Here is a 70607-nt window from a genome sequence, read left to right as displayed (position 1 = left end):
AATATAGGCTAGTGCCCTGTGACAATCACAACTTGAGTACAGCCAGGGGACCCGCCTACATTGTAACTAAAGAGTCATACAGTTGTACAGCACAGAAACAGACCCTTTGGTCCAACTCGTCCATGCAACCAGATAGTGGGTGGCACGGTGGCACAGTGGCACAGTGGTTAGTACTGCTGCCTCATAGCACCAGAGACCTGGGTTCAATTCCCACCTCAGGCGACTGACTGTGTGGAGTTTGCACATTCTCTCCGTGTCTGCATGGGTTTCCTCCCACAGTCCAAAACTGTGCAGGTCAGGTGAATTGGCCATACTAAATTGCCCGTAGTGTTAGGTAAGGGGTATGGGTGGGTTGCGCTTCGCCGGGGCGGTGTCGACTTGATGGGCCGAAGGGCCTGTTTCGACACTGTAAGTAATCTAATCTTAAATGCATCTAGTTCAATTTACCAGCATTTGGCTATTCATATACCCATCCAGATGCCTTTTAAATATTATAATTGTGTTGTATAACAATTATAATACTCTTGCATACACGCATCACGCTCTCCATGATAAAATTGCCCCGGCTTGCCTTTTAAGTCCCTAATTTTGGGTTCCCCTATCCTTGGGAAATGATCTTGTCTATTTATTTTATCCATGCCCCTTCTGATTTTATAAACCTCTACAAGGTTACCCCTCAGTTTCCAAGGAAAATAGCCCCAGCCGATTCAGCCTCTCCTTATAGCTCAAACTCTCCAACCCTGGCAAATTCTCCAAGCCTGGCAGCATCGTTGTAAATCTTTTCTGAACCTTTTCAATTTCAACAATATGTTTCCAACAGCAAGGAGAATTGAATAAAGCATTCTAAAGTGGCCCAAACAATGTCCTGTATGGCTACAATGTGACTTCCCAACTCCTATACTCAACACACTGACCAAGTGTACCAAACACCTTCTTCATTATCCTGTCTACCTGCGGCTCCACTTTCAAGGAACTATGAACCTGCACTCAAATGTTTCTTTGTACAGCAACCGTCCCCAGGACCTTGCCATTAAATCCTGCCCTGAGTTGCTTTTCCAAAATGTAATGCCTCACATTTATCTAAATTAAACTCCACCTGTCACTCTCGTTTTAAGTACTGCAGGTCAGACCAGATGGTAAAAACAACTTGGAAACAGGAACAGAACTAACTTGCAGACCTATGAACACCTCTAAGACCGACATCAGGGTTAATAGTATTGTATGTTCTGCCATCTACTCTTCCAAGTAATAATTTGTTTGTCTTTTCTAACTCAGTACCAGTTTCTAATCCATCTGTATGCAGGACACGTTTTGTAAAATCATTTTTTTTTGTGATTAGCAGTTAACAAACTCATTCTTTTTAAACTCAACAATTCCAGCCTGGATAATTTAGATCCTTTTAAAAACACCAGTACCTTTGGAGTCGGGAAGTTAATCACAAGAGAATAAATCCTTTCTAAACTAATTCTGTTGAAAATGACTGAGAGAGAGAGTGAATAAAGAAGGGGAGCGAGTTAATCATTCCTCACTTGGCAGTATCATGGTTTCGGGGGTACCCTGAAGAGTGAATGGGGCACGATGACTGGTGGGAGTCAGGGGGTTAGCTTGGGACAGCAGTAACCATGTCTATCCTGGAGATTCCAAAAATTGATAACCCTCACTCAGACATGCAGTGAAACATTTCAAATAACATCAGCATGGTTCTTTCAACAAAGAGAAACACTTACCAAAAACGTAAAGTGACAGAATTGTTGTGAAATGGATGCTGAATTTCCCAGCCATTCTCTCCAAGCTCTGATTTCAGCTGGGGTTTGAAGGCTTCGCAGCTAACCCCTCAAGCTTGCAGTTTGAGGAACACATTCGTCATCTTCACACAGTTATTTAACCAGAAAAGGAAACAGATGGAGTTGCAAAAATTACACACGAAATGCCACAATGTTCCTGGTGGCCAGAATGCTAACGTGTCCATTTCCACGCAACAGCTGAAAAACAATGCTTCGGTAAGGTTTTCAACAGGATACATCTCCGCTCACCCAGTCTCACGTACCAACAACCTCACACTCTCGGACAGTACACCCCAGACCCTAACCCCTCGAGTGACCCTCCCCCTCCCCCACACTCTCAGACAGTACACTCCAGACCCTAACCCCTCGAGTGAACCTCCCCCTTCCCCACACCCTCAGACAGTACACCCCAGACCCTAACCCCTCGAGTGAACCTCCCCCTTCCCCACACTCTCAGACAGTACAGTCCAGACCCTAACCCCTCGAGTGACCCTCCCCCTTCCCCACACTCTCAGACCGTACACTCCAGACCCTAACCCCTCGAGTGAACCTCCCCCTCCCCCACACTCTCAGACAGTACACCCCAGACCCTAACCCCTCGAGTGAACCTCCCCCTTCCCCACACTCTCAGACAGTACAGTCCAGACCCTAACCCCTCGAGTGAACCCCCTCACCCCACTCTCTCAGACCGTACACTCCAGACCCTAACCCCACGAGTGACCCTCCCTCCCCCACACTCTCAGACAGTACACTCCAGACCCTAACCCCTCGAGTGACCCTCCCCCTCCCCCACACCCTCAGACAGTACACTCCAGACCCTAACCCCTCGAGTGAACCCCCTCCCCCCACTCTCTCAGACCGTACACTCCAGACCCTAACCCCTCGAGTGAAACTCCCTCTCCCCCACACTCTCAGACAGTACACTCCAGACTAACCCCTCGAGTGAACCCCCTTCCCCCCAAACTCTCAGACCATACACTCCAGACCCTAACCCCTAGAGTGAACCTCCCTCCCCCCACACTCTCAGACAGTACACCCCAGACCCTAACCCCTCGAGTGAACCCCCTTCCCCCCAAACTCTCAGACCATACACTCCAGACCCTAACCCCTCGAGTGAACCTCCCTCCTCCCACACTCTCAGACAGTACACTCCAGACCCTAACCGCTCGAGTGAACCCCCTTCCCCACACCCTCAGACAGTACACCCCAGACCCTAACCCCTCGAGTGAACCTCCCCCTTCCCCACACTCTCAGACAGTACAGTCCAGACCCTAACCCCTCGAGTGACCCTCCCCCTCCCCCACACTCTCAGACAGTACACCCCAGACCCTAACCCCTCGAGTGAACCTCCCCCTTCCCCACACTCTCAGACAGTACACCCCAGACCCTAACCCCTCGAGTGACCCTCCCCCTCCCCCACACTCTCAGACAGTACACCCCAGACCCTAACCCCTCGAGTGAACCTCCCCCTTCCCCACACTCTCAGACAGTACAGTCCAGACCCTAACCCCTCGAGTGAACCCCCTCACCCCACTCTCTCAGACCGTACACTCCAGACCCTAACCCCACGAGTGACCCTCCCTCCCCCACACTCTCAGACAGTACACTCCAGACCCTAACCCCTCGAGTGACCCTCCCCCTCCCCCACACCCTCAGACAGTACACTCCAGACCCTAACCCCTCGAGTGAACCCCCTCCCCCCACTCTCTCAGACCGTACACTCCAGACCCTAACCCCTCGAGTGAAACTCCCTCTCCCCCACACTCTCAGACAGTACACTCCAGACTAACCCCTCGAGTGAACCCCCTTCCCCCCAAACTCTCAGACCATACACTCCAGACCCTAACCCCTAGAGTGAACCTCCCTCCCCCCACACTCTCAGACAGTACACCCCAGACCCTAACCCCTCGAGTGAACCCCCTTCCCCCCAAACTCTCAGACCATACACTCCAGACCCTAACCCCTCGAGTGAACCTCCCTCCTCCCACACTCTCAGACAGTACACTCCAGACCCTAACCGCTCGAGTGAACCCCCTTCCCCCCAAACTCTCAGACCATACACTCCAGACCCTAACCCCTCGAGTGACCCTCCCTCCCCCCACACTCTCAGACAGTACACTCCAGACCCTAACCCCTCGAGTGAACCCCCTCCCCCCACACTCTCAGACAGTACACTCCAGACCCTAACCCATAGAGTGAACCTCCCTCCCCTCACACTCTCAGACAGTACACTCCAGACCCTAACCCCTTGAGTGACCCTCCCCCTCCCCCCACACTCTCAGACCGTACACTCCAGACCCTAACCCCTCGAGTAAACCTCCCTCCCCCACACTCTCAGACAGTACACTCCAGACCCTAACCCCTTGAGTGAACCCCCTCCCCCCACACTCTCAGACCGTACACTCCAGACCCTAACCCCTCAAGTAAACCTCCCTCCCCCCACACTCTCAGACAGTACACTGCAGACCCTAACCCCTCGAGTGACCCTCCCTCCCCCACACTCTCAGATAGTACACTCCAGACCCTAACCCCTCGAGTGATCCTCCCTCCCCCACACTCTCAGACAGTACACTCCAGACCCTAACCCCTCGAGTGAACCCCCTTCCCCCCAAACTCTCAGACAATACACTCCAGACCCTAACCCCTCGAATAAACCTCCCTCCCCCCACACTCTCAGACAGTACACTCCAGACCCTAACCCCTCGAGTGACCCTCCCTCCCCCACACTCTCAGATAGTACACTCCAGACCCTAACCCCTCGAGCGACCCTCCCTCCCCCACACTCTCAGACAGTACACTCCAGACCCTAACCCCTTGAGTGAACCCCCTCCCGCCACACTCTCAGATAGTACACTCCAGACCCTAACCCCTCGAGCGACCCTCCCTCCCCCACACTCTCAGACAGTACACTCCAGACCCTAACCCCTCGAGTGATCCTCCCTCTCCCACACTCTCAGACAGTACACTTCAGACCCTAACCCCTCGAGTGAACCTCCCTCCCTCCACACTCTTAGACAGTCCCTTGTTTTCACTGGATGTGTCACTGACCAGACCAGTATTTATTGCCCTCGAACTCCATGTCTTGCTTATGCATTTCAAGAGCGTCCTAGGATTGTGAGGGGGTAGTCAAGTGTCAACCCTACTGCTCTGAGTCTGGAGTCATGTGTAGGCCACACTCAGCAAGGATGGCATTTGGACCAATACCTTCTCCCATCCTCCCTTCAGAAGATTAGTCTTAGCCTTTGGATTTCTGCTTTGCCAATATTCCCACCTTGCAATCTCCTGTCTGCACACCCAACCCAGCTCAAACCCACCCCCCATCCCACCCCACCCTCCCAAATCCTTCCTAGAGTGGGTACCATATTGCAGCTGATGCCAGACTTGTGTCTTATTAGATTCATAGAATCATACAGCATTGAAACTCATCCAGGCTGACCAATTTTCCCAAACAAAACTAGTCCCATTTACCTGCGTTTGGCCCATGTCCCTCTAAACCTTTCCTATTCATGTGCCTGTCCAAATGTATGTTAAATATTGTAACTATACCTACATCCATCACTTCATCTAGCAGTCCATTCCAAACACGCACCACCTTCTGCATGGAAAAGTTGCCCCTGAGATCCCTTTTAAATGTGCTTCCTCTCAGTTTAAACTATACCCTCTAGTTTTGGACTTCCCAATCCTAGGGAAAAGATCATTTCTATTCACTTTATCCATGCCCCTCATGATTTTTTATAAACCTCTGTAAGGTCACCAACTCAGCCTCCAACACTCCAGGGAAAAAAAGTTCCAACCTATTCAGCTCAAATCCTCCACCCGCAGTAACATCTCGGTAAATCTTTTCAGGTTCAACGTCACCTGTTGCTCTTGAACTCTCACATCCTCTCAATAAAGCTTCATGTATGACTGAGATTGGAGAGATGGCACAATTCTCTCCGAATCCCACTGCTCATAATCAATTTCAAATTCAGTCAGAGTCATCCCTCCGGTCGGTTACGTACTGTAGATGTTCGGCTGCATCCGGTTTCACAGTTAAAACAACTTGGACAGGTTTCTGTCATCAACCAGCGGTGACCGATTTATGACAAATCAATCTCACACAGAACAGACATGCCAAGTTTATTGACAAGAAGAAAGGAGGGTTTAGACCGTGCAAAGATCGATCTGAATTGTATTCCAATATTACAGGCATTTACACAGAGCCCAAGTTGGGGTAACGGCCATACGATGGTCGGGTACCCCACAGGACAGAGCAAATCCCACAGCAATCACCTCCCACTTCCCTGATGCTGTGTGTCTTCAAATCTCATTAAAAGTTCACAAAGGATTACAAATTCCTCCCATCTGGTAGCCTGGCTATAAAATGTGAAGAAGGCTTTGGAACAGAATGAGTGTGGGCATGATGGGCTGAAGGGTCTCCCTCTCCGTGGTAACGGTTGTGTGAATCTGTGATGTCCTTCAGGGTTCCTCGATAGCAGCTGACACTCACCTTCCCCGGTCTATGCTCCTCTGGATATTTCACCGGATGGTGGAAAGCACACATTTGGGATTTACGGGCTCCTGGGAAATGATACAACCCCACCCCCACCCCCCACCCCCTTCCCTGACATTGCAAATTTCATCATTTTGATTCACAACTCATGAGTATTTGGCCACATCCTCCCATTGGCATCGTATCTCAGAGGATCTGTCACGGCCAGGATGAGATCATTTGAATTGCTTACAATGTTCCGCTCCCCTGCCCAAAACAGAAGTGATTCTCCAAGTCTTGTTGCTTCTCCTTCCCCTTTTGGGGAGGTGTGGCAGATGGGGAAGTTGGGGGAGGGAGCAAATGAGATGAGCGAAGCAACAGCCCTCATTCGGGGAAATTCCACATCCAGTTCTAGAATTAGACTCAAAATCACCATTGAATCGAGATGTGTTGGGAGTGTGGTGTTGGAAAAGCACAGCAGGTCAGGCAAGCATCCAGGGAGCTGGAGGATCGACGGTTCAGGCAAAAGGCATTCATCAGGAATGAGGCTTGTGGGTCGGGAGACTGAGAGGTATATGGGAGATGGTTGGGGGAATGTACCTGAGAATTTCATAGGTAGGTGAAGAAGAGGGAGAAAGTGATGGGAGGTAGGCATGGGGCGGATAGATGGGAAAAGTGATTGACAGGTCAGGAGGGTGGTGCCAAGTTGGAGGCCTGGGACTGGGCTAATGTGGGGGTAGGGGGGGGAGGAGAAATGAGGAAACTGGCAAAATCCACATTGATTCCGTGTGGTTGGAGGATCCCAAGGCAGAATATGAGACATTCTTCCTCCAGGGGTCGAGTAGTAACGGTTTGGCGGTGGAGGAGGCCCAGGAACTGCATGTCCTTGACAGAGTGGGAGGGGGAGTTGAAGTGTTCAGCCAGGGGGCGGTGGGGTTGATAGGTGCAGTTGTTCCAGAGATGGTCTCTGAAATGATCGGCAAAGAGGCATCCTGTGGAGGAGACCACATCGGTGCAATGGATGCAGTAGATGATCTTTGGTGGAGATACAGGTAAATTTCTGTCGGATAGTGAAGGGCCTTGAATGGAGGTGAGGGGGAAGGTGTGGGTGCAGGCTTTGCACTTCCTGAGGTGGCAGGGGAAGGTGCCAGGTGCCAGGAGTGAGGTGTCGGCTGGTGAGGGAGGTGTACCTGACAAGGGAGTCGCAGGGGGAAACAGACTTTATGGAAAGCAGATAGGGCTGGGGAGGGAAATCTATCCCTGGTGCTGGGGTCTGTTTGTAGATGGCAGAAGTGGCGGAGGGTGATGCAGTTGGTGGGGTGGAAGGTGAGGAGGACCTGAGGGGGGGGGTTCTGTCCTTGTTGCAGTTGGGACGTTGGGGTTCGAGGGCGGAGGTGCGGGAAGTGGAGGAGCTATGCTGGAGGGCTTCATTGACCATGTGGGAGGGGAAATTGCAGTCTTTGAAGAAGGAGGCCATCTGGGATTTTCTAAGGTGGAATTGGTGGGTTATGATTTACTGCTGTTATCGCCATGGCTTGGGTTTGATTCCCATCAGTGAATTTAAACTTCACCCTGATCATCCAGTCCCTGTACACATTGATCCGCCATGTCAAAGGCCTCCAAGCATTCTGTTTCTTCCTCTCATGCCATCCCAACCAGTCCCGTTCCACTGACACCCTCATCCATCTGGCTGAACTGGTCCTCACCCTCAACAACTTCTCTTTTCAATCCTCCCACTTCCTCCAAACCAAAAGGGCAGTCATGGGCACCCTCATGGAGCCCAGCAATGTGGGTATGTGGAACAGTGCATCTTCTACAGCTACACCGGCACCACCTCCCACCTGTTCCTCGGCTACATCGATGACTGCATCGGCCCCACCTCATGCTCCCACGAGGAGGTTGAACACCTTTCACCCTGACCTCAAATTCACCTGGACCATCTCTGACACCTCCTTCCCCTTCCTGGACCACTCCATTGCCATCTCAGGTTCCTGACTAACCACAGACATCTACTACAAGCCCACCACCTCCCACAGCTACCTAGACTACCCCTCCTCCCACCCAACCCCCTGTAATTCCCAATTCCTCCATCTCCACTGTATCTGTTCCCAGGATCACCAATTCCACCTTAGAAAATCCCGGATGGCCTCTTCCTTCAAAGATCACAATTTCCCCTCCCACGCATCTCCTTCACTTCCTGGACCTCCACCCTTAAACCCTACCCCTCCCAATGCAGCAAGGACACAACCCACCCCTCCGACCCCGGTCCCCACCTACCACCCCATCAAATTCCGTATACGTCGTATCATCCTCCACCACTTCAGCCACCCACAAACAGACCCCACCACCAGAGAAACATTTCCCTCCTGACCCCTATCAGTGTTCCGGTAAGATCATTCCCTCCGCAACTCCCTCGTCAGATTCATGCACCTCCTCCCATCAACCCACACCCCATTCCCAGCACTTACCCCTGCCACAGGAAACCTGTGGCCACAACTCACCCCTCACCTCTATCCAAGGTCCCAAAGGATCCTTCCACATTCGACAGAAATTTACCTGCACCTCCACCAATGTCATCTACTATATCAGTTGCGTGCAATATGGTCTCCTCTACACCAGGATCATTTCAGAGAACATCTCTGGGACACCCGCACCCAGCAACCCCACCACCCCATAGCTGAACACTTCAACTCCCCCTCCCCCCTCCACCAAGGACATGCAAGTCCTGGGCCTCCTCCATCACCAAGCCCTTACCGCCTGATGCCTGGAGGAAGAACTCCTCATATACTGCCTTGGGACCCAGCAAACACAATGAATCAATGGGGATTTTACCAGTTTCCACATTTCCCCTCCACCCACATTATCCCAGTCCCAAGCCTCCAACTTGGCACCGCCCTCTTGACCTGCCCATTGTCTTTCCCATCTATCTGCTCCACCCTCCTCTCTGACCTATCACCTTCATCCCACACCTTCATCTACCTATCGCATTCCCGGCTACCTTGCTCCCAGCCCACAAGCCTAGATCCTGATGAAGGGCTTGTGCCTGAAACATTGATTCTCCTGCTCCTGGGATGCTGCCTGACCTGCTGTGCTTTTCCAGCACCACACTCTGATCTCCAGCATCTGCAAGTCTTCACTTACTTCTCATCGAGTGGACAAAGTTGTGTATGAGATTAGAAATGACCAAATCCATCGCTCGATTAACAAACTGAAGTGAAGGACTCCCACCCCCATCCCCAATCATTGCTCTGCTATTTCCACATCTCTAACAGAACTCCTTCACCCCCACTGAAAAACAAACCAACCACCACTGTAATAGTCAGCTTGAGGTGATGAAGGAATTTTGCCCAAAGCATCGATTCTCCTGCTCCTCGGATGCTGCCTGAACTGCTGTGCCTTTCCAGCACCACAGTCTCACCTCGGAGGTAGGATCACTACCACTGAGGTATGAGATTGCTTAAAACAAATGTGCGTCCTATTGACAACTAGGGAACAATAGATCTCCTTTCTAATAAATCTGTTCAAGGATGTCATGACACACCTCTAGACCAAGCAGGACTTGAACCTCCTGGCCCAGAGGTATCACAACAGCCAATGCCACAACAGCTCCTGATCCGCATTGACAGACCAACAGGGAAACTGGAGTAGTATGACTTTGAGGAATGGAAGAGACTCAGGCTTCAGGGAGAAGACAGAATTCATCCAGGTCACAGAAATTATGTGGAGGTACTAGTGTTGGACTGGGGTGAACAAGGTCAGAAGTCAATCAGCAGCAGGTTCTAGTCCAACAGGTTTATTTGGAATCATAAGCTTTCAGAGTGCTGACTCTTTGTCAGGTGAAGTCACTTCACCTCTGAAAGTTTGTGATTCCAAATAGACCTGTTGGTCTATACCCTGCTGTTGTGTAACTTATGGCCTTGTTTCTAAAGCAGCTAAGACTGAAACTGAGCTTGAAATCCAAACCTTCTAAGGAGATGTAATCTGGTTCAAGTTATATAAATATGGACACAGTGCAGTCCTTGATCAGTTGATGATTCCAATGGTACACTACAGGTAACCAGAGGAAGGCAGGGGCATGATCCAGGACTCTCACTCTGTCTAAGCAACCTGTGGTCTATACGGCCTTGTTTACTATGATCTGCCTGTACTGCTCACAAACAAAGCTTTTCACTATACTTAGGTACACATGATTATGATAAATCAAATCAAATCAAATCAAGAGTTGAGAATCATAGAAGGGTAAGTTGTTCTTTGAAGGTTCACATCAATGAATAGACACCATCCAGACTGTCACCAGCAAAGCTGAGGTTCTTCAAGCAGGTACCATGCCATGGTGAAGAGCCATTCCAGAAGAAGACATGTTGTTACACTTTGCTGGCATCTGGCAATTTGACTTAGGATGAGAAGAGGGTAAATTCTTTGTGAGGAAGGAAATGTTTTGAAGGACTTTGCCACTGAGAGTGGTGAGATATATGCTGAGCTGACTTTAGACCAAGTTCCTAAGGTCTTTCTTAGTTGTACCTACCAGTCTATGTAAAATTTCTCATTTATGATTACCTGTTAACATAGAAACATCGAAAAGAGCTGCAGGAGTAGACTATGCAGCCCTTTCAAGCCTGCCCCACCTTTCAATACAATCATGTCTGATGGTGCAAACTCAGTATCCCATTCCCACCATCTCCACATATCCTCTGATCTCTTTAGCCACAGGATTCTAGATTAGAGTGTGGTGCTGGAAAAGCAGAACAGTTCAGGCAGCACCCGAGGAGCAGGAAAATCAATGTTTTGGGCAAAAGCCCTTCATTTAGCCGCAAAGCCCACGTCCAGTTCCCTCTTGAATATATCTAATGCAGTAGCCCCAAATCTTCCTGTGGGAGAGAATTCCACAGGTTCACCACTCCCAGAGGGAAAACATTCTTCGTCATCTCAGTCCCGAATGGCCTACCCCTTATTCTTAGGCTGTGACCCCTCGTTTCGGACTTGCCCAGCATCGGGAACATTCTTCCCTCATCTGGCCTGTCCAGTCCCATCAGGATTTTAGATGTTTCCATGAGATTCCCCACCATTGTTCTAAATTCCAGCGAGTACAAGCCCTCACATCAGTCCTGCCCTCCCAGGGAATCAGTCTGGTGAACCTTTGCCGGACTGCCTCAATAGCAAGAATGTCCTTGCTCAGGCTAGGATACCAAAACTACACACAGTACTCAAGGTGTGGTCCTAATTCATAATTAACTTAAAATTATTCTGATTTCAGACAACTTGGATATAACCCGAGTTCCTATTTATTACCTGACTCCTGTACAATGTATAGTAAAAAAAAATCTTGTTTTTAATCCGTAATTTCATTCTTTCAGGAAACAACAAAATGTCAGTTTTTTTTTGTTTCTCTCCCCAAAAAAGAAAATAAATATCTTTATCAAGATGTAGCACTAACAACGTACCCTTCCATGGTGGATCCAGACATTTCTACCTATCCTGTTCAGAGGACCATGTCTGGAGCAGGCTGGTCTGGGACTTCTGACCCAGAGGCAGGGATACTACCACTGCAACGCAAGAGCCCCCCCCAAAAAATCGAAGTTTCCTTTACAGCTCGAGGTTCACCTCACGTTACTTCTTTGGGGGTTTGGATTGTGCAGGCGGGTGTCGAGCGCCGCGGCGGCCGCTGCCGAGAGGCTCCGCTCCGGGTGGATCGGCTACAGCACCCGGCGAATGTACAGGCAGTAGCTCTCCCGGCGCTTCCTCTTGCGGTAGCACCGGGTCCCCGTCTGCTTTGGGGCCATTTCAGTCTATCAGATTATTGATCAGTTCATTGATTAAGAAGCGCACCAACGTCCGAGGGCTAGCCGCTGTCCGATGGACAGAGCGGCCGATTTCCCACCCGCCCCCCCCGCCCCCAGCTCCAAACCTGGGCCCACCGGCCCGCTCTCCTATTTAATTGCGGATTCCATGCAAATGAAGGATCGCAGAGCGCCACCTTCCAATTGGTCGAGCCATCCGGCGTCCTTTGTGAGGTCACGTAATTGATACGAAGTTACCAATCAGAGACAGGAGCGTGGCCAGTTTGCCCGGTGAGGGAGACACTCAAGACAGACCCAGCGTCCGGGCAAAGAGACACTCAGACAGGATCCTGGTCTGGGGTTTGGGGAGGGAGACATTCAGACAGGATCCTGTTCTGGGGTCTGGGGAGGGAGACACTCAGACAGGATCCTGGTCCGGGGTTTGGGGAGGGAGATATTCAGACAGGATTCTGGTCTGGGGTTTGGGGAGGGAGACACTCAGACAGGATCCTGGTCTGGGGTTTGGGGAGGGAGACACTCAGACAGGATCCTGGTCTGGGGTTTGGGGAGGGAGACACTCAGACAGCATCCTGGTCTGGGGTTTAGGGAGGGAGACATTCAGACAGGATCCTGTTCTGGGGTTTAGGGAGGGAGACACTCAGACAGGATCCTGGTCTGGGGTCTGGGGAGGGAGACACTCAGACAGGATCCTGGTCCGGGGTTTGGGGAGGGAGATATTCAGACAGGATCCTGGTCTGGGGTTTGGGGAGGGAGATATTCAGACAGGATCCTGTTCTGGGGTTTAGGGAGGGAGACACTCAGACAGGATCCTGGTCTGGGGTTTGGGGAGGGAGACATTCAGACAGGATCCTGTTCTGGGGTTTAGGGTGGGAGACACTCAGACAGGATCCTGGTCTGGGGTCTGGGGAGGGAGACACTCAGACAGGATCCTGGTCCGGGGTTTGGGGAGGGAGATATTCAGACAGGATTCTGGTCTGGGGTTTGGGGAGGGAGACACTCAGACAGGATCCTGGTCTGGGGTTTGGGGAGGGAGACACTCAGACAGGATCCTGGTCTGGGGTTTAGGGAGGGAGACACTCAGACAGGATCCTGGTCTGGGGTTTGGGGAGGGAGACACTCAGACAGGATCCTGGTCCGGGGTTTGGGGAGGGAGATATTCAGACAGGATTCTGGTCTGGGGTTTGGGGAGGGAGACACTCAGACAGGATCCTGGTCTGGAGTTTGGGGAGGGAGACACAGACAGGATCCTGGTCTGGGGTTTAGGGAGGGAGACACTCAGACAGGATCCTGGTCCGGGGTTTGGGGAGGGAGACACTCAGACAGGATCCTGGTCCGGGGTTTGGGGAGGGAGATATTCAGACAGGATTCTGGTCTGGGGTTTGGGGAGGGAGACACTCAGACAGGATCCTGGTCTGGAGTTTGGGGAGGGAGACACAGACAGGATCCTGGTCTGGGGTTTGGGGAGGGAGACACTCAGACAGGATTCTGGTCTGGGGTTTGGGGAGGGAGATATTCAGACAGGATCCTACTCTGGGGAGGGAGACACTCAGACAGGATGCTGGTCTGGGGTTTTACCTTGACTAAAGATGGAGATAAAAAGCACACACAGCACAAACAATCTGGCGTAAGATAGATGTAAATAGATTAGACAGATAGATAGGAAGTAGTAATGGCTGGAGAAACATAACAGTTTCTGGCAGCATCTGTGGAGTGACAGAGGAGTATCTCGCTTGACACTGCATGTTTAATTCTCACAATCCTTTTATTTAAGTGTTTAATTTCTGCAGCGTTTTATTGATTAATTTCTGTATTTTTATATGTGAGTAGTTATTTCCCACAGTCCTTATATATGCGTGTTGAATTTCCACAGAGAGGAATTTCAGGACCCAAACAGCATGGTAGCTCAGTGGGTAGCACGGCTGCCTCACAGCTCCAGGGACCTGGGATCAATTTTCAGTCTCGGGCGACTGTCTGTGTGGAGTTTGCACATTCTCTCCATGTCTGCGTGGGTTTGCTCCGGTTTCCTCTCACAGTCGAAAGATGTGCAGGTTAGGGTGGATTGGCCATGGGAAGTTGTCCCATTGTGTCCAGGGATGTGCAGGTTAGGGTGGATTGGCCATGGGAAGTTGTCTTATAGTGCCCAGGGATGTGCAGGTTAGGGTGAATTGGCCAGGGGAAATTGTCTGCAGTGTTGGGGCTAGGTGGTTAGCTATGGGGATGGGTCGGTGTGGACTTCTTGGGCTGAATGGCCTGTTTCCACACAAGGAATTCTGTATATTTAGAAGAAATAGCCCACTGCACAGCCATCAGATTCTCCCCGATCGCTCACTACCTCAATGAAAACCTCAGCCAAGTTCTTTATACATTGAAAACACTTCCAAGTTAGGTCTGTGAGAACAAGATGCTTTCTCCCGCTTGTCTCAAACTCCTCTCTGAATAGCTGACCCTGCTCACCTTCCTGGTTCAGGCAGCAAAAACCTCTGCTAATACAATACTTCTAACTCTGAAAGATTCAAGGGAAGCAACTGGCTTCACTACAAGAAGTCACATAAGATACTTAGAAACATAGTAAATAGTAACAGGAGTAAGCAATTCGGCCCCTTAAGACTAGTCCTCCGTTCAATGTGATATTGGCTGATTAGTAATGTCAAGGCACTGAATATTAGAGCAAGGAGATTATGGAGCTGAATGATCTAGCTGTCTTGATGGAACTTAGTTAGTGAGTTAAATAACAGTGTTAGTTAGGCCACATCTGGATCCCGCATTCGAGGGAATTACTAGAGTGGGAATACTGGGAGATTTACCAGGATGTTGCCCTGGGCTGGAGAGTCTCAGCGATGGAGACAGAATGGATTTGCTGGGAAGGCCACAGGTAGGGTAGCCAGGGAAAACATTTCCCTTTAGTTGAGGGGTCAATAACCAGGGGGCCTTGGATGTAAGGTAAGGAGCAGGAGATTTAAGGGGATTTGTGGATAAGGTGTCTTCACCCGCAGGATGGTGGGTATCTGGAACTCATTTCCTGTAAGAATCGTTTGAACTCTATAGACAATTACGTGGTACTTAGGTGAGCATTTGAAAGGCCATATTATACAATGCAGGTGTGGAAGTAAGATGAAAATACTGCCGATGGGTGTTTTGATGATCGGCACATAGATTGATGGCACGGAAATAAGTCTTTGGGCTCAACTTGTCCACGCCGATCAGGTTTCCCAAACTAAACTCGTCCCATTTGCCAACATTCCCTTGATTCAGGTAGTTTTCTCCCGTCTCGTGTACTTTATGCTCTTTTATTTGGGCACACAGAACCCATTCCTTGCACATGCCTCGGTGAGTTTAAACGTATCAATAAAATCATGCAAAGTAAAAGCTCCTCAGTAATAGCCCTCTTCCTGGACAGAATGAGCTGGCTCTTAAAAGAGCCTTTGGGGTTTTTTTGTTTTGTACTGTTTCATTAAAGTGAAATAAAAGCGTGGTTCAGACGAATTCCATTCGGGGTGTTTTCAAAGGGCTGGTTTATACAAAAAAAATAAACAAAACGCTCTTTCCTCCTCCTCCTATCCTCCGAATCCGTACAGGGTTCGCCCCTGCCTTTTCAGTGCGTAGACCACGTCCAGGGCAGTCACCGTCCGGCGCTTGGCGTGTTCCGTGTAGGTCACCGAGTCCCTGATGATGTTCTCCAGGAAAACTTTGAGCACGCCCCGAGTCTCCTCGTAGATGAGGCCGGAGATACGCTTAACGCCGCCCCGCCGGGCCAGGCGCCGGATGGCCGGCTTGGTGATGCCCTGGATGTTGTCCCTGAGCACCTTCCGGTGCCGCTTAGCTCCTCCTTTACCCAGCCCTTTGCCGCCTTTCCCCCGGCCACTCATCCCGCTGGTTCCAAATGTAACAAAATTAAGGCTTTCTGGGTTTTATCGCTCTGTGCCAATCGCACCGCTCCGCTGAAAATCCCCTCCCGTAACTGGGGGAAAAAGACACGAATCCCAGATTTTTATGTGGTTCCCGCGGACCTGGTTGAGGACGAGCCGATGGGCGGAGACGGCAGCAAGGGAGCGGGAGGGAGCGGGAGGAAATTGCTACTCTCTCAACAGTGGGCAGTGTTGCGCTGTGTCCGGGGGAGAGATTTACACAGACCTCCTCTACGGACACGAATGAACACTAATGCGCAGAGAAACGTCCTCAATATTAATTTGGAGATGCCGGCGTTAGACTGGGGTGTACAAGGTTAAAAATCACACAACACCAGGTTATAGTCCAACAGGTTTCGAAACATTTACTTCATTCTGTCACTGGTTCTGACAAAAGTTTCCAGATTCCTCTTTCTCTGCCGAGATTGTGAAGTTATTTTTTCTCTCTGTCCCAGCTTTCGGAGCTGTGGTGCTGCGTCCGCGAAAAGAATTGCACAGACCTACACAGTCACGGATGCACTCCAATAGATGCAGAAATATTCAGTCACTAAACGCACACAGACATACATAGGCACAAACATACACTTCCCCCTGTAATCCGTGAGATCTAACCTTGCTAACCGGTCTCCCATGGGGAACCTTGTCGAACGCCTTACTGAAGTCCATATAAATCACATCTACTGCTCTGCCCTCATCAATCCTCTTTGTTACTTCCTCAGTCCTCGGCAGATAAGGTTATGGATTATCCACAACGATTCTGCAAGTACATTAAGACCAAAAGAGCAACTAGGGAGATAATAGGGCCTCTTAATGTTCAACAAGTTTATCCATGTGTTGAATTGAAGGAGAGGGGAGAGATGCTGCATGAATATTTTGGTGTCAGTTTTTATTGTGGAGGGAAAACGTGCCGGCTGGAGAACTTGGGGATATAAAGACTGATGTTTCGAAAACAGTTCACATTGCAGAAGGGGAAGTACTGGCGGTCTTAGAAACATAAAGTTGGATAAATCTCTGGGACCTGATCAAGTGCATCCCAGGACATTGTGGGAAGTTAGGTAAGAAATTGTGGGGCCGCAAGCAGAGATATTTGTATCATCTGTAATCACGAGTGAGGTGCTGGAGGACTGGAAGATGATTAATGTTGTGCCGTTGTTTAAGAAAGGCTGTAAGGAGAATCCTTGGAACTACAGTTCAATAAGTCTGATATCCGTGGTGGGGAGGTTGTTGGAAATATCTGAAATATAGGATTTGCATGCATTTGGAGATGCAAGGATTGGTTAAGGATAGTCAGCATAGTTTTGTGAAGGGGGAATTATGTTCACAAACTTGATTGAGCTTTTTGAGGAAGTAACCAAAAAGATTAATTAGGGCAGAGCAGCAGACTTTAGTAAAGCCTTTGACAAGGTTCCGCACGGTAGACTAATTAGTAAAGTCCGATCATATGGGATTCAGAGACAGCTTGCCAAATGGATACAAAATTGTTTTAATGATAGGAGACAGAGGGTGGTGTTGAAGGGTTGTTTTTCGGACTGGAGGCCTGTGACCAGCGGTCTTCCACAGGGTTCAGAACTGGATCAACAATTGATTGAAATTTGTGTAAACAATTCAGTTGAGAATTTAGGAAAGATGGTTAGTAAGTTTACAGATGACGCAAAAATTATGATACATAGACAGTGAAGATCTTGATCAATTGGATCAATGGGTTGGGAGGGGGCAGGGGGGGCGGTGGTGCTGCAGATGGACTTTAGTCTGAATAAATGCAAGGTATTGCATTTTGGCGAAAACAAACAAGTGCAGGACTTATACAACTAATGGCAGAGTCCTGGGTCGTGTTGTAGAAGAAAGATCCACAGGTTCAGGTACGAAATTATTTGAAATTTTAATCACGTATAGAAAGGGTTGTTAAGAAAGCGTTTAGCACACTGCCCTTCATTGTTCACACCTCTCAGTTAAGAGAGAGGTTACCTGACTGAGGTCTACAAAGCCTGAATTGAAAATTAAGCTTGCATTGGTGCTTGTCATAGAGGCACCTAGGCAGAGATGGGTTGGCAATTCGACCAAATTAGATTTGCGCACATCGTGGAATGAGAGCATTAAAGATGTTGTAAACGAACGGAGTGATTTTTTAAAATATATATAAAAGCTTGTGCCTCAATTTGATTTTATAAACACAGAGAGGAATGGATGAATGCAACATTCTCGACCGTCCTGGAAGCACGTGCTGGGTCTAAATCGGAGCACTCGCCTTTCACGTCCGCCTTGAGCATTGAAAAGGCCCTGGAGCTGCGCCTCGTTCCTTTAGTCTCGGTCCCTGCGGTGTTCGAGGTGGATCCTGGAGGAGGGGGGAAGGAGGAGGAGGTGGTGGCGGGGGGGGAAGGGGGAGGTGTTGAAGGCGGCGCCCGGCGTTAGTCGCCACCGGAATGGCTTCGGGCGACCTGATCGAAGGTTCCTCCCGCGGCAGGAAGGGGCGGCGGCGGAGGAGCGCGCCCAAAGTGCGGCAGGTAGCGGCCGCTGGCGGGGGAGTACCTACCATGTCCGGGCACATCCTGGAGGCGGTGGGGTCTTCCCAGGACCGCCGCGGCCTCTCTCTGGCCGGCGTCAAGAAGGCGCTGTCGGCCGCCGGTTACAACGTGCCGCGAATCAATTCGCGGGTGAACCAGGCGGTGCGGAGCCTGGTGTCCACCGGCTCGCTGCTGCGGACGGCAGGCGCCGGGGCATCGGGTTCCTTTAAAATCAACCGGCAGCACCATCAGGAGGGTCAGAACCGCCCGGTGGCAGCAGCGGCCGCCGCTAACCCCAAGTCTCGGGGTCGGCAGCGGAAGGCCGCCACCACCCGCGGCAGGAAGAGGAGCCCAGGACGGAGCAAGAAACAGCCGCAAGGCAGCCGGAAGAAGGGCAGAACCGCCGGCGGACGGAGGAAAACGGCCAAAGGAACCGGGGTCCGGAGACCCGGTGGTCACACTCGGGCGGCCCGGAAAGCGACCAAGGAGCCGCCGCCCGGGGGGCAGGAAGCTCAACCACAGGCGGGAGGAGGAGAGAGCGGCTCCGAGGAAGCTGAGCCAGGGGCTGGGAAGCGCTGAAGGAGCGGAATAAATGACCAAAACAACCGAAAAAAAAGGCTCTTTTCAGAGCCACCGATACCTTCAGAGAAAGAGTCCACTCAGCAAATTTAATTTTATATTTATTAAATGTGAGGGTGGCGCTGAGATTATAAATAATGAAGCTCATTCTCAGCTGTACAGATGACCATAATAGTAATATTTCCTAGTCCCACCTGCCAGCACCCGGCCCATATCCCTCCAAACCCTTCCTATTCATATACCCATCCAGATGCCTCTTAAATGTTGTAATTGTACCAACCTCCACCACATCCTCTGGCAGCTCATTCCATACACGTACCACCCTCTGTGTGAAAAAGTTGCCCCTTAGCTGTCTTTTATATCTTTCCCCTCTCACCCTAAACCTATGCCCTCTAGTTCTGGACTCCCCGACCCCAGGGAAAAGATTTTGTCTATTTACCCTATCCATGTCTCTCATAATGTTGTAAATCTCTATAAGGTCACCCCTCAGCCTCCGACGTTCCAGGGAAAACAGCCCCAGCCTGTTCAGCCCCTCCCTGTAGCTCAGATCCTCCAGCCCTGGCAACATCCTTGTAAATCTTTTCTGAACCCTTTCAGGTTTCACAACATCTTTCCGATAGGAAGGAGACCAGAATTGCACGCAATATTCCAAAAGTGGCCTAACCAATGTCCTGTACAGCCGCAACATGACCTCCCAACTCCTGTACTCGATACTCTGATCAATAAAGGAAAGCATACCAAACGCCTTCTTCACTATCCTATCTACCTGCAACTCCACTTTCAAGGAGCTATGAACCTGCACTCCAAGGTCTCTTTGTTCAGCAACACTCCCTCGGACCCCTCGAGCCTGATCTGCCATTCAATAGGATCATAAGTAGATAAATAAGTTGCTGGAAGAACACAGCAGGTCAGGCAACACTAGGAGGTGAACAAGTCGACGTTTCGGGTATAATTAGATCCTACTGTCCCTAATTCACCAGGATCATGGCTGATCCGACATTCCTCACATCCACTTGCCTGCCCTTTTCCCTGGATTTCCCGACTGATCAAGAAAAGCCTTAAGTATACGTACACCCGGACTCTGTCCCCGCAGCTTTCTCTGTGGCAAGGAGTCACAACCCCCTGAAAGGAGAAATTCCTCCTCATCTCAGTCTGAAATTGGTGCCCTTTCTTCTGAGACTGTGCCGCCTGGTCCTGGACTTTCTCACGAGGGGAACAACATCCAGAGACTCTTCTTCAGCACTCAACTCCCACCTCTCTAGTTGTTACACTTGCAAAGTTACAGCCCTGACGCTGTCCCTCGCTATGATTTGTGCGATTTGGACACGGGGCACGCAATGGGAATTGAGGATTTCCTATCCTTCATTTGCATGGAGCTGAGAATATCAGGGTTGACCCGGGACAGCGGCGCTTGTCTGTCTCTTTCTCGCTGTGGTTTGAAGGAGGTTGATTTTCCCGAGAGGAGGCAGCCGCCAGAGTCCATCATGCCGACCACCGCCTCCTCTTCGTCGTCCGCCGCCGCCGCCTCCTCAGCCGCTTCGTCGGCCGCCGTCTCCGCCTCGTCTTCGACAGGGGTGACCGGTGCTGCCAAGGGCGCCGTCTCCAAGAAAGGCTCAAAGAAGACGGCGATGAAGATGTCCCGCCGGGGGGCAGCGAGCGACCGGAGGCACCGCCGGAACCGCCGCCGGGAGAGCTACAGCCTCTACATCTACAAGGTGCTGAAGCAGGTGCACCCCGACACCGGTATCTCCTCCAAGGCTATGAGTGTCATCAATTCGTTCGTGGGCGACATCTTCGAGCGCCTGGCCGCCGAGGCCTCCCGCCTGGTCCACTACACCCGGCGGCAGACCCTGTCCTCCCGGGAGATCCAAAGCGCCGTCCGCCTGCTGCTCCCCGGGGAGCTGGCCAAACACGCCGTGTCCGAGGGCACCAAGGCGGTCACCAAATACACCAGCTCCAAGTAGGACTGTGTCCCCTTGCCCCACCGGGATTATACCTCCCTGTTAAAACCACCCGGAAAAGAAAAACGGCTCTTCTAAGAGCCACTCCAACTGTTCACAAATAGGGCTGTAACAGTGAACAATTTTCGACACGCCCATTAAAAGCAGCTATTTAAAAACCCCATGGCTGCAATTTTACAAGCAGAACAACAAAGGAAAGGAACAAGCCGCAATTGAAATACCCCTCCCACACGGGAACAATAAATTTAAAAACAATCTCCTGTTAAACCCACCCAAGAAGAAAACTGCTTTTTTAAAATTCTCTTCCATGGCTAATTTACTGCAAGTGTGACAATTGGGAAAGTAGGAAGGAATAAGTTAACTTAAAATTAAAATCATACCTGAAAAGGTGCTCAAAAATAATTCTGAGACAAGACTAACTTTCCAAATGTAATAACTGGAAAACTGGGAAGGAACAAATCTTAATTTTAAACATTTGCATAAACGAACCAACCCTGGTCCGATCACCAATCCATTTATTCGTTTGACTGTCTGCCAATTATTCCTATTTTTGAAATCGTTTATTGATACTTTTAAACTACCTGTGGTCAGGCAGGTATAACACCTTTATAATAGGTGGTACTTGAACCCGGAACACAGCTGCGATTTTCCCTATAAGTCTATTTGTGATTTCTTTTCACCTCTCCGGTGTGGTCTCTAACACACCCCCCACACAACTGTAGCCAGATTTCTGTCATCTTGTTTCAGCTAAACATAAACTCACTATGGTGTGATGATGTTGTTGACTGTAGCAATCAATTTCTACTGGTTTAGACTAACAAGAGATGGCCAGGGAGTCATCGAATAAACCTAGGAAAATAAAACCTTCAATTAAATCCCGTCCCAATAAAACGGCATTTTAAACTATCTCAAATAAGGAGCCCTTGTTGGAGACACATCAAGCCTCAAACAGCCCTTGTTGGAGACACATCAAGCCTCAAACAGAGTTGCAATTTATTCCAAGTGTAGCAATAGCAGCAGAGAAATTGAGAAGGAACAAATTGCCTAATCTTAAAATATCCACCTGTAAGATTCAACTATTCCTACTTTGTATTTAGTTATTTACTTACTTAACTTGCTGGGATCTTGTGTCCAGTTCAAGAAATCGGCCTCTTCTAAAACCTTTCTACTATGATTATCCCAATTAATGTTGGGGTAGAAGGGGACAAATTTAAAGGAACTGCATCCAGAACCAGTGGATTTTCCTGTCTGAAGTGAATTGTCACCAAAGCCCCAAGGTTTAACTGCTCAAAGACTTCCTCAGTCTTGCTTTGATCAAAATAAAATACATACCTATCATCTTGGTAGTGGCGTGGTGAGATTGTGAACTGATTGTAACGGTCAATCCTTACTAGTTTAGTCTAACAACAGAGGCCCAGGCTTTTAACAAATAGACTAGTTCCAAGGAGAGAGTGCTGGCAACCTACAGTTGCAAAGCACAGTCCAAAGGTTCCTTCAAGAGTCACTCAATCTAGATCATGTCAATAATTTGCGATTATTGTGCATGAGGTTCTCGAATTACATACAAATTCACTGTTATTTTGCAGTGTTGGAGTGGCAGAAGACATTTGGATATGGATCCAGATGTCCCTGTATGCCTATTTTCTAACATCCTAAGTTTTATAACATGATGGGAACTCTCTGTCCTCCCTGCAGCCTGATGTGAGTTGGGCTGTAATTTGCAATCATAAGAGTCATTCACCTCTGTGTGCAGTCACTGAATTCAGTCAAACTCAATCTTTTCAGTCACATCTGGCCGACTGTGAATGATGCGCGTTGTTTTCCATTTGTGAATCCATTCCTTCCACAGTTTTTGCTCTCACTGTAGATCAACCAGAGGTGTTGTTTCACTTGAGCTGGAGAATGAGGGGGTAGATACTCAACAAGGCAACATCTCTGCTGGAGGAAGTAATTTTCTCTGAGATTGAATCCCAGGCATGTGCTGTTCAACTATCAAAATTGAGGAGGGAGAAATAGGGAATAAATCGAGAATAATTTCAAATACTTTATGCCCTAAAGAAATTGCATAAGGTAAGAAGGAACTAAGTGGAGGCAAGAGATTATTCTCACAATTGGTCTGTAAGAATTCCTCTCTGTACTTCCTAAATCTTTTAGGGCATCTGTTCGTTTGTTCCCATTTTACTTGTTATAAGTCTCAGTATGTTTTTTATCCAATCTTGAATATTTTTGAACTGGACAATCTTGTGTCCAGTTCAAGAAATCGTCCTCTTCTAAAACATTTATGCTAAGATTATCCCAATGAATATTGGGGTAGAATGGAACAAATTTAAAAGAAAACACGTGCAGGCTTTAAAACAGGGAGAGAGAAGAACAAAAAGATTCTGGTTAGACCAGGGGCAAGGGTGATTTGTATATATAATTAAATTTTTAAAAAGAAGAGCATAGGCTGAAAACGTGAAACAGAAGGAGAGAATACTGGAGAATCTCAGCAAGTCTGACAGCACTTGTGGACTGTGAAAGGGAATAAGTGTGTTATTGTTTTCAATGAGAACCTTGAACAGGATTTTAAACCTCGAAACTGGGGGTGTGGGCGGAAGATAATGAAATAAACACGAAGGGTCACAGGACTCGAAACTTTAACGATTTTTTCTCTCTCCGCTAATATCATTGAGCTTCTCCAGCACCATCGACACTTCCCTGGATTAAAAAAACAAGTTCAGGGTAACAGGAGGTATAATAAAATGAAACAAAAAAACTGCGGAGACTGGAAGTATGAAGCAGTGGTGGAGAAATTCAAGGTTTGACACTGTTCGTAGAGAAAAAACTAAGAATTAATATTTAGAGTCCAACGAATCTTCTTCAAAACCTCTCTCCACAGATTCTGCCAGAGCTACTGTGCTTTCAGATTTCCAGCACCCGCAGCTCTTTGTTTTATTCTTGTTAAATTTCGATTCCATTGACCCTTCCTCAGAGTCAGGAGGACTTTTCTTATCTCGTTGGTCTTTGACTCTGTAGCGTCCGGTCGAGGGCTTTAAATAGCGGCGGCGGCTACGGGCGACTCCTCATTTTCCAGTGATAGGCGAGAGAGGTAAAGACACCCCTGAGTTTGGACATCCACCGCCCACCCACATACCCCCTTACCCCCGCGGTCATGGCCGACACCGTGGCGGCCCGAAAGAAGGGCAGGAAGGGTAAGGCCCTGCCCCCGCCCCCCTCCGCCGCCCGGAGCAGCTCCACGGTGTCCGACCGCATCCTGGAGGCGGTGGCGGCGGCCGCGACCAAGAAGGGCCGCCGTGGTCTGTCGCTGGCCGCCCTCAAGAAGTTGCTGTCGGGCAACGGCTACGACGTGGCGGCCAACCGCTGGCGGCTCAAGCAGGCGGTCCGCAGCTTGGTGGCCAAGGGCTCCCTGGTGCAGACCTCGGGCAGCGGCGCCTCGGGCTCCTTCAAGCTCGGCAACACCAAGGCGCAGAGGGAAGCGGAGACCACCGTCTGCGGCGCCGAAAGCAAGAAGAAACTGAGAAAGAGCGGCGAGCTGCTGCGGTCTCCGCCGCCTTCCGCCCCCTCCTCCGCGGCCGCCCACCCACCCATCGGCCCCGGCGCCGCCTCCGCCTCCAACCGGCGCAAACCCCGGAAGCCCGCCGCCGCCAAGAGACCCAAGAGGAGCGTGGCGCCCAGAAAGTCTAGGCCGAGGTTCGGCAGGAGAGAACCGATGGGCCGCCGCACCGCCAGGGGACCCAAGCCCGGGAGGAAGGCGGCAGCTAGGCCCGGCCCTCGGAAAGCCAAGCGCCGGCCGGCCAAACCCAGGAAAACGGTCAAGACCCAGGAAGAAGCGAGTGTACTCCCGTCTCAGGAAGAGGTCTCCGCCTCGGCGAAGGCGAACCAGGACGGCTCGGACACACAGAACAGCAGCAGCTGAAGGGGAAAGCGAAAGCTCTACAACGGAAAGAAAACTATTCAAATTACAACCAAAAAGGCTCTTTTCAGAGCCACAAGACATTCAGAAAGAGTCGAAGCCAATTATTGCCAAAGAGGTTTGAATGGTACTTCTAAAATCTACAAAATATTCAGAAAGTCGCTACGCATGTTTGAGTTATATTTACACTAACGAAGAAAAATCAAGCCAAATTCCAGACTCTTCACATCCCCGAGACACGCAGAAAGCCATGAGTAGTGATTGGAAAAGGGATGTTTAGGTTTGCACTCAGGTATACAAATTGCAAAGGATGGATGGCACATGAACAAATTTATCTTCGTACTCATCGTGAAGTTAAATTGAAGTGATCGCAAATCATACACATTGTCCTCTGCACCCTGAAGCGTTTTCTAGAAATCGCTTGGACGGATTAAAAAATACTTACAAATCATCGGAGAAACCTACTCCGGCCGTCCTCAAACAGATCCCTGACCGCGGAGATTCTTCAGCTGTTTATTTTTAAAACAAAACTTGACTTTAAAACTTACAAACACACTTTTCAAGTTGTTAATACTATTAGCACAAAAAGTGGCGAAATTGCAATAAAAGAGTGAAATAAATCTACAGAATTCAAACAGAGGGCTGATTGACCTTCTCTCGGCGTTTATTTTTATTGTTTTATGTTTTGGTCTTTCATGGGATGAGGGCATCTCTGGCTTTACCAACATCAGAACTTCGCCTTGAAGACTGACTTGCTGGGCTACCGCTGAAGTCACTGAAGAATCAACTCCATTTACTGTGGGTCTGGAAGACATTCAATGAGGGGTCAGGATTGTTCCTAGTCCAGTGACATTATCTACAAGCAAGACATGACTGACGACCTATTTCAGATGTTTGTTGAATTGAATTCAAATTGTACCAGGTCCCGGGGTGAGATTCGATGCTGCGACTCCACAACATGGAGCCGGGGTGTCTGGACATTTCCCAGTCCAGTGACAGTACCAAACATTACTGACCACTACTTGAAGATTTACGATGAATTGGAATTCATTTCCATCAGGTCCCGGGGTTTGGATCTGAATCAGTGTCTCTAGTGCGTGCAGCTGGGGTTTCTAAATTGGGTTTAAATTCTACCAGGTCCCGGGATGGGTATCGAGCTCGTATCTCCTGAAAACCGCGGGTGTGTGGGTGTGGAGACCGGTTCCATTCTCGTTGTGCCACCACCACCCCATTGTCCACTTTGAAAGGCGTCTCCACCGCGTCCGCCCCGAGTCTTTAAATAGAAGGGGAAGGGCTAACGGCGGCTCAGTCTGTCTCAACTCAGGGACTATGCCGAAGGTGCGCCGAGCCTTGGCCGGCAGTGCGGCGGCCAGGAAACAGCAGCCGCCGCCGCCGCTGCCTCCGCCTCAGCAGCAACAGGAACCGCTCCGGCCTTACCGACGCCAGCGGCGTCAGGAGTTGCGGATCTCGCAGCTGATCCTTCAGGCGCTGTCTGCCCGCAAGCAGCGGGGGGCCCTGTCGCTCACCTCCCTCCGCAAGGCGCTGCTGGCCAGGGGCTACGACGTGAACCGCAACAAGGACAAGGTGCAACTCGCCATCCAGAGCCTGGTCAACAGCGGCTCGCTGGTGCAGACCACGGCCACTGGCTCCCTCAAGCTCAGCGCGGCCCACAAGCAGGGGGCCAAGCCGCTTCCGACCGCAGCCCTGCTCCCGGCCAAGGAAGGGGCCGTTTCCGCCTGCGCCAGGGAGGAAGCCCAGCCACCCGACAAGAAACCCCGCAAGAAACAGGGCGAGAGGAAGCCAAGGCCGAGGAAGACCAGGAAGTGAGCGGAGAACATCGCCCACCCCTTTCTCTTTTCACGACCCTGAAAATAAACGGCTCTTTTGAGAGCCACAAATTCTCTCAAAACTAGATAACCGTCTCTCAGATCCATCTGTATATAAATGATGCAAGTACACTAATATATAACAGGCAATGCAAGCGTTTGACCTGCACGGAACTAAAGGAAAACAGCTGTCAAAATTCAGGACTAATAAGGAGAGGGGGTGCACATTGAATGGTCCCTAACAACATCAGAGGGACTTTGACATCCATGTCCATCGGAGCACTTCAGCAATGAAGTGAGTCTCGCGAGGCGGAGTAAAAGTCGAGAGTGTAGTGTTGGAAAAGCACAGCTGGTCAGACAGCATCCGAGGAGCAGGAGAACCGACGTTTCGTGCAAAAGCCCTTCAATGGGAATGAGGCTGATGAAGGTCTTTTGCTCGAAACGTCGGTTCTCCTGCTCCTCGGATGCTGTCTGACCAGCTGTGCTTTTCCAGCACTACACTTTCGACTCTAATCTCCAGCATGTGCAGTCTTCACTTATGCCACTCCGACCTGCCCGAGTACAGGCTATTGTCAGCATCTCCCTTAACGTGGTTCAATGTCCAAGCCCATTAACAACTCAACTCCTACGTTAGAGCCCGGGTGTCTCTGGCGAAGGAACACGCGGTCTCCCTGGAGTTGTTCAGGGAGAGGTGAGCGCATTATTTGCCCCTCTTTCGACTTAATCCCTACCCTTCCCTTCACTGTCTGATCACTGTTTGCCCTTTGATGTGAAGGGCACTGCTTGTCACTGGTCACTTCCTGTTTCCTTTCTTCCTGGTGGCGGAAATTGAATAAAGATTTGTGCACCTTGTGTCTTTCACTGTGTCTCACACCTGCACACACACAACATGGGGGCTGGGGAAAGTAAACACTACCGCAGTCAGGCAGTGGTGTAGGGGTAATAAAAGAAAGAAAAAAGGAAAAAAGAAAAACAGGAGTGTCAGAGGTTCTGCTCTCTCTGAGGAAATAAAACAACTCAACTCCTGCAGTAAGGAAGTAATCTGTACACACTTTTAAGGAGCAGAAATCCGGATTAATATCCAGGTTCGGGTTGAGCTCAGCTGGAATTTCTGGCGTAGTGCATAAGTAGAAGCACGTCGGGGAATGGAGGAGCAATACCAGAACAGAGAAAAAAATCGTAGAAAAAAAATCACTTCACAATCTCGGTAGAGAAAGAGGAATCTGGAAACTTTTGTCAGAACCAGAGACAAAATGAAGTAAACCCTTAGAAACTGAAAGTCCCGTCGTGCTAGGAAATAAAACAGTTCCGTTTTAGTTACAACGCTGAATGTCATTGATATAATTTGTAAAGAAATACCGAATAAACTATCAGTACAATTATTGCGGATGGAACCCGAGGGGGGGATCAAGGGAAATTGGCAAGAAAAAAAATCGCCTTTTTTTCTGTTGTTCACTCGTGCGATATCGCTGGCTGGACAATTTATTACCCGTTCCGAGTTGTCCTTGAGAAGGTGGCGGTGAGCTGCTTTCTTGTGAAGTAATTTTATGATCCGTGTAAAATACATTCTAAAAGGAAGCCAGCAATTTAAACAAATCCCAAACTAACTTCGTATCAATGATTGGAATACTAGAGGATTTTGTTCTGAAGCGAAAATCAGCATGTCAAATAAATCCTGTGAAGTAACTTTATGATCGCTGTGGAACACAAAATAGTAGTTTGCTAAATTAAGTTGAGCAAATCCTAAATAAACCATATTCCTGATCTGGAGAGAAAACAAACTTACCGTTTCGAGTCTAGTGAACCTTCAGCGATTTCAGCTGATTTCTCCCGCAATTTGCGATGTTTCAGATCTCCAGCACCCGCAGGTCTGTTTTATATTACATTTGCGATCAGAGTGGACGACCAGACGATTATTGCATTGTAAGGGAAATCAGCAATTTAAAGAAATTCTGTGTGAAGTTTACCTTACGATATCTTATGGCAATCGTGGAATATATTAAAATAGTAAATAAAACTAGAAAATGGAGGAGAAACGCAACAGATTAGCGGCATCTGTGGAGGCAAGCAGAGTTATTGTTTTGAGTCTGGTCTGTCTCTTCCTACGAATAGTACATTGGGAGTAAAGAATTGTCAGCCAAGTTAAATCAATCCCCAGATAAACTCATTCTACGATATGTTGTGAGCATCACTTATGATTTTCTAAAAGGGAGATGGACAAGACAAATAAATAAATCCCATGTGGAATGGCTGCGCTGCTGGGGCAAAATGAGATTGTGCTACGTGGTTCAGGGCAGGGACTGAGCTGGTATAAAACTACTGAAGATCTGAAACAAACAAAAACAGAAATGGCTGGACAATCACAGCAGACCCGGCAGCATCTGTGGAGGGAAATCTCTTAACGATTCGTTTCGAGTGACCCTTCCTCCCCTCTGCCAGACCTGCGGAGCCTATCCAACAATTTGCTTTTGTTTCCGGTATTCAGCATCCGCATTTCTTTCGGGTTTTAGAAAGAAAATCGGAATTTCTCGAGAAACTCTGCCTGGATGTATCAATAGACAATAGGTACAGGAGTTGGCCATTCTGCCCTTTGAGCCTGCACCACCATTCAATATGATCATGGCTGATCATCCTCAATCAGTATCCTGTTCCTGCCTTATATCCATAACCCTTGATTCCACTATCCTTGAGAGCTCTATCCAACTCTTTCTTAAATGAATCCAGAGACTGGGCCTCCACTGCCCTCTGGGGCAGAGCATTCCACACAGCCACCACTCTCTGGGTGAAGAAGTTTCTCCTCAACTCTGTCCTAAATGGCCTACCCCTTATTTTTAAGCTGTGTCCTCTGGTTTGGCACTCACCCATCAGCGGAAACATGCTTCCTGCCTCCAGAGTGTCCAATCCTTAAATAATCTTATATGTCTCAATCAGATCCCCTCTCAGTCTTCTAAACTCAAGGGTATACAAGCCCAGTCGCTCCAGTCTTTCAGTGTAAGGTAATCCCACCATTCCAGGAATTGACCTCGTGAACCTATGCTGCACTCCCTCAATAGCCAGAATGTCTTTCCTCAAATTTGGAGACCAGACCTGCACACAGTACTCCAGGTGTGGTCTCACCAGGACCCTGTACAGCTGCAGAAGAACCTCTTTGCTTCTATAACTCAATTCCTCTTGTTATGAAGGCCAGCATGCTATTAGCCTTCTTCACTACCTGCTGTACCTGCATGCTTGCCTTCATTGACTGGTGTACAAGAACACCCAGATCTCTCTGTACTGCCCCTTTACCTAAATTGATTCCATTTAGGTAGTAATCTGCATTCCTGTTCTTGTCACCAAAGTGGATAATCACACATTTATCCACATTAAACTGCATCTGCCATGCATCTGACCAATCACCTAACCTGTCCAGGTCACCCTGTAATCTCCTAACATCCTCCTCACATTTCACCCTGCCACCCAGCTTTGTGTCATTACCGGGAATGGTAACTGTACCATTCAAGTTACAGAGAGTGTGAACTCGGCCCGGACAATCACAAAGGCCAACCTCCCATCTGTCAAGGAAAGGCCACCAACATTCTCAAAGATCCATCCCACCCTGGCAATGTTTTTCTACAACCTCTACCATCAGGGAGAAGGGACAGAGGCCTGAACACATGCACCAGCCAAAAAGGTTTCTACCGGACTGTTGTTAGAATGGACTCACAAACTCTTAACATTCACCTGTACCTGTGTTTTATTGTTGCCGCTGTTTACCTATAATTTACTGTCTATGCTACTTAACTCTGTGATCTGCCTGTATTACTCGCAAGACAAAGCATTACATGCGACAATAAATCCAATTCAATCCTGAGCAACTCTGGCGGCTACACCTGTTAAAGAGAGAAAACAGGAGTTACAAGTTTCCAGATTCTGGATTAGTGGTGCTGGAAGAGCACAGCAGTTCAGGCAGCAGGTAGCTTCGAAATCGACGTTTCGTTACATCAGGAATAAAGGCAGTGAGCCTGAAGCGTGGAGAGATAAGCTAGAGGAGGGTGGGGGTGGGGAGAGAGTAGCATAGAGTACAATGGGTGAGTGGGGGAGGGGATGAAGGTGATAGGTCAAAGAGGAGAGGGTGGAGTGGATAGGTGGAAAAGGAGATAGGCAGGTAGGACAAGTCTGGACAAGTCATGGGGACAGTTACTGAGCTGGAAGTTTGGAACTAGGGTGAGGTGCGGGAAGGGGAAATGAGGAAACTGTTGAAGTCCACATTGATGCCCTGGGGTTGAAGTGTTCCGAGGCGGAAGATGAGGCGTTCTTCCTCCAGGCGTCTGGTGGTGAGGGAGCGGCGGTGAAGGAGGCCCAGGACCTGGAGACCGCATTGGGAACAACGGATACAATAAATGATATTAGTGGATGTGCAAGTAAAACTTTTCCAGTCTAGAGATGCTCCTTCAGGATTTCACTGCGGATTCCCTGTGATTCCCTGTGGAAAAAAAAGCTCAAATGGTGGGTGTGATCCAGCTGTTCTTTCTGGACGCGGTATGGTGGCTCTGAAAAGAGCCGTTTGTACAGGAGAAACGGGGAGAGAGAGAAGTGTGAGGCGGCAGAGCGGCTCCGTCCTCTTCCCCCGGAAAGAAATGGCTGAGCGGGCGTTTCAGTATCTCCTCTGGCGGACGCCCAGCCTCTTGCCCCGGGATACCCGCGGCTTCCCGCGGGAGCCGCCGTACCCGGGCACCCTCCGGCCGCGGTGTCGGGCCGCAGGCTTGTACTTGCCGTAGAGCCGGGCCGGCCTCCGGGCGGGAGACGGGTAGTAGTAGTAATAGTAGGTGGCCACGGAGGGAGAAAGGCTGGAGCTGGTCTTCAGGCGGACGCTCTTGGCCGGACCCCGGCGGCCGGTGGCGGTGACGCGCGGTTTGCGGCGGCCTCCTCTCCCTCCGTCGCGGCGGGAGCGGGGACGCTGCTGCTGGCGGCGGCGGCGAACAGTCCGGACGGTCACCTTCCGACCCTTGGAACCTGCTCCCGTCCAAGTCCCTCCTCCGGCGGCGCCCACGACGTCTCTGCGCCGGGTCGGCTTCTTCCGGAGGCGGGCCGGTGGCGACCTCCGGGAGACGGGGTTTTGGTGCCGGCGTTTGACCGCCCCACGTTTCTTCTTGGCTTTGTCCTTGTCCTTCTTTAAGCCGCTGCTGCCGCCGCCGCCTGCACCTCCGACACCGGCGGCGGAGCGGTTGAAGCGGAACGAGCCCGAGGCGCCGATGCCCGCCGTCTGCACCAAGGAGCCGTCGCGGACCAGGTTCTTCACCGTCTGGTTGACCCGCGTGTTGTTGCGGCTCACGTCGTAGCCCTTGGCGGAGAGAGCCTTCTTGAGGGCGGCCAGCGAGATGCCGCGCCGCTCCTTGGTGGCGGCGGCGACCTGCAGGATCTGCTCGGCCATGGTGAGCTCCTTCTTCTTGCGGCGCTGCGGAGAGCGGGGCCGGGGCTGCTGCTGCGGTTGTTGCAAATTCTGCTGCTGCGTCTGGTTCAACTGCTGCGGTTGTTGCTGCTGCTGGGTTTGCTGCTTCTTCTTCTTACCCGCCCCCTTCTCGGCGCCTGCTCGAGGATGCGAGCCGGGCGGCCTCCCCCCTTCGCCCGAGTCCCCGGCATCGTCCACCTTCCGGCTGCCGTCGGCCATGCCCCGCCAAAGCTGGTCGTTGTTTTCCTCTTCAGTCTCTTATCTTCAATGTTGAGTTTTCTTCCAACGCACGCAAATGTTCAAATTTAAAATGATGGAGAGCAACACCAAAGCGATGAAGGGGGAAACGCAAATCTCCCACTGACCAGCCCAATGACGGTCAAGAAAAGCCCCTGCAGGTTCGGAACCGCCGCTTTTATAAGGCGGGGGCGGACGCAGTGGAAGGAGATCCCGCCTTCTTTCTTCTCTTCCCCCCCACTAACCCCCCCCCCCCACCCCCACCCCCAAGAAGTCTTCCTCCATCTCTCCATTATTAAAAATCAAATAACACCAGGTTATAGTCCAACAGGTTTAGTTGGAAGCACTCTGAGTTTCGGAGCGCCGCTCCTTTATCAGGTGGTTGTGCAAGATAGTGTGCTTCCAATTAAACCTATTGGGCTATAACCTGGTGTTATGTGATTTTTAACTTTGTACACCCCAGTCCAACACCGGCACCTCCGAATCATCTCTCAATTATCGGCTCCTTCTATTATTTTATCACTATCCAGGCTCCGTCCACTTTTTAAATCCCTTTTCTTCCTTCCTTAATCCTCTCCACTTCTTCGCCCCCCAACCCCCACAACCTCCGACGTCAGGAAACCATTTGGGTCCCGAAGAAGAAACGTAACAGACACGAAAAGTTAAAAGCGTGGTGTGCAATTCTCTCTTTTCTTTTTAATCTCTTTTTTCCCCCTCAGACAGGCGCTGCCCAATGTGTTGAGTTTTCTCTAGCAGCTTTCTGTGTGTCTTTGCAGTGTTGAGCTAAAAAATGTTTTAAAATGTTGACGCGTTGACCTGGATACCTATCGCAGTAAAACCGACGGCTGCATCTTCCAAGCCATGCATTTGAAATAGAACACGGGCAGAAAATTGTGCTGTTCATGTCTTAATGTTCATGATTCCTTAAACATTCACTAACTTTGCAAATTAGTATCCCATAGCTCACTTTCTAGAGATAGTTTCCACTCACATCTGTTCTGGATTTCATAATAAATTAGATCACTTTCAATCTATAAGCGATGGGGTACAGGTATTTTCTTTTCAAGTGTGTCAATATTCAGCAGTGATGTGGAGGTGTCGGTGTTGGACTGGGTAGACAAAATTAAAAATCACACAACACCAGGTTATAGTCCAACAGGGTCATTTGGAAATACAAGCTTTCGGAATACTGCTACTTCGTTAGGCATACCTGATGGACTACAACCTGGCATTGTGTGCGTTTTAACAATATTCAGCAAGATGTCCAGATGACATTTATTATTGTGAAAAGTCATACTTAAACGAATAATTCAAATAACACTCTCACTGTTACATTCACTGTTTTACGTTGCAGCAGCTAATCGCTTAGATACTGTAAATTCGGTTGAAAATCCAAATACCCAAATTATACCTGATAACTAAAGTCATATACTTTTACGTTAGTAGTAATTTTATTGAATCACTGAAATGTGTGTGTTTACGATCTTGCCCCTACTGTCTGAATGGGGGAGAAGGCTGATGCAAACTCTATCATGGCTTTCAAAAGAAAATCGAACAGGAGCTCCTTCGAAAAGGTACAATGAAAGGGATGGGAACGAGATCTTCAGAGAAGCAGTACTCAAACAACGGACCAAAAGGCATTATCTCTTTTTAAAAATTATGTAGTTGGGTGATTCTACAATAAGCGTTCACCCTGTTTCTCCACCTGTTTTCTGTAACTTCAGGACTCAACCTGTTTCAGTTTCAGAAATTTCCCATTCTCTGATATTTTAGATTAGGCTTCTATCCTGGATATCATTGGAATCGGAGAGGGTTAATAATATCAAACAGAAATTGAGGGAAGTAAACTTGCAGTGAGGACTACCGGTCTAAATTGCATTGCGCTGCACAGAAAAGGGTTGGATGAGCTGAATGTGTACATGACTGTATGATTCCACTAGAGTATTGTTGACAATTCTGGGCCCGTTGGGAGAGATTGGAAGACTTCAGAAGGGTTTTAAACGACTAATTCCAGGAATGAGAAACTTCAGCTATGCTGGCAGACTGGAGAGATTAGGACTGTTCTCCTTGGAGAGAAGAAGGCTGAGAGGAGATCTGGCAGATGTTGTCAAAATATTGAGATCTGGACAGAGAGTCCGGACAGATTAGATAAAGAGAGAAAGTGCTCATGTTTGTAAAAGAATCAAGAACAGAATGGTGCAGAAGAGGTTTACAAGATCGGTTCCGGAATGCAAAATGAAACGGCGTAGGTAATATGCAAACAAACTAAATGTGATGTGAGAAGGATTTTTTTTCTACATAGTGACTGTTCCGGATTTGGAATGCACTACTTGGAAGTATGCTGCAGGCTCGTTCAATCGTGAATTCCAGAATACTATTTTGAAAGAAAACAGTGCGCCGGGTTCCGGCAAGAAAAAAAGAACAAGTAGCCTGGCACTGCTCAGAGAAGAAATGTTGATGCAATGGACTGAGCAGTCTCCTTCTCCGCTGTAATAACTCCGTGATTTTTGTCGTGCTATCCTATAATATCAAATTGTGCCCTAATGCTTCTAGTGGAAGATGCACTTTATGGTTGACCACTGTATTCGGATATGGTGCACCATTTTATGTGATTCAATTCTACAATTTTATCTTACAATTCTGTTCTACGATCGCTGAATCTATTCTGTAAGAATTATAACCAGCTGAGAAAATTTGTCGGCCCGGTGGCTCAGCGGTTAGCACTGCTGCCTCACAGCGCCAGGCACCCAGATTCGATACCAGCCCAGGGCAACTGACTGTGTGGAGCTCGCACATTCTCCCCGTGTCTGTGTGGATTTCCTCCGGGTGCTCCGGTTTCCTCCCACAGTCCGATCAGGTGAATTGCCCATTCTAAATTGCCCGTAGTGTTCAAGGATGCGTAGGTTAGGTGCATTAATCAAAGGGTAAATGTAGAGTAATAGGGGAATGCGTCTGGGTGGGTTACTCTTTGGAGGGTCGGTGTAGACTTGCTCGGCCAAATGGCCTGTTTCCATATCGGGATTGCCTGTAGGGATTCTATGATTTCTATGAATAGAATAATTTGAATTAGCAGCCCCTAAAGCCCATAATATCCAAATCATAAATGAAAATGTAATTCCTTTATGAGGTTAGACAGAGGAGTGCTGTTGCTCTCCTCTCCAAATCCAGTTCACTCTCACCCGACGGTTCTCTTATTTACGAATCTATTCTGTTTATTTTTTTAATGATCCTGTGTCCGTTTTGAATCCAGTCCCGTTCAATGACAATCCGGGATTTGATGGACAGGTCAACTCGCTCTGGATTCGCTCGGCGCGGGAGGTGGGCGGGGCAAGGCATCAGGTTGTCTCTACCCCGTCCGCTCGGGACCTTTATCTGGGGCACGGCCGCCGCCGCTCCGCCGTTTGCCGCGTCTGCCGCTGAGGGCGATGGCAGATGTGGTTCTGTTTAAAACGCAGATTCTCAGTACTCCTTTATCTGACTCTACCCCCTCACGCCGCAGGCGTTTCCGTCGCTCTCACAACTGGCACTAAGAACGCCAGGACAAGCGCAGCAAGGAGGCCGCAACTGCTGAGTGGATCCTGAGGGCGGCAGCTGCCACCAGGGAATGTGAGCTGGCAGCCAAACTGGGTGCCTTGAGGAAAACCGCTGCGGCCGCGGGCCACAAATCGAAGGGCGGTCCCAGTCGCCTGGACCCGTCGTTTAGTACCGTGGCTAACAAGGGCTCCTCTTCGGTGTCCCTGCAGCCCCACCTGACGCTAAAAGGGAAGAGGTGTTGCCGGAGCAGAAGGGCCAGTGCCAGAAGTGTCAAGAAAGTGCCGGCAGCCAAGAAAACTGCCCTGAAGGCAGGGCTGCCGGTCAAACCATCCAGAAAAATAACTGCGAAGAGCCCCCGGAAGAGAGTAAAAGCGGTGGTCAAGGCGGGAAGAGCATCGAGGCGGTTGACAGCGACGGGGTGCAGACCTGGGGGGAAGAAGCGGGCGACTGCGATGAAGAGAAGATAGAGGCGCAGGACCGGAGACAGTTGAATACAAAAAGGCTCTTTTGAGAGCCACTCACATGTTCAACATGGAAGAGTTTTCACTTTACCAGCAAATACCTTATCTATAGTAATTGGGCTGAAAGTAATTGTGTTTTTATGCTGTACACATACGTGTTCTCTTAAACAATGGTTTTAAATTTCAATTTGAGCACCTCAGCAAAAGTGACATGCACAATACAAAGACATTGGTGCTTTTTTATTTTGTAGATTAGTTGTGCGCTGATGCAGGTGCTGAAACGCAGATAAACTTGCAAATGTGAAATACAACCGACCTGAAAACTGCTGCTTTTCACGTGCTCGATGGGCTGAGTATTGACAGAATTTTTGCAACAGTGCTGCCTGACGTGAAATTACTTACTAAATCAGCTCCGTTAAATGATTTGCACCGTGTGTTTGTTTTAAAGTGAATATAGGACAGAGCCAAAACAAACTGGAAAATGTTCAGCAGGTCTGAGCATCTGTGGAAAGAAAGTCAGAAGATTTGATGGTAGCGAAGAAAATAGGATTGGCGAAGGGGTGAAGAGTAAAAGAAAGGTGGAGATAGAGCCCAAGGAGCGAGAAGAATTGGACAAAGGGGTGTATAACAATTAGCCGAGGTGAATGAACAGCTGCCAGTTGGGACTATTAGGGGCTGATAATTATTTTGAGGTGCAGGTGTTAGACTGGGGTGTACAAAGTTTAAAAAAAATCACAAAACACCAGGTTATAGTCCAACAAGTTTATTTGGAACCACTAGCTTTCGGAGCGCTGCTACTTCCAATAGTTTTTATTGAAGACAGAAAGCGGGAAACGTCAGGATCAACCAGCGGACGCACCGATGTCGTTCTCCTATCGGTTTAATGTTGCCAAAGTCTTATCCAATCAGCGTGTGAAGCTTCAGGCCGCTGTGTCACGTCAGGCACAGTCGATGCAATTCTCAATCAGCGAGGTGAGAGTGTTCGAGAGGGCGCAGTGGGCAAAGGTCACAGTCTAAGGCCCTTCTGACAACGTGTAACAAGGGTCTGTTCAGTTAACAGATCCTCTCTTTGCCCCAAATGTATGCAGTATCCTGCATGAGTAGGAAATGCTTTTGGTTTAGCTACTGCAGGGAATGTCAAATTCCAATGTTGTTATGTTTTTGATATGCAAAGTCTGTACAGATCTGCTTTAGTGTCTCTGTGTGCATTTTTTTCGAATAAAGCATATTTTGGCAGTTAAAAAAATTCAGCTACATCAAAACAGAGGGAGAAAGGCTGGGCTAAGGTAATGACCCAGTCTTCCTGGTCTGCAAACAGATCAAGGTTTATGCCTCAAAGCGGGGCACAATCAGACGGGGCAATAGAAAAATCACAATGAGCGGGAAATTTTAGGCTCTTTTCAAGGTTACCCATTTCTTTATTCTTAAAAGAGTCAGATAATACTTCTAACTTATTTTTCACAGAGTAGTCCACTGCATTTGAGACATTTGCCTCACAAAGTTTATCGATGCCCAAAGGATCACTTATAAATCTCTCATACATCTTTTATCTGTATTTGTTTTTCAGGATGAACTTGTTCTGGATTATGCAAAAAAAAAGATTTTAAAAAGGCATTGCCAAAATCAAGACCTCATTAGTTAGATAGTGGTTGTGTAGGAGAGGAGAGTATCAGAAAAGGAGAAGAGGATTTTGAGGACACTGGATGTAAGAACAGAAAGAGGTCACTCAGCCCTTCCAGTCTACTCAACTAGATCCTGCCATTTTCCTGCACTGACCCCACATCCCTTAATACCTAGACATCGATTGATTTCTGTCTTGAGCTTAAGATCATAAGACATAGGAGTGGAAGCAAGGTCATTCGGCCCATCAAGTCCACTCTGCCATTTAATCATGGCTGATGGGTGTTTCAATTCCACTTACCCGCACTCTCCCCATATCCCTTAATTCCTTGTGAGATCAAGAATTTATCAATCTCTGCCTTGAAGGCACCCAATGTCCTGTCCTTCACTGCGCTCCATGGCAATGAATTCCCAGGCCAACCACTCTCTGGATGAAGAAATGTCTCCTCATTTCCGTTCTAAATTGACCCCCACTAATTTGAAGGCTATGTCCACGAGTCCTATTCTCCCTGCCTAATGGAAACAACTTCCCAGTTTCTACCCTTTCTAAGCCATGCATTATCTTGCAAGTTTCTATTAGATCTCCCCTCAACCTTCTGAACTCTAATGAATACAATCCCAGGATCCTCAGCCGGTCATTGTATGTTAGGCCTACTATTCCAGGGATCATCCATGTGAATCTCCACTGGACACGTTCCAGTGCCAGTATGTCCTTCCTGAGGTGTGGGGCCCAATATTGGACACATTATTCTAAATGGGGTCTAACTAGAGCTTTATAAAGTCTCAGAAGCACATCGCTGCTTTTATATTCAATCCCTCTTGAGATAAATGGCAACATTACATTTGCTTTCTGAATCATAACTCAACCTGCAAATCAACCTTTCGAGAATTCTGTACTAGCACTCCCAGATCCCTTTATACCTTGGCTTTATGAATTTTCTCACCGTTTAAAGAATAGTCCATGCCTGTATTCTTTTTTCCAAAGTGCAAGACCTCGCACTTACACATGTTGAATTTCATCAGCCATTTCCTGGACCACTCTCCAAAACTGTCTAAATCTTTCTGTAGCCTCCCCACCTCCTCAGTACTACCTGCCTGTCTGCCTAACTTCATATCTTCAAGGAACTTTGTCAGAATGCCCCCTGTCCCTTCATCTAGATAATTAATATATAAAGTGATTAGCTGTGGCCCCAACACTGAATCATTCCCCACTTGTCACCAGCTGCCATTTTGAAAAAGCACCTTTTATCCCCAATCTCTGCCTTCTGTCAGACAGCCAATCCTCAATCCATGCCAGTAGTTCACCTCGAACACCATGGGCCCTCATCTTACTCAGCAGCCTCCCATGAGGCACGTTATCAAAGTTCTATTGGCTGTCTAGATAGGTGACATCCACTGGGTTTCCCTGGTCTAACCTACTTGTTACCTCTTCAAAGAATTCTAACAGGTTTGTCAGGCACGACCTCCCATGCTGACTTGATCTAATCAACCTTGCACTTCCAAGAATTTAGAAATTTCATCCTTAACGATGGATTCTAGATATTTACCTACAACCAAGGTTAGGCTGATCGGCCTAGAATTTCCCATCTTTTGTCTTGATTCTTGAACAAAGGGTACAACAGCAATTTTCCAATCATCAATCAACACAGCCATTTGATACTACATAGGTAGACCACCTTCTAAATGAAGATGTACTTCCTCATTTCTGTCTTAAAAGCTTCCTACTTATTCTGAGACTCTGTCTCCTGGAGCTAGATCCCAAGAGTAACAACATCTGCATCCACTCTATGTGTCCTGAATGAACTTTCTTCATTTCAATCAGATTCTGCAGAATTCAAACCAACTTTCCTCAATCATCCCCATAAGGCACTCCTATTATCCATGGGTTTAATCTGACCATCCTCTGAGTTCTCATATAAGTAAATCCTTTACATAAGGAGACCAAAACTGTACACAATACTCCAGGTCAGGTCTCATCAACCTCTGTACAATTGCAACGACTTACAGCTGCAACCAAATCCTCTCATAATAAATGCAGACATACCATCTGTGTTCCCAATTGCTTGCTCCACCCTCATTGTAGCATTTTGTGACTCATGGTCAATGACTTGTAAATTCCTTGAATATCAATACTTGCCAATTTCTCACCATAGAGTCACAGAGTCATAGAAATGTACAGCATAGACACAGACTCTTCATTCCAACTCATCCATACTGACCAGATATCCTAAATTAATTTAGTCCCATTTACCAGCATTTGGCCCATGTCCCTCTAAACCCTTCCTATTCATATACCCATCCAAATGCCTTTTAAATGTTATTGTACCAGCCTCCACCAGTCCCTCTGGCAGCTCATTCCATTCATGCGTCACCCTCTGCATGAAAAACTTTTAAATCTTTCTGCTCTCACCGACACCTATGAGCTCTAGTTTTGTCTCCCACACCCTTGGGAAAAGACCTTGGCTATTCACCTGATTCATATCCCTCATGATTTTATAAATCTCTGTAAGGTCATCCCTCAGCCTCCAGTGCTCCATGGATAACAGGCCCAGCTTAATCAGCTTCTCCCTATAGGTCAATTCCTCCAACCTTCTCAGTATCCTGTGAATACTTTCTGAACCTTTTTCAAGTTTCACAGCATCTTCCCTATAGCAGGGAAACTAGAATTGTACACAGTATTGCAAAAGTGGCCTAACCAATGCCCTGTACAACTACAACATGACCTCCCAATTCCTATACTCAGTGCTCTGACAATAAAGGAAAGCAATCTTCTCACTACCCTGTCTGCCTATGACCCCACTTTTAAGGAACCATAAACCTGTACTCCAATGTCTTTCTGGTCAGCAACACTGCCTAGGGCATTACAATTAAGTGTATAAGTCCGGCTCTAATTGCTTTCCCAAAATGCAGCACTTTGTATTTATCTAAATTAAACTCTATCTGTCACATCTCAGCCCATTTGGCCCATCTGATTAATATCCCATTGTATTCTGACATAACCCTTTTTACTGTCCAGTACACCATCAATTTTGGTGTCATCTAAAAACTTACTAACCATACCTCCAATGTTCACATTAAAATCCTTTATATAAATGATGAAAAGCAGTAGACCCAGCACACTGTTGGACACAGGCCTTTAGTCTAAAAAACAACTTTCCACCACCACCTTCTGTCTTCTACTTTCGAGTCAATTTTGTATCTAAATGGCTAGTTCTCCCTGTTTTCCATGTGATCTAACCTGGCTAACCAATCTACCACGTAGAACATGATCAAACCCTTAATGAAGCCCATATAGACAATATCCACAGCTCTGCCTTCATCAATCTTCTTTGTCAGCTATTCAAAAACACTCAATCATGTTAGTCAGACATGATTTCCCATGTACAAAGCCATCTTGACTATTCTTAATCAGTCTTTGTTTTTTCCAAATTCAAACAAATTCTGTCTCTCAGAATCTCCTCAAACATCTTACCCACTATTGACGTCAAACTCATCAATTTATAATTCCTTGGCTTTTCCTTGCCACTTTTCTTAAATAATAACACCACTTAAGCCAAACCGCCAGTCTCTAACACCTCAGCCACGGACATTGATGAGACAAATATCTCAGCAAGGGGCCTAGCTATCTGGGGCCCACCAGATCACCACCTGAAGATTTATCCAACTTTCTGCATTTTAAGAAGCCCAGTACCTACTTCTCTTCATATAGACTCTTTTCAAGGTATCACTATTATTTCCCCAAATTCAGTAATTTCCATATCCTTCTCCACAGTAAACACTGATTGGAAATACTTGTTAAGATTTCTCATCCATCTCCTGTGATTCCACACGTAGGTGGCCTGGCTGATCTTTAAGGGACGAGAATGTGGTGCTGGAAAAGCACAGCATGCCAGGTAGCATCCGAGGAGCAGGAAAGTTGCCGTTTTGAGCGAAATCCCTTCATCAGGAATTCCTGATGAATGGCAGAAGGAAATTAGTTTAAATAAATGTGAGCTGCTGTATTATGTAAAAGGAAATCAGGGCAGGACTCATACACGTAATGGTAAAGTCCTGGGGAGTGTTGCTGAACAGAGAGACCTTGGAGTGCAGGTTCAAAGTGGAGTCGCAGGTATATAGGATAGTGAAGAAGGCATTTGGTATATTTTCCTTTATCATCAGAGCATTGAGTATAGGAGTTGGGAGCTCATGTTATGGTTGTACAGGGCACTGGTTAGGCCACTTTTGGAATATTGTGTGCAATTCTGGTCTTCCTCCTATCAGAAGGATGTTGTAAAACTTGAAAGGCTTTCGAAAAGATTAACAAGGAAGTTGCCAGGGTTGGAGGGTTTGAACTTTGGTTTGAACTTTGATCTTGTCTCACAAACTTGATTGAGTTTTTTGAGGAAGTTACAAAGAGGATTGACGAGGGCGGAGTAGTAGATGTGATCTATATGGACTTCAGTAAGGCATTCGACAAGGTTCCCTATGGGAGACTGATTAGCAAGGTTAGATCTCACAGAATACTGGGAGAACTAGCCATTTGGATACAGAACTGGCTCAAAGGTAGAAGACAGAGGGTGATAGTGAGGGTTGTTTTTCAGACTGGAGGCCTGTGACCAATGGAGTGCCACAAGGATCGGTGCTGGGTCCACTACTTTTTGTCATTTACATAAATGATTTGGATGCGAGCATAAGAGGTACAGTTAGTAAGTTTGCAGATGACACCAGAATTGGAGGTGTCGTGGACAGCGAACAGGGTTACCTCAGAACAGGATCTTGCCCAGATGGGCCAATGGGCTGAGAAGTGGCAGATGGAGTTTAATTCAAATAAATGCAAGGCGCAGCATTTTTGGAAAGCAAATCATACACTTAATGCTAAGGTCCTGGGGAGTGTTGCTGAACAAATAGACCTTGGAGTGCAGATTCATAGCTCCTTGAAAGTGGAGTCGCAGGTAGATAGGGTAGTGAAGAAGGCATGTTACCAGGGTTGAAATATTTGAGCTATAGGGAGAGGCTGAACAGAGTGGGGCTGTTTTTCCTGGAGCGTCGGAGGCTGAGGGATGACCTTATAGAGGTTTACAAAATTATGAGGGACATGGATAGGATAAATAGGCAAAGTCTTTTCCCTGGGGTTGGGGAGCCCAGAACTAGAGGGCATAGGTTTAGGGTGAGAGGAGAAAGATATAAAAGAGACCTAAGGGGCAACTTTTTAACACAGAGAGTGGTACGTGTATGGACTGAGCTGCCAGAGGATGTGGTGGAGGCTGGTACAATTGCAACATTTAAGAGGCATTTGGATGGGTATATGAATGGGAAGGGTTTGGAGGGATATGGGCCAGGTGCTGGCAGGTGGGACTAGATAGGGTTGGGATATCTGGTCGGCATGGACGGGTTGGACGGAAGGGTCTGTTTCCATGCTGTACATCTCTATGACTCTATGAGAGGCTGAATCGGTGGTGGCCTTATAGAGGTTAACAAAATCATGAGGGGCATGAATAGGATAAATAGACAAGGTCTTTTCCCTGGGATGGGGAAGTCCAGAACTAGAGGGCATATATTTAAAGTGAGAAGGGCAAGATTTAAGAGGCAACATTTTCACTTAGAGGGTGGTACATGTATAGAATGAGTTGCCAGAGGAAGTGGTGCAGGTTGGTACAATTACAACATTTAAGACCATAAGACATAGGAGTGGAAGTAAGGCCATTCGGCCCATCGAGTCCACTCCGCCATTCAATCATGGCTGATGGGCATTTCAACTCCACTTACCCGCATTCTCCCCGTAGCCCTTAATTCCTCAAGACAACAAGAATTTAAAAGGTATCTGGATGGGTATACGATTAGGAAAGGTTTTGAGGGATATGAGCCAAGTGCTAGCAAATGGGATTAGATTAATTTAGGCTATCTGGTCAGCATGGACGAGCTGGATCGAAGGGTTAATTTCTCTGCTGTACATCTCCAAGACACTTTGACTCTATGTGTTAATTCCTCTGCCATTTTATTGTTGCCACCATGAATTCTCCATCTATACCTATAATTGTCTTCTATATGTCTTTGCCAACTTTTTTTGTTTTACAAATAGAAATATAAATTGAAGCTGTTATAATACATGTTTTACACATGTCTCACTCATTCACGTTCAGATTTTATTTTCCTATTTCTATTCAGTTTCTTTGGCTCTCCTTCACTAAATTCTGGATTGCTCTTAACTCCCACACTTACCACATTCAAGAAGTAACGAGAATAAAAGAGAGTCTTTGCAGGAAGCAGGGTGTGAGGAGGAGAAGGGTATTCTTTTTCAGCTTGGTGATCTGTGATAAGTCACAGGGATCAGTGCTGGGACCTTAACGGGTCACATAAATTAATAACCTGGAGGAAGGAAGTGAACATACTGCAGATAAATTTGCACACTGCACTGAAATAGGTGGAAAGACAGTTTGCAAGACGTGCAGTTTATAGACCGATATTGAGAACTCAATCATAGAACATAGAACATAGAACATAGAAGAATACAGCGCAGTACAGGCCCTTCGGCCCTCGATGTTGCGCCGATCAAAGCCCACCTAACCTACACTAACCCACTATCCTCCATATACCTATCCAATGCCCGCTTAAATACCCATAAAGAGGGAGAGTCCACTACTGCTACTGGCAGGGCATTCCATGAACTTACGACTCGCTGAGTGAAGAACCTACCCCTAACATCAGTCCTATATCTACCCCCCCTTAATTTAAAGCTATGCCCTCTTGTAATAGCTGACTCCATACGTGGAAAAAGGTTCTCACTGTCAACCCTATCTAACCCCCTAATCATGTGAGCAAAAAGTTGGCAAATTGAGTGTAAGCCAACTGTGCAGCTGTTTATGTTTGAAGGGAGAACAAAGAACAGAAAATATTTTTTAAAAACTGCAAAAAATTACAATGCAAAAGTATTGGGGATTACTTATGCAAGAAACACAAAAAATTGCAGTGCAGCAGGTAATTAGGAAGGGTAATGGACTTTTGACTCTATGTCACAAGGCACATGAGTATAAAAGTAGGGAAGTCTTACTGAACTGTGCAAAGTGCTGGTGAGACCACATGTGGAATTCTATGAGCAAGCTTTGGTCCTCTTCGTTAAGGTATCATTGCATTGAAGGCAATTCAGGGAGATTTCTCAAAAATGATTCCTGGCATGGAGGGATTGTCTGATCAGTAAAGGTTGAAGAGGTTTAGAATTTACTCTCTAGAGTTTAGAAGAATGAGGGATGATCTCGTTAAAACATATCGGATACTTAAAAGGTTTGACAGGGTAAATGCTGAGAGGATGTCTCTCTTCACGGGAGAGTCGAAGACCAGAGGGCTTAGTGGACGTGAGAAATGTCGAATCAGTCTCCAGGGCCGAACGGCCTACTCATGGTCCTATTGCTTATGGTCATATGCAGTAATCGATGTAACTGTAGGAGTCTGTAATTTGTAAAAGTCAGTATTCAGGCTTAACGCTTGTTACATTGTTGGATTGCAATAATATGCTAATGAAGGATGATGAAATGACTGTTCCCATTGGTTAAAATAAGATCCTGGAATATTTCGACTCGCTTCGTGAAAGGAGCACCAATCAGAAACAAAGGAGTGTAAATCAACCAATACAAACCTACAGCAGGCTGATCCCAGCAGAAGATATAAAAGGAAGAACGGCAGTTGTGACTGGTTAGTTGATGTTTATACTTTGAGAATGTCAGGTCGTGGTAAAACTGGAGGTAAAGGTCGAGCAAAGGCTAAGACCCGTTCCTCCCGAGCCGGTCTTCAGTTTCCAGTTGGTCGTATCCACCGCCTTCTACGGAAGGGGCATTATGCTGAGCGGGTCGGGGCTGGGGCCCCTGTTTACTTGGCTGCCGTCCTCGAGTACCTAACCGCCGAGATCCTTGAGTTGGCTGGTAACGCGGCCAGGGACAACAAGAAAACTCGTATTATTCCCCGCCACTTGCAGCTCGCCATCCGCAATGACGAGGAGCTCAACAAACTGCTCGGAGGAGTCACTATTGCCCAGGGCGGCGTCCTGCCCAACATCCAGGCAGTGCTGCTGCCCAAGAAAACAGGGCACCCCAGCAAGGTCTACGCCTGAAGTGGAGACGGGATAAGGGGAAATCAAAACTGCCACAGAAAACAAAGGCTCTTTTCAGAGCCACCTACTTCTTCCCGAAAGACCTTAAACTTAATACAATCTTCGACATGTTTCTTGGATATGTTTCCATTACAGTGCAATATTTGAAAGTCATTTTAAAATCTATTTATAGATTTTACAAACGCAAGGATAACAAATGCTGCAGGGCGGTGGCTGTCACGTTCAATTATGACTTGATGTGACCTAAGGACGAAAAAAAATAATTAGAAAGCAAATTTGTCAAAAAGTAACCAGATTAAAAAATAAAATTTTAAGATCGTATCATGAAAACATGAGTGCGGTTGTCTCAATGTTCGAAGGTCAAGACAATTTCCTATGTTGCTTTGTTTTCAAAGGAGCATCGTTAAGGGTCCGCTAGTAACGGTTAATTTCATCAAAATAAACCTTTCCACTGTCCTGGAATAGAGTAGTGGGGAAAGGTTAATAGTTTTGAGTCTGATGTGACTTCTGTCTTCCACCGCTGGTGCCAGCGAGTTTCTCCAGCACTTTGTTTTTATTTCCAATTCCCCACATCCTGCGGTGTATTTCCCCAAATAATTTATTCGAGACTCCCACTGGGTTCTCAGTGAAGCAAACAAATAACCCTCAAAGAATTGGGAGAGTTTCTGTGCAACGGGATTGTTCACAAATTCTGAAGAAACTTTAGAGGACCATGTATGATATGAAACACATTGTCCAGATGACAAGCACTCGTAGTTCTTTTATTTTACCGTATGATATGGTGCTTGGCTTATGTAGGTAATTAGTTTTCTCCCAGAGGATACAGAAACGAAACATATTCGGGGTGACTGGACGTTTCAGACGGTTACAAACCGTTGGGTCGTGCTGATAATTTGAAAATTCAAGTCTCCCTCGCGCAATGAGACCGTTTCAGGTGATTTGCATAATACGGCTCAGCTCCGACCTAGAGCCAGCCAATCACAATCCTGACACCCATCCAATGAACGTGTACCTCTGCTGACCAATCGGGATACCGAATTTCTAGCAAATCAGGAGGCTGCATTCTCCACCAATCAATGATAGGAGCCGCGCGGGGCGGGGCTCATCTGGAAGACTCCCAAAGTATTCGGGCTCTATTCCTCTCACATAAACACCAGGAAAAGCCGAAAACGCACTCACGTTAAAGGAGAAATGCAAAAGGAATTCAACGGGCAGAGATTTACATATTAATCAATCAAAACTTACACCTCCATTCTAACTGATTAATAGCCATCTCGGTTTGGTCTTTGATCTTTTGCTATAAATTCTGTGTCCTAGGTATTCTCTCTCTCACTCGCTGCCTGGGGAAGGAGCGGGGCTCCGAAAGCTTGCGATTTCCTATTTGACCACAATCAGTGTGTGATTTTTGACTTTGCCCACCCCAGTCAAACATCGGCATCTCCACATCAGGATTAAAACCAAAACAACATGCACCAAAGAATTGCGATTTCCCGCAATGACCGTACATGGTCTTAACAAGCCGCTGATATTATATTAATAGTGGCTGAACTGTTCTGTGGCATCCCTTGTTTAAAATCGCAACAGAAGAAAGAGGGTATTCGGCCCGCCGTGCCCGTGCCGTCTCTTCGAAAGAACATTTTGTGCTCTTCTTATCTCAGGTCGACTACTGAATTCCCTTGTGGAAAACTTCGACTGAGGCTGCCGTCCCCTCAGTTTCAAGCACTGACATTCAATGTTTCCCACCCGTCCATTCTCCTTTCAAAATTCAAGCTGGGATAAAGAGGGGAGTAGGAGTGAAGCAGCTTCATCTGTTCTTTTGCCTTAGTTTTCAAACGGTCTTTTTTTTTTGTTTTGCAAAGGAACACCAGAATCAAAGCATTCTGTGCTTCTTAGACGTCACCCAATCGTAAAGTCAAACAGCATGGAAACAGACCCTGAGGTCCAACCAGTCCACACCGAACATAATCCCAAACTAAACTAGTCCCAGCTGCCTGCACTTGGCCAACATCCCTCCAAATTCATGTATTTATCCAAATATCTTTTAAACTTTGTAACTGTATCCACATCTGCCAGTTTCTCTAGTAATTCATTCCCACACGAATCATTGCCTGGTAAAAATATAGTTGGCCTCGTGTTCTTTCTTTTCATCTTTCTCCTCTCACCTTAAAATGTGCCCACTAATTTTGAACTCCCCCATCTAGAGAAAACACTCTTACTATTCACCTTATTTATCTCCGTCATGATTTCATAAACCTCTAGAAGATCACCCCTCAACCTCCTAAGCTCCAGTGTTAAAAAAAAAGTCTTTCCAATCTATTTTTACAATACTCAAAATCTCCATTCCCGGCAACATCCTGGTGAATATTGTTTGAACCATCTTCAGTTTAATACAGTCCTTACTGTAACATGACGGCCAGAACTGTAGACATTCCGCTAGAAGAGGCCTTACCAATGTCCTGTACAATCTCAACATTACATCCCATCTCCTATACTCAAAGATCTGAGCAATGAAAGCAACCCTTCGATTGATAGACATCATGCTCAAGAATTCCAATTACACTCTGATTATAATAGTTTCTTCATTGCAGATGAAAAACAACAAAAGGTGAACACAGCTGTGAGTTTGAAATAGAACATGCTCTGTAGTTTTGATGCTGCCAAATAAAGCTGGAAATGAAGCATGAAGAGGAAATTGTTATTTTCTCTCCTTCATATTAAGTTCCAATTTTCTTGCTGATTCATACTGAAAGCTGTAAGAACAAAAAACAGCTTTGGCTACACCATATTGCAAAGATTTATGCTCTGTACTGCCAAGCAACTATTTATTCAGAAACGCTGTACCTGTGGCATCATTGACCCATTACAACACAGAACAACACAATTCCTCCCATTAAGTCAGGACTGGCTCTTACATAGACTTCTCCAAATGGTCCAACCCTTTGTTCCCTTCCATCATCCCACCCCTCAGCCCCATATATAGTGCAAAATGCCTTACTTTGAATTTCTATCTAATTCTCCTTTGCAAGTTATCATTGAGTTTGCTTCCACCATCATTTTACACGCCACAGGATAACGAAAAGCAGAATGGGGTTTTAGGTTACTGGCAGTGTAATCCCTTCCTTTGCCAGTCACTTTACAACATTACAATCCAAAGCTGTGCAGGTCAGGTGAATTGGCCATGCTAAATTGCCATAGTGTTAGGTGCATTAGTCAGAGGGAAATGGGACTGGGTGGGTTACTCTTCAGAGGGTCGGTGTGGACTGGTTGGGCCAAAGGGCCTGTTTCCACACTGTAGGGAATCTAATCTAAAAACAAATTGAGGAGAAAGTGGGAGAATAGGGTTGAGGAACCTATCAGGCATGATTAAATGGTGGAGCTGACTAGATGGGCTGAATGGCCTAATTTCTGCTCCTATGTCTTTGGAAATGTTTCAGATAGGAACACAATACATTCTGGACCCTTTTCTTTTAACTCGATCACCATAACTTCAAAACATTAGATTTTAAAAAATAATAACCTTGATTCATTGTCTCTATATCCACCTTGTTTTCTGTGGTTGAACAGCACATGGTATGTCATCTGGGATTGAATTGAATGTTTATTTGATTAAATGTTTGCATTGACAGGAGTTAGGCATCATATTCCTGTCTTCTAATACGATTTGTCCCAACAATTGATCATTGACATTCATTGTCATTACCATCACTGAATCTCCCCTGTCAACATCCTGTGGGCTATCATTGACCAGAGTGGGAACAGAGTAGATAGAGGGGAGCTATTCCTGCTGATAAAGAACAAGAGGATATAGATTTAGAGTGATGTGCAAATGAAACAAGGATGATCTGATAAAAAAAAACCTTTACAAATTAAATAGGGTCTGGAATGCACTGTCTGGAAACATGGTGGAGGCAGGTTCAATTGAGGGACAATCCAGAGACACATCTGATAATCCTTTGGAGAAAAGTGGTGTGGAGGAATAGGGGAGATTGGAACCAGGTAACAGAACTAGTGCAAGGCTGAATTGTCTCCTTCCTTATTCAGTGACTGGTGTGGAAACTAAACAACTCATTGGGAGATCCACAAATATCCCATCCTCAGTAATATAAGAGCCCAACACACAAGTGCAAAAGGTAAGGATGGACATTCACAGCTAGCTTCAGCTAGAAGTGCCAAGTGGAAGATCCTTCTTAGCCTCCTCCCAGTGCTCCCCAGCATTATAAATACTAGCTTTCGACCAATTCAATTCACTCCAATTTACCCATGAGTGGTGAAAATCCATTGTTTTCTTGTCATGACATTTTCTCGTCTGGAGTTTGCTGCCAATGCCAAATATAGATTAATTGAAATGAAATTTATCTTAATTGTCTTCAGTAAAGTATTGAATTGTTTTGATTTCATTTGCATCTTCAACAATTCCTTCAAGATCGGAGGCACTGGATACTGCAAATTATACCGATTTGGAAGAACACAAAGGCATTTTACACTTATGTGAGGAATAAGAGAATGGTCAAAGAAAGAGTAGGGCCGATCAGGGATAGCATAGGGAACTTGTATGTGGAGTCTGAGGAAGGAGGGGAGGCCCGAAATGAGTTTTTTGCTTCTGTCTTTACGAAAGAAACAAACTTTGTAGTGAATGAAACCTTTGAAGAGCAGGTGTGCATGCTGGAATGGATAGAGATAGAGGAAGCTGATGTGCTGAAAATTTTGTCAAACATTAAGATTGACAAGTCACCAGGCCCGGACCAGATTTGTCCTCGGCTGCATTGGGAAATGAGAAATGCAATTGCTTCACCACTTGCGAAGATCTTTTCATCCTCGCTCTCCACTGGAGTCGTACCTTAGGACTGGAGAGAGGCAAATGTAATTCCTCTCTTCAAGAAAGGAAATAGGGAAATTCCCGGCAATTACAGACCAGTAAGTCTCGCGTCTTCATCTGTAAGATGTTAGAAAGGATTCTGAGAGATAGGATTTATGACCATCTGGAAGAGTATGGTTTGATTAAATGCAGTCAGCACGGCTTTGTGAGGGGCAGGTCATGCCTCACAAATCTTATTGAGTTCTTTGAGGATGTGACTAGAAAAGTTAATGAGGGTCGAGCTGTGGATGTGGTGTATATGGACTTCAGCAAGGCATTTGATAAAGTTCCCCATGGTAGGCTCATTCAGAGGGTCAGGAGCAATGAGATACAGGGGAACTTAGCTGTCTGGATACAGAAGTGGCTGGTTGACAGAAGACAGCGAGTGGTAGTAGAAGGAAAATATTCTGCCTGAAAGTCTGTGGTGAGTGGTGTTCCACAGGGCTCTGACCTTGGGCCTCTACTGTTTGTAATTTTTATTAATGACTTGGATGAGGCGATTGAAGGATGAGTTAGCAAGTTTGCAGATGACACAAAGGTTGGAGATGTTGTTGATAGTATAGAGGGCTGTTGTAGGCTGCAGCGTGACATTGACAGGATGTAGAGATGGGCTGAGAGGTGGCAGATGGAGTTCAACCTGGATAAATGCGAGGTGATGCACTTTGGAAGGTCGAATTTTAAAACTGAGTACAGGATTAAGGATAGGATACTTGGCAGTGTGGAGGAACAGAGGGATCTTGGTGTGCAGGTACATAGATCCCTTAAAATGGCCACCCATGTGGACAGGGTTGTTAAGAAAGCATATGGTATTTTGGATATCATTAACAGGGGGATTGAGTTTAAGAGCAGTGAGAGCTTGTTGCAGCTCTATAAAACTTTGGTTAGACCGCACTTGGAATACTGCGTCCAGTTCTGGTCGCCCTATTATAAGAAAGATGTGGATGCTTTGGGGAGGGTTCAGAGAAGGTTTACCAGGATGCTGCCTGGACTGGAGGGCTTATCTTATGAAGAGAGGTTGACTGAGCTTGGACTTTTTTCATTGGAGAAAAGGAGGAGGAAAGGGGACCTAATTGAGGTGTACAAGATAATGAAAGGCATAGATAGAGTCAATAGCCAGAGACTATTTCCCAGGGCAGAAATGGCTAACACGAGGGGTCATAGTTTTAAGCTGGGTGGAGGAAAGTATAGAGGGGATGTCAGAGGCGGGTTCTTTACACAGAGAGTTGTGAGAGCATGGAATGCGTTGCCAGCAGCAGTTGTGAAAGCGAGGTCATTGGGGACATTTAAGAGACTGCTGGACATGCATATGGTCACAGAAATTTGAGGGTGCATACATGAGGATCAATGGTCAGCACAACATCGTGGGCTGAAGGGCTGTTCTGTGCTGTACTGTTCTATGTTCTAACTCCACTAGCCCAAGCTCTTCTAGTTCAATTACAATACTGGCATCTACCCGAAATGTGGAAAATTCTCAGTTATGATCTGTATGCAAAAAGCAAGGCAAATCCAACCCAGCCAATTATCATCCCATCAGTCTACTCTCAATCATCAGTAAAGTGATGGAAGGGGTCATTAACAGTGCTATCAAGCAGCACCCATTCATCAATAAACTGCCCAGTGCCACCCTGTTTGGGTTCTGCCAGGATCACTCAGCTACTGACCTCATTAGAACCTTGGTTCAATCATGGACAAAAGAGCTGAATTCCAGAGGTAAGGTGAGAATGACAGCCCTTGACACCAAGACTGCATTCGACCGAGAGTTGCATCAAGGAGCCCTGGCAAAACCAGAATTAATGAGTATCGAGTGCAAGCTCTCTGCTAGTTGGAGTCATATATAGCATAAAGAAAGTTGGTCATACTTGTTGGAGGTCAGTCGTCTCAGCTCCAGGGCATCTCTGCAGGAGTCCCTCAGGCTAGTGTCCTAGGCCCAAACATCTTCAGCTGCTTCATCAATGTCCATTGCTCCATCATAAGGTCAGAAGTGGGGATGTTCACCAATGATCGCACAATATTCAGCACCATTCGCGTCTCCTCAGATACTAAAGCAGCCCATGTTCAAATGCAACAAGTTCAATAACCAATTTTGGGCTGATAATTGGCAGTAATATTCATGGCACAGCCCTGAAGAAGGGTTATGTCTGAAACGATGACTCTCTTGCTCCTCAGATGCTGCCTGACATGCTGTGCCTTTTCCAGCACCTACACTTCCTCAACCCCTACACTCATGCCACACAAATGCCAGGCAATGACTACATCTAACAAGAGTGAACCTAACCTGAGGTATATAGATAGGGTGGATAGCAAGAAGCTTTTTCCCAGACTGGGGGACTCAATTACTAGGGGTCACAAGTTCAATGTGAAAGAGCCAGAGGGTGTTGGGTGCCTGGAATGCATTGCCAGCGGATGTGGTAGAGGTGGGCATGATACCATCATTTAAGATGTATCTAGATTGATACATGAATGGCAGGGAGCAGAGGGATACAGTTGAGATAGAGGATCTGGATTGGTGCAGGCTTGGAGGCCTGAAGGGCCTCTTCCTGTGCTGTAACTTTCTTTGTTTTTGTTCTTTAACCACTGCTGCTTAACATTCAATAGCATTACTATCGCTGGATTCCCTACTGTCAACATTCTGGGGGTTACCTTTGACCAGACACTGAATTGGGCTCACCAGAATAACACAGCAGCAACAAGAGCAGGTCAGAGGCTCAGAATCCTGCAGTAATTAACTCACCTCCTGACTCCCTAGAGCATGATCACCATCTACAAAGCACAAGCCCTGATTATAGTGCTGTACGTTTTTTGAAATGGGACTTTAAACATTGTTCCTGTATCACCACTTGGGTAAATGTGAAATGTATTGTATTATTTAAAGATGATCAGGGAATTTTCTTCTGTCCCAACCATTTATCGCCCCAACCAAGACTGACAACATGGCCATGTGTGTTACATTGCTAGTTGTGTGATATTGCTGTATAATAAAAATGGCTGCATCGTTTCCCTACATGGCAACAGTGATCACACCTCAAAAGCACAATTCAAACCTCTTATTTACATATGACCAATTTCAAAACAATTTTACACCCATGAGTGGTGAAATCCATTGTTTTCTTGTCATTGCATTTTCTCGTCTGGAGTTTGATGCCAGTGTCAAATATAGATTAATTGAAATGAAATTTATCTTAATAGAGTACTGTGTTGAGTGGGATATTGAATTATTTTGATTTCATTTTCATGTTCAATAATTCCTTCATATAACATTTGCTTGCCAAAAATTTGTTTCTTTTCCAGGTAGGGTATTTAAAACAATCTAGGATCGCACAGGACAGACAAATTTGATTTTAGTTTAATTGTGGATACTAATTAACAAATGATCAAAAACATATTGTCTGTAGGCACAAGGGAGTGAGATACATAAAGAGACGGTAAAGGACAGTATTGCGGTTCAATTTGAAATCGGCGGACTTCGAAAGTGGAGACACGTGACCTATTCGTGATGAGGGGGGGTGGTCTCGCGGCCTTCCTTCGTTCTTCACCCAGGTCCGCTGATACGGTATAATAGAAAGGGCCGAAAGCTGTTTGCCGGTAATTGTCTTTACGCGATTGGTGTGTCATGTCGGGCAGAGGGAAAGGTGGTAAGGGTTTGGGCAAGGGCGGAGCGAAGCGGCACCGCAAAGTTCTGCGGGACAACATCCAAGGAATCACTAAACCCGCTATTCGGCGCCTGGCTCGCCGGGGTGGTGTCAAACGCATCTCGGGCCTCATATACGAGGAGGTGCGTGGGGTGTTGAAGGTGTTCCTGGAGAATGTCATTAGGGATTCGGTCACGTACACGGAACATGCCAAGCGCAAGACTGTTACCGCGATGGACGTCGTGTATGCGCTGAAGCGCCAAGGTCGGACGCTGTACGGCTTCGGTGGTTGAAGATAGTCTCTGAGTGGAAACGTGACTTGTAAACCAAAGGTTCTTTTAAGAACCACCAAAAGGTCCTTAACGGCGTAGAACCGCCCAAAGCGAGTCTCTCGGTGTTTGTGGGTGGGTTTTCAACGATACAATTTAAGAATTGCGGACGCTCGAGATCAGAAGCCTCAGGTTTGGAGCGTCCATTAGAGAAAGATGGACCAGTGCACTCAAAAAGTTAGCTCTTTGGCCCCACAGATGCAGCCAGACATTGGCTTACAGTTTTTTTTTGCTTTATTATATAAGCGAAGTTCACTGCCCTAAATTTCGATCCACAATTTCTTTGGTCATTCTATACGGAATTTATTTGACGTGGATTTCCCTAAATAATGCACCCCGTGGTGCGGCCATCAAAATCATAGCGTTAGTTTATTTGGGGATTAATTGTTGCCTTTCACTTTCTTTCATATAAACATGTCCATCCTTTTGGTCACTTTTCCCTACTTCATCCTCCTTCCTATTTGCCCTGAATAATGGCGAGCAACTTCAGGCAATCTCAGAATTATTTTCCCCAGAGGGAGTCGCTGAACGTAACGCAAGGCTGAGTTAGCTGTTTGATGGAGAAAAGCGAGTATTCTGCTCTAATTTCAATTTTACCACATTACTTGAGATGTAATTGAGAAGGTGCAAAGCGAATTTATTACAACATTTCTGTTCCGAGCCTGCCCTGGCATTTAATTAGATCATCAACTTCAATGTCTTTTTCCCACACATTCTCCATATCCTCAATGCCGTCAGTGTCCAGAAATCTATTGTTTACTGTCTTCAGCTAACTCGAGAATTCAGCTTTCAGTCCTCTGGGGTAGAGAATTCCAAAGAATCACAACCCTCTGAGTTAACAAATTCCTCCTTGTCTCAATCTTCTAAACCCTGGAAAATAAAGCTTCAATCTCTCCTAATAAACAAACCCCTCTTATTGCAGGGATCAGTCTGGTGAGCATCAATTACACTCTGGATTAGTGATGCTGGAAAAGCACAGCAGTTCAGGCAGCATCTGAGGAGCAGGAAAATCAACGTTTGGGCAAAAGCCCTTCATCAATTACACTGTCTATGGCAAGTATATCCCTCCTCAGATATGGGAACTCAAACTGTACTGCAGGCAATATTCCAGGTGAAGTCTCACCAAGGCTTTGTACAATTGCAGCAAGACATCTTTAATTCTAATCTCAAATCCCTTTAAAATGAACGCAACATGCCACCTCTCTTCTTAACTGTTTGCCGCATCTGCATACTTACTCATGGAAGATTCCTAACCCTTCACCATTTAAAAAAAATATTCGGCCTTTCAGATTTTTCTACCAAAGTAAATAATGTCACATTTATTTCTATTACATTTGCAACGTTCTAGCCCATTACCTGAGGCTGTCAATACTTTTAAGACGTCCTGGTGACATGCTTTCCCAGCTAATTCAATATCATCTGCAAATTTGGGAATATTAATATTAGTCCAAATATAGATTGTGAACAGTTGTGGCCAAGCAATGACTCATGTGGTAACCCAGTTTTATCCTGAGGACTCGCATTTTATGCTGCAGAGACCATCATTATTTTACTTTCAGTTTTATTCTCTCTTTTTGGTTTGAGGCTGTGAGTTGAAACTATGAACTGAACTTTGAACAACATCTTGTTTTAAAAAAAATGTTTTCTTTTGACAAATGACCTGGAAGGATAATACACTGTACGGGCAACTGTAGATGAATTGACACTGAACTGTTGCTATGCTCAGGGCTGGTTGGATGTTGACTCTCAGTCAAGGGGGGACCAGTACTAACCAGCCAACTGCAGAGAATGTTGGTTGAAGCAAAGAACCATTCTGACTGGGCTTTTGCCAAGAACCAGTGAAATTTTTGTAGTCTGTGTTCTTTTATTTCTCTTTTCCTCTCTCTCTCTGTCTCTCTCTCTCCAGTTATCGAATTATTGAATGTTCTGTGAAAATAATCCCACCTTGTAGGAAATAATTAAATATTTCTGGACGTTTGCTGAAACCATTGGATTTGGAATGAAACAAGGTATACAATTCTACTTGCCTGTGAACAATCCAATATCCAAGGATTTCATGAAAGCCTGGTATCCATTTTTTGGAAGTGTTTATTGAACTAGCAAATTACAATTCTTTTATTTTCTGTCTATTTATCCATTAACTATCTCTGGCTATCTGCCTGTACATGAATGGAGATTATGAGCAAAAATAATTGGGCTTTAAAATGTAAATATTAAATAAATTACCCTGTTGTCTATCTGTAATCTGCTAAAAGTACACAATTAATTATAAATTGTTATTTTTATCTTTAAATTATGGGCTTGGTGACCAAGATTTGATATTTATAAGGTTTAGTTAGGAACAAGGTCAAATTTAGGGTCACTGAATGTTTCATTTCAGTGTGTTGTGAATCCAGTGATGGTGAAGCTGATTTGCTTTGGTAAGCTATCCCTAAGCCAGAAGCCTTTCCAGTCCAGAGATTTATAAAACTTCAATCCAGTTAGCTTTTCAAATACAGTCTTAATAATACAGGTTTCACTAGTTCCTTGGTACGTCTAGGACACATTTTGTACTTTCTTCAATGAATACAGGCACAAAATATCACAATTTCCTTGTTCTTCATGGTAAATTATCCTACCTTCACCTGTAATGGTCATACATTTCTCTCAGTTAACTTTTTCTTTTTCATATACCGAAAGAAACTTTTTAAAGACCACTGTTAAGTTTCTCACTAGCGTGTTTCTGTTCTTTCTCATTTTCTCGGTCTTTCTTTACCTGGTTCAAAATTGCTCCCTGTCCTGAGGCTTACTTATTTTTCCCAGCATCTTTATAAACCACTTCCTTTAATCTCAGACACAGAGTCGCAGAGATGTACAGCATGGAAACAGACCCTTTGGTCCAACTTGTCCATGCCGAACCAGATATCCCAATCCAATCTAGTCCCATTTGCCAGCTCCCGGCCCATATCCCTCTAAACCCTTTGTATTCATCTACCGATTGAGGTGCCTTTTAAATGTTGCAATTGTATCAGCCTCATTCATTAGCCATGGTTGATTTAGATATTTGTGTGTTTGAAGAATGCCTATCTGTTATAAACGATGTATCTTTTCAAATGCTAGCTATTGCCTGTCTACTGGCATAGCTTTTGGTGATTTGCCCAATCACCATAGCCAATTTGTCACTCATACCCTCTTAGTTTCCTTTACTCAAATTTCAAACTCTCCTTTCAGGATGAACTACGCCACAGTCAGATGTCACAGGGTCCATTGTAGCAATGCTACTAATTAGACTTTCTCATTGCATAGTACTAAATCTAAAGTAGCCCAATCTCTAATTGATTGTGTTATGTTGAAGTTCAACTGAGGATTTGTGGATGCTGTTAATTGCACATTTGTCAGTGAACATTCCCACTTTTGAACTTATGATGGAGGGAAGGGCATTGATGAAGCAGCTGGAAATGGCTTGACCTGGAATATTTCACTGAAGAACTGGGCCCTTGTAATGCAGTGGCAGTGTCTGTACCTCTTGACCAGGAGACTGAGATTCAAGCCCCACCTCCTCTAGATGTATGTCATAACATTCCTGAACTGATCACGTAGAAAATGTTTACCTTGAAGAACTCCTTACAGACATGTCCTGGGATTCAGACGCCAGACCACCAACAACCATACCATTTTCCCTTTGTGCCATATCTAATGAGTGGAATGTTTGCTTTTTGATTCCCATTGATCCCAGTTTTTCCAGGCTCCTTAATGTCATACTTGATCAAATGTGACCATGATATCAAGTGCATTCACTCTCACCTCACCCCTAGTTTCATTTTAGATTCGTTGTGAGTGGTGTCTGGAGATTTATGGTGTTTACATGCACTTAAATAAAATCCTTGAAATCAGTGAGGTGAATAGTTCCATGCAGTAGAAAAATTGTGTAGATAAGAAATTAGATGTTCAATGACACTGCAAATGGGGACTGCTCTGCTTCAAATAGCAACAGGCAGGTTCATTCAGGGAGAAAGTGTTGATAACAACTATGTGCAATTAATTTAACTTTCTCAACAACCAAGGTGGAAGAAGTCCTAAGTAGACAATAAGTTGGAAATAAAAATGTATGAGAACCAAAGGCTTTTGAGGTGTCAGAGGAAGATATTCAAAAAGGCTGTGAAAGGTGTGTTGAAGGAGCCAGCTAAGGAGTTAGCAGCTCGGTTATCAATCATGGGAAGAGGCATTTACTAAACAAATAATGAGTAAACATTAAAGTTGGCTGCAAATGTAATAGTCACACTAACTGCAAGGTGCTTTCAAGTGTCCTTCACAGAGCTCTGAATATCTGTAAGGTTGTTGTTGAGAGAACAAGGGTTGAATATTTATTTCTGATGTTTACAATGAGACCATTTCAACCATTTCCTGCATAGTGTAATGTAGGTTATTTTGCTTAAGAAACATTTAAAGTTCTTCTGTTAAAAGTACATTGACAGCTTCTTGTGAATATTCTCCACCTGGCTTCCGGTCTGCCTTCAGCCTCTTGTTAGCTTTCTGTGAAATTCCACATTTACAGGAGGGATCACAGAAACACACACACACACACAGCCCACACACACACACACACTCAGACATACTCACACAAACAGACACATTCACACAAACACACCCCACACACATACACACACACAAACACACACATACACACACTTTTGACTGTGAGAGCACAGCCTTTCAAACAAATGTCAGACCATAAACAAACAAGACTAAAGGGTTTTTTTGACAGGCAAGAGCAGGACCAAGGAAGGAGCATGTGGAAGGAGCTGGGTAGTATTGACTGGGAAAGGAGTCTAGTAGGAAAGACAATGGAACAGCAATGGCAGGGAGTTTCTGGGAATAATCCAGGACACATAGCAGAGGAAAAACAAGTATGGTACAGGGAGGATGAGACAACCATGGCTGACTAGAGAAGTCAAGGATAGTATAAAAGCACGAGAGAAAGCATTTAACATGGGGAGGTACAGTGGGAAACCAGAGGAGTGGGAAGCTTACAAAGATCAAAAGAGGACAACAAAAAAAAGGACAGAGAAGATTAAACATGAGGTAAGCGAGCCAGTAATATAAAGGAAGACTGTAAGAGTTTGTTTAGATCTATAAAGGGCAAAAGAGAGGCAAAAGTGGACTTTGGATCACTGGAAAACGACACTAGAGAGATAGTAGTCAGGAACATAGAAATGTTTGAGGAATTGAAGAATTATCTTGCATCAGTCTTCATGGTGGAAGGCACCAGTAATATCCCAAACATTCAAGAGAGTGAGAAGGTGGAGCTGAGTATGGTGGCCATCACCAAGGGGTTTAAAAACCCTGAGTGGTGTGAAAGTGAATAAATAACCTGGATCAGATGGTCTACACCCCAGGGTTGTAAGGGATTTAGCTGAAGCGATCGTGGAGGCGTGAGTGGTGATCTCTCAGGAATCGCTAGAATCAGGGAAAGGGTCCCAGAGGACTGGAAAATTGCTAACTTGACATCCCGTTTAAAAAGGGATTAAGGCAAAAAACTACAAGCAGGTTAGATCAAGGAGAGCCAATCGATGTTATCAACCTGGACTTCAAGAGGGCCTTTCACAAGGTGCCACACAGGAGGCTACTAAATAAGGTAAAGGCCCATGGTGTCAGAGGCAAGGTGCTAGCATGGAGAGATGCTTGGCTGTCTGGCAGAAAGCAGAGAGTGGGGATAAAAGGGTCCTTCTCAGAATGACAGCCAGTGACAAGCAGTTATCCACAAGGTTCAGTGTTGGAACCACAACTTTTCACTTTATACATTAACGAGCTCGATGAGGGCATTCTGGGAAAGTTTGCAGATGGTACAAAGACAGGTAGAGTGACAGGAAGCATCGTGGAGGCAGGGAGGGTGCAGAAGGATTTGGACAGGTTAGGAGAGTGGGCAAAGAAATGGCAGATGGAGTACAACATGGGAAGATGTGAGGTCATGCACTTTGGTAAGAATAACAGAGACATGGTCTATTTTCTAAATGGGGAGAACATTCAGAAGTCTGAAGTACAGAGACTTGGGAGCTCTACTCTAGGATTCTCTCAAAGTAAACTTGCAGTTTGAGTCAGTAGTTAGGAAGGTAAATGCAATGTTGCTATTTATTTTGAGAGGACTTGAATATAGAAACGGGTGTATTGAAGCTTTATAAGAATCTGGTCAGACCACATTCGGAGTTTTATGCACAGTTTTGGGTCTTATATCTCAGGAAGAATGTACTGGCCCTAGAGCATGTCCAGAGGAGGTTCACAAAAGCTTAACATATGAGGAATGTCTGAGGAGTTTAGAGGGATGAGGGGGGTTCGAATTGAAACATACAGAATACTGAATGGTTTGGACAGAGTGGATGTTGGGAAGAAGTTTCCATTAATAGGAGGGTCTAGGACCCAAGGACACAGCCTCGCAGTAAAGGGAAGACCCTTTTAGAAAGGAGAGAAGTAGAAACTTCTTCAATCAGAGAGTGGGGAATCTATAGAATTCATTGCCACAGAAGGCTGTGGAGGCCCGGTCATTGAGTATACTTAAGACGGAGGTAAGAGAGGTTCTTGGGTATCAAGGGTAACAGGGAGAAAGTGTGAGAATGGGATTGAGAAACCTTTCAGCTATTCCAGGTGGCTCAGTGGTTAGCACTGCTGCCTCACAGGACCAGGACTCAGGTTCGATTCCATCCTTGGGCGGCTGTCTGTGTGGAGTTTGCACATTCTTCCCGTGTCTGCATGGGTTTCCTTCAGCTGCTCTGGTTTCTTCCCACAGTACAAAGATGTGCAGGTCAGGTGAATTGGCCATGTTACAATTGCCCATAGTGTTAGGTGAGTTAGTTGGAGGGAAAGTGGGTCTGGGTTATTCTTCAGGAGGTTGGTGTGGACTGGTTGGGCCAAAGGGCCTGCTTCCACACTGTAGGAAAACTAATCAGTGATTGAATGGCCTAATTTCTGCTCCCATGTCTTATCATTGCCACTTCAGTCCCCACCTCCTCTTCCTTCCCCCAGGAAATTTCTTCCAAGGTCATCTCTATCCACGGCAGACCTGCCCTTTCACACCCTCTCGTTACTTGGTTAAGATAAAGATCGAAACAAAGACAATCATTTTGCATTAAGAAATGCTCAGTGAGACCTGTCTAGGCTTTAGAGCTGAACCTTCCAGGTCCCTGGTCATTCAAGTTTCCAGCCTCTACAATACCTTCCCCAAATGTTTCTAAATTTTGAAAAATGTGATGCTGGAAAAACACAGCAGGCCAGGCAGCTCATTCCTGAAGAAGGGCTTATGCCAGAAACGTCGATTCTCCTGCTCCTCAGATGCTGCCTGACCTGTGTTTTTCCAGCATCATATTTTTCACCTCTAGTCTCCAGCATCTGCAGTCCTCACTTTCTCCCTGTTTCTAAATTTTGTCAATTCTTATACTATTCATTGTTTCTCTCTCTACAAAATTAAAAACCACACAACACCAGGTTACAGTCCAACAGGGTTGTTTGGAAGCACTAGCTTTCGGAGCGCTGCTCCTTCATCAGGTGGTTGTGGAGTAGAAGTTCGTCAAACACTGAATTTATAGCAAAAGTCTAATGTGATGTAACTGACATTACATATTGAAAAAGACCTGGGTTGTCTGGTAAGTCTCTCATCTTTTAGAATGGGCGTGTTGGTTTCAGCTATAGCGTCGTAGAGATGTACAGCACGGAAACAGACCCTTCGGTCCAACCCGTCCATGCCGACCAGATATCCCAACCCAATCTGGTCCCACCTGCCAGCGCCCAGCCCATATCCCTCCAAACTCTTCCTATTCATATACCCATCCAAATGCCTGTTAAATGTTGCAATTGTACCAGCCTCCACCACATCCTCTGGCAGCTCATTCCATACACACACCACCCTCTGTATGAAAAAGTTGCCCCTTAGGTTTCTCTTATCTTCCCCTCTCACCCTAAACCTATGCCCTCTAGTTCTGGACTCCCCGACCCCAGGGAAAAGACTTGGTCTATTTATCCTATCCATGCCCCTTATAATTTTGTAAACCTCTATAAGGTCACCCCTCAGCCTCTGATGCTCCAGGGAAAACAGCCCCAGCCTGTTCAGCCTCTCCCTGTAGCTCAGATCCTCCAACCCTGGCAACATCCTTGTAAATCTTTTCTGAACCCTTTCAAGTTTCACAACGTCTTTCCAGTAGGAAGGAGACCAGAATTGCACCCAATATTCCAGAAGTTGTTTCATAGACAAATTGCCGAACTCCCTGCTAATTTACATCCTCAGGTGAACTTTAACGATCGGTGCCACGTCGGCCCGTGTTTTCTCTCTACAGGTTCTCATCCCCCGGTTGTAGCTTTTCTTTCACGACCATGTTTTGGGTGGCTCTGAAAAGAGCCTTTTGTTTTGGTGTTGATCCGTCTCCGCTCCTTTGCGCTTCTACCTCCGCTTCTTCCCCGCCGCCCGTTTGGGGGTTTTTCTGGGCTTGGCCGCCGTCCTCTTCCGGGGATTCTTGGCCGCCGCTTTCTTGGTTCGTTTAGCCGCCGCCGCTCTCTTCGGAGCCGCTTTCTTTTTGGTTGCTCTTTCCTTGGGGCGGACCTGAGCTTCTCCTTCCTCCCGTTGTCCCTCTGCCACCTCCTCCGCCGCCTCCTGCTGCTTCTGTTCCGGCTGCACGGTGGCCGAGGTACCGGCCCCGGTGTCCGCCGCCGAACCCCCCTTGCCCGGGCCACCCTTCTCCATCGGTTCGTAGCCCGCGGCCGAGATAGTTTTCTTCAGGGCACCGCCGAGCTTGGCGGCCGCCTGGCGCTCCTTGACAGCGGCCACGGCCTCCAGGATCTGCTCGGCCGCCGCCGCGGTGGTAGCGCCGCCGCCGCCTTTCTGCAGCCGGTGGGCGGCCTTCTTCTTACCGGCGGCCGGGACTGCAGCAGACTCCGGAACAGCTGCTGCCGCTGCCGCCGCCCCGGGTACGTCACCTCTAACGGGCACCGCCTCTGCCATCGGACACGATTCCACGCCCGTCGCACGCCAACAACTGGCGGAGCCACGGCACCGCCGCTCCATATAAAGAGAGGGAGCGGACGGCGTGGAGACAACTGCTGGTAGGCCACGCCCCCCACCCTGACACGGGGCGCCCCACCCACTGTAGCTAGGCCACACCCACCCACCTCGCCTCCACTAGGCCACGCCCACCCACCGACTCTCCTGCGATAGAGACTCACCAGCCTCAGAGAGGCGGGCCATCAACAGCTTCTCTGTATCTGCCCCTTGGCTGCCTGTCATGTTTGTTTTTCAAATGTCTGACTCTTGTTCTATCTGTCCCTTGACCGTTTATTAACTGCCTGTCTACCTTTATGTACAGAATCATAGAACCTCTGCAGTATAGAAGCAGGCCACTCAGCCCATCGGGTCCACACCAACCCTCTGAAGAACATCCAACCCAGAGTCCCCATCCCACTCTGTCCCTGTAACCCTGCACTTCCCATGGCTAACCCCACCCCACCCCCCTCCACATCGTTGGACTGTTCCTTCCCCTTACTCTGGGAGGATTCTCGTTTTTCTGGGACGATTCTTGTTGTTCTGAAAGTCTCTCCTTGTTCTGGAAAGCTCTCCTTATCCTCGAAGGCTCATGTCGTTTTGTTTTATCAATCTGTCTGTTCATTGTTGTCGATTCGGGCGGCACGGTGGCACAGTGGCCCTACTGCCTCACAGCACCAATCGACCTGGGTTCAATTCTCACCTCAGGTGACTGACTGTGTGGAGTTTGCACATTCTCCCCGTGTCTGTGTGGGGTTCCTCTGGGTGCTCTGGTTTCCTTCCAAAGATGTGTATGTCAGGTGAATTGGCCATGCTAAATTGCCCATAGTATTGGGTTGTGCTTCGGCGGGTCGGTGTGGACTTGTTGGGCCAAAGGGCCTGTTTCCACACTGTAAAGTAATTTAATTGTCTCTGTCTATTATCCATCTGTCTCTTAACTGATGCTTGTGTGTCTGTTGTCTGTTTCTTGTAAATATAATGACTACCTGTATATTGTCTGTTCGTTGTTTGTATATCTATTGTCAGTTTCTTGAATATCTGTCAATTGTTTCTTTCTTGTATGTCTGTCTATTGTTTGTTTCTTGTATATCTGCGTAATGTTTGTTTCTTGTTTATTGTCTGTTCTTTTTTTCCCTATATCTGTCTGTTACTGTTTGTGTCTTGTATATCTGTCCATTATTTATTGGTTCCTCCTGTTTATTATCTGCCTGTCTTCTTGTAACAGGGTCAGTATGTTAGTTAACAAATGGTCAAGAAACCTGCACAACTCAGACTGTCAAACAGGGGTAAGCTGTTCAGACCCAGAAAAGACAGTCGAGGAGCTGTTTCACCTTTAAAGCACCAGGCGTGGTGCAAAGCCTCCAGAATTTGGTGAACAAGGACACTGCTTCCCTAAGGTTTGTTTTTTTGCTTCAATGTTCTATTACAAACCGGTTGCACTTTTCAGAAAATAAATCTGAGTATCTTTCCTCCTGTATGTTTTCCTTTCGCCTCTTCATGGTGCATCAGGTCTTTGGGACTAATGACACCACACTTGCTCAGTCTCCCTGAGGTTGATAACTATTTTCCCAATTATCAATAATCTCAAATTCTGCAACATGACCAGCGTTTATCACTGGAGTCAGGAATCTCAGAATCAATCTGGATGAGAACCTGGCATTTTGCCTGTTCCTCCACCTTGTAAGGACATTCATGCCGCTTGGTCAGTGTAGGTTACAGATCTCTTATAGCCCATGTTAGCATGAAATAAAAAATGTCCGTACTGACAATCTTTATAGAGTAACTCACTAACACACGTTTACTGACTTACACAGGCGGGGAACAGAAAGAAAGAGATTGTAATATTATAAACCGAGGGGAGGGAAAGAGAAGCTAACAGTCACTTTTTATTTGCAGGAAGAGCAGGGTTTGGGAAATAAAGACTAAACACCAGAAATGAAGGGGGAAAGGGAGGACTATAAACTGGAGAGGAGGGTAAAGATTGGCAGGGGTTCTTTTTTTATCTGTTGGTGAAGTAGATACTTAATGACATGGCCATGGCAAACTGGATTTTTGAGGACTATTCAGATTGTTATGAAGTAACTCCACAAAGGCTGGTGTCTGGTCACCAAGTCACCCTTCATTCAGGTGGAGAGTCCTGGATACTAATTCCATTTCCTCAGAGCCAGCTCTCAGAGTGAACACAAGCTCTGACCCTCGTGTTTATTTATTATGTTGCGTGCGTGCAGCAAGGGTTCTTGTACTTTGTAAAAACAGAGAAAGTATCGAGGAATGTATAAATTTTGGGAACAAAGTAGAAATAACTGAAAAAGCTCAGCTGGTCTGGCAGCATCTGTGCGGAGAGAAGTCACAGTTAACATTTTGGACAGAAGTGGGTACTGCAGATGCTGGAGATTAGAGTCAACATTAGAGTGGGTGCTGGAAAAGCACAGCAGGTCAGTCAGCATCCGAGGACTAGGAAACCAAAAATCAACGTTTCAGGCAAAAAATCTTCAGCTGAAGCCCACTGAAGATGTTATCTAGTATGGTGATGAAACGTCAGGAAATGAACCTCCAGCTCAGCGAGCAAACCTGAGCTACAAATCTTCTCAAAACTCGTTAATACCTTCAATAGACAATAGGTACAGGAGTAGGCCATTCTGCCCTTCGAGTCTGCACCACCATTCAATATGATCATGGCTGATCATCCTTAATCAGTATCCTGTTCCTGCCTTATATCCATAACCCTTGATTCCACTATCTTTGTGAGCTCTATCCAACTCTTTCTTAAATGAATCCAGAGACTGGGCCTCCACTGCCCTCTGGGGATGAGCATTTCACACAGCCACCACTCTCTAGGTGAAGAAGTTTCTCCTCATCTCCATCCTAAATGGTCTACCCCGTATTTTTAAGCTGTGTCCTCTGGTTCGGCACTCACCCATCAGCGGAAACATGTTTCCTGCCTCCAGAGTGTCCAATCCTTTAATAATCTTATATGTCTCAATCAGATCCCCTCTCAGTCTTCTAAACTCAAGGGTATACAAGCCCAGTCGCTCCAGTCTTTCAGCGTAAGGTAGTCCCACCATTCCAGTAATTGAACCTACGCTGCACTCCCTCAATAACCAGAATGTCTTTCCTCAAATTTGGAGACCAGAACTATACACAGTACTCCAGGTGTGGTCTCACCAGGACCCTGTACAGCTGCAGAAGAACCTCTTTGCTTCTATAACTCAATCCTTCATCAAGGTAACGTTTTGGGTCGAGTGAGAGAAACGTTCATTGATGCATCTCTCCACACAGGTACTTGCTCAAGTGTCTTCGACCAATTTCTGGACTTCGTTCCCCAAAACTTAACGCGTTTTAGTCCCTAACCTCACCCTCGCCCCTCCCCTCCCCTCCACTAACCCAGCGTCCGCCGTGCTTTCGGCTCGCAAGTAAACGTCGGGTCTGCAGATGCTGGAAACCAGAGTTTAGACCAGAGGTGCGGTGCTAGTCCGGCAGCATCCGAATCAACGTCGACGTTCCGGCTCCTCGGCTGCTGCCTGACCTGCTGTACACCCACTCCGATCTAAAACAACAAATAAACACCGGGGTCTGCCCGGAGGGTGCTCGCCGCTTTCGTGGAGGCGGGTTTGGTGGCTCTGAAAAGAGCCTTTTGGTTTTTGAGTTGTTTGTGTGTGTGTGGGGGGGGGGGTGAGTGTGTGGGGGGGGTGAGTGTGTGGGTGAGTGTGTGTGTGTGTGTGGGGGGGGTGAGTGTGTGTGGGTGAGTGTGTGTGTGGGTGGGGGGGGGGTGAGTGTGTGTGGGTGAGTGTGTGAGTGGGGGGGTGAGTGTGTGTGGGTGAGTGTGTGTGTGGGTGAGTGTGTGTGTGGGTGGGGGGGTGAGTGTGTGTTGTGCGGGGGCGCCCGTTTGGGTTGTGGGGTTGGGATGGTGCTGGCGCGGCTCCGGGTTCGCGGAGATGCCAGCGAAGGCGGCTTTATTTCCTGCGCCTTTGGTTTTTGGTTTTCCTGGAGGTGGCGGTGGCGGTGGTTGTGGTTGTTTTGTCGCCCGCTCCCCTCTTGCCCCTCGCTCGGGGGTTGGCGGGTTTCCCCGCCTTCATCTTCCTCCGGGGGCAGCCGTCGCTGCTGCTCGAGGTCGTGGTGGCGGTGGTGGCCGGGGATTTCCTCCTCTTGGTGGCGGCGGCCCGCCGGCCTTTGCCTCTGGTGCCCGTTTGCCTTTGCTGCTGCTGCTGCTGCTGCTTCGGTCTCCGGCTGAGCCGCAGGCAGCCGCCCGCCTCCCCTCTCCCTCCTCGGGTCCCCCGTCCTGGAGCCCGGCCCCGGGTCCGCACCAGCGAGCCGTTGCGGACCAGGTCGCCGACCGCCGTGCGGAGCTGCGATTTATTCTTCTCCACGTCGTAGCCGCTGGAGAGCAGGGCCTCCCGGAGGGAGGTGAGGGACACGCCGCCCGGCTGCATCCGGGCCGACAGCGCCTGCAGAATCAGGTCGTTGATGCCCTGCGTCCGGCGGCGCCTCCTCCGCCGCCCCCGCTGCAGGTGCTCGGGCAGCGGAAGCGGCGGCAGGTTGCCCTGTGTCTGCGCCCTCTTCTTTTTCTTGCGCCGCTTCCTGCCCGCTCCCCCGCAGCCGCCCGTGCCCCTCCTCCTCTTCTTCCGCTGCTGCTGCTGCTGCGGGCCGCCGGTGGTCACCATCCGGCGGCGGCGGGGATTCCGAAACAGCAGCGGTCCGGGGGCACCCCTTCGGTAAATCAGCGCAGCCCCAGACGCGGCTGCGGAGTAAAGGGGGCGGCCGCCGGTGCCGGCATTTTCAAGGCTTAAGGCGGACCGTGGAGGGTGGATGTGGTTGGGGAGGGGAGGAAAAAAAAGAGGACACGAAAGGATGCCAGCCAATCGGAAGACACGGCGACCGGCAGCCGCCCAATCGCAACACGCCGCCAGGGGGGGGACATGCCCATATTCCCCAATTCGTGAGGGTCACACCCACTTCCCACTCGGCACGCCCATGTTTTTCGAGGGACACGCCCATTTCCATCACACGTTCAGCACGTGACAGTCACAGAGCTGTACAGCATGGAAACAGACCCTCAGCTACTACCCGTCCATACTGACCAGTTATCCTAAATTAATCTAGTCCAATTTGCCAGCACTTTGCCCATATCCCTCTAAGCCCTTTCTATTCATATACCCATCCAGATGCCTTTTAAATGCTGTAATTGTATCAGCCTCCACCACATCCTCTGGCAGCTCATTCATACAAGTACCACCCTCTGCGTGAGAAAGTTGCCCCTTAGGTATACACACACACACAGCATTGCTCTTTTGTGAAAGGCACTGTATGTAATGAAGGACCTTGCCCTTATACACTTAAGTCCTGCCCTGATTTGTCTCTTGAAAATGTGGCATCGTACATTTACCTAAATTAAGCGCCATCCGCCACTGCTCAGCCCATCAGCTCATCTTCTTAAGCTCCTATTTTACACTGAGGTAACGTTCTTTACTCCAATTTTCATGTCACCTGCAAACTTACTAACTATACCCCCTATATTCACATTCAAATCATTTATATAAATGGCAAAAAGCAGTAGACCCAGCACCAATCTTTGCAGCACACCACTGGTTACATGCCTCCAGTCTGAAAAGCAACCCTCCACCACTTCTATCGTCTACCTCCAAACCCGTTCCATATCCAACTGGCTAGTTCTCCCTTATTCCATGTGATCTAACCTTGCTAACCAGATTCCTATGGGGAACCTTGTCTAATGCCTTACTGAAGTCCATATAGATCATATTCACCACTCCTGCCCACAATCGTCTTCGTTACTTCTTCAGAAGAAAAACTCAAACAAGTTAGGAAGACAAGACTTCCCAACCCCAGAGCCATATATTGATCATCTCTAATCAGTCCTTGCCTTTTCATAAAGATATATAAGAAAGCAAATTACTGTGGATGCTAGAATCTGAAACCAAATGAAAAATTGTTGGAAAATCTCAGCAGGTCTGGCAGCAGCTGTAAGGAAAGAAAAGAGCTGACATGTCAAGTCTAACAGACTCGAAACATCAGCTCTTTTCTCTTACAGATGCTGCCAGACCTGCTGAGATTTTCCAACATTTTCTCTTTTGGTCAAAGATAAGTCCTGTCTGTCAGGATTCTGTCCAACAACATGTCCACCAATGTCAGGCTCACCGATCTGTAGTTCCCTGGCATTTCCTTACCACCTTTCTTAAATATTGGCTCTATGGTAGCCAACCTCTAGTCTTACAGCACCTCACTTGTGACTATCATGATATAAATATCTCAGCAAGAGGCCCAGCAATCACTTCCCTAGCTTCCCACAGTTCTCAGGTGGAGAGAAATCAGTTACCATTTCAGGTTCAGTGACCCTTCAGAACTGATGGTACAAAAGAACCAAGAACATTTGCAGCCCAGGAACAGGCCCTTCAGCCCTCCAAGCCTGAGCCGATCCAAATCTACTGTCTAAACCTGTCGCCCAATCGCTAAGCACCTATATCCCTCTACTCCCCACCTACTCATACATCGTCCACATGCATCTTGAATGAATCTACCGTGCCTGCCTCTATTATCTCTGCTGGCAATGCATTCCATATGCCCACCACCCTCTGAAGTACTTGCCACATGTATCCCCCTTAAACTTTTCACCTCTCATCTTGGAAGTGTGACCTCTCATTATTGAATCCTTCACCCTGGGAAAAAGCTTAACTCTATCTACC

General features: G+C 47.1%; 7 protein-coding genes across 7 annotated transcripts; 4 read left to right on the top strand and 3 right to left on the bottom strand.

Annotated features, from left to right (window-relative positions):
- Positions 1-13796: 13796 nt before the first annotated feature.
- On the bottom strand, positions 13797-16037 carry LOC140455165 (histone H4). Its single transcript, XM_072549866.1, has one exon. It carries the CDS (start codon positions 15917-15919, stop codon positions 15608-15610), a length of 312 nt encoding a protein of 103 aa, XP_072405967.1. The 5' UTR covers positions 15920-16037; the 3' UTR covers positions 13797-15607.
- Positions 16038-20672: 4635 nt separating this feature from the next.
- Positions 20673-21002, top strand: LOC140454981 (histone H2B-like). The gene has a single exon (XM_072549656.1). The coding sequence runs from the start codon at positions 20673-20675 to the stop codon at positions 21000-21002; it is 330 nt and encodes a 109-aa protein (XP_072405757.1).
- A 3148-nt stretch (positions 21003-24150) lies between these two features.
- LOC140455083 (uncharacterized) lies at positions 24151-25313 on the top strand. The gene has a single exon (XM_072549747.1). The coding sequence runs from the start codon at positions 24151-24153 to the stop codon at positions 24913-24915; it is 765 nt and encodes a 254-aa protein (XP_072405848.1). The 3' UTR covers positions 24916-25313.
- Positions 25314-31371: 6058 nt separating this feature from the next.
- LOC140455082 (uncharacterized) lies at positions 31372-32385 on the bottom strand. The gene has a single exon (XM_072549746.1). The coding sequence runs from the start codon at positions 32383-32385 to the stop codon at positions 31372-31374; it is 1014 nt and encodes a 337-aa protein (XP_072405847.1).
- Positions 32386-45708: 13323 nt separating this feature from the next.
- Positions 45709-46386, top strand: LOC140454980 (histone H2A-like). Its single transcript, XM_072549655.1, has one exon. The coding sequence runs from the start codon at positions 45709-45711 to the stop codon at positions 46096-46098; it is 390 nt and encodes a 129-aa protein (XP_072405756.1). The 3' UTR covers positions 46099-46386.
- An 8177-nt stretch (positions 46387-54563) lies between these two features.
- Positions 54564-54885, top strand: LOC140454979 (histone H4-like). The gene has a single exon (XM_072549654.1). It carries the CDS (start codon positions 54564-54566, stop codon positions 54873-54875), a length of 312 nt encoding a protein of 103 aa, XP_072405755.1. The 3' UTR covers positions 54876-54885.
- A 3881-nt stretch (positions 54886-58766) lies between these two features.
- Positions 58767-68697, bottom strand: LOC140455080 (uncharacterized). The gene is made up of 2 exons (XM_072549745.1): positions 67876-68697; positions 58767-63907 (listed from the first exon to the last, which is right to left on the bottom strand). The coding sequence occupies exons 1-2, from the start codon at positions 68568-68570 to the stop codon at positions 63316-63318; spliced, it is 1287 nt and encodes a 428-aa protein (XP_072405846.1). The 5' UTR covers positions 68571-68697; the 3' UTR covers positions 58767-63315.
- Positions 68698-70607: the final 1910 nt, after the last annotated feature.

This window comes from Chiloscyllium punctatum, chromosome 30 (assembly GCF_047496795.1).
Source record: "Chiloscyllium punctatum isolate Juve2018m chromosome 30, sChiPun1.3, whole genome shotgun sequence".
Classification (NCBI taxonomy): Eukaryota; Metazoa; Chordata; class Chondrichthyes; order Orectolobiformes; family Hemiscylliidae; genus Chiloscyllium; species Chiloscyllium punctatum.
This window is presented reverse-complemented; position numbering and strand designations above follow the sequence as displayed.

Bases quoted from the DNA above. Each gene is read 5' to 3' on its own strand.
- LOC140455165 (XM_072549866.1), bottom strand. From the start codon at position 15,919: ATGAGTGGCCGGGGGAAAGGCGGCAAAGGGCTGGGTAAAGGAGGAGCT.
- LOC140454981 (XM_072549656.1), top strand. From the start codon at position 20,673: ATGTCCCGCCGGGGGGCAGCGAGCGACCGGAGGCACCGCCGGAACCGC.
- LOC140455083 (XM_072549747.1), top strand. From the start codon at position 24,151: ATGGCCGACACCGTGGCGGCCCGAAAGAAGGGCAGGAAGGGTAAGGCC.
- LOC140455082 (XM_072549746.1), bottom strand. From the start codon at position 32,385: ATGGCCGACGGCAGCCGGAAGGTGGACGATGCCGGGGACTCGGGCGAA.
- LOC140454980 (XM_072549655.1), top strand. From the start codon at position 45,709: ATGTCAGGTCGTGGTAAAACTGGAGGTAAAGGTCGAGCAAAGGCTAAG.
- LOC140454979 (XM_072549654.1), top strand. From the start codon at position 54,564: ATGTCGGGCAGAGGGAAAGGTGGTAAGGGTTTGGGCAAGGGCGGAGCG.
- LOC140455080 (XM_072549745.1), bottom strand. From the start codon at position 68,570: ATGGTGACCACCGGCGGCCCGCAGCAGCAGCAGCAGCGGAAGAAGAGG. The intron at 63,908-67,875 runs GCGCAGGAAATA...TGGCTCCGCCAG, and splicing joins AGGAAAACCAAAAACCAAAG to TTGTTGGCGTGCGACGGGCG.